Below are 72,089 nucleotides of genomic sequence, written 5' to 3'. Positions count from 1 at the left end.
TACAGAGTCAATGTGGAGGCTATATACAGGGGTACCGGTACAGAATCAATGTGGAGGCTATATTACAGGGGGTACCGGTACAGAATCAATGTGGAGGCTATATTACAGGGGTACGGTACAGAATCAATGTGGAGGCTATATACAGGGGGTACCGGTACAGAGTCAATGTGGAGGCTATATTACAGGGGTACCGGTACAGAATCAATGTGGAGGCTATATTACAGGGGTACCGGTACAGAATCAATGTGGAGGCTATATTACAGGGGGTACCGGTACAGAATCAATGTGGAGGCTATATTACAGGGGGTACCGGTACAGAATCAATGTGGAGGCTATATTACAGGGGGTACCGGTACAGAATCAATGTGGAGGCTATATTACAGGGGGTACCGGTACAGAATCAATGTGGAGGCTATATTACAGGGGGTACCGGTACAGAATCAATGTGGAGGCTATATTACAGGGGGTACCGGTACAGAATCAATGTGGAGGCTATATTACAGGGGGTACCGGTACAGAATCAATGTGGAGGCTATATTACAGGGGGTACCGGTACAGAATCAATGTGGAGGCTATATTACAGGGGGTACCGGTACAGAATCAATGTGGAGGCTATATAGAGGGGGTACCGGTACAGAGTCAATGTGGAGGCTATATAGAGGGGGTACCGGTACAGAGTCAATGTGGAGGCTATATAGAGGGGGTACCGGTACAGAGTCAATGTGGAGGCTATATTACAGGGGGTACCGGTACAGAGTCAATGTGGAGGCTATATTACAGGGGGTACCGGTACAGAGTCAATGTGGAGGCTATATACAGGGGGTACCGGTACAGAGTCAATGTGGAGGCTATATACAGGGGGTACCGGTACAGAGTCAATGTGGAGGCTATATTACAGGGGGTACCGGTACAGAGTCAATGTGGAGGCTATATTACAGGGGGTACCGGTACAGAGTCAATGTGGAGGCTATATACAGGGGGTACCGGTACAGAATCAATGTGGAGGCTATATTACAGGGGTACCGGTACAGAGTCAATGTGGAGGCTATATACAGGGGGTACCGGTACAGAGTCAATGTGGAGGCTATATACAGGGGTACCGGTACAGAGTCAATATACAGGGGTACCGGTACAGAGTCAATGTGGAGGCTATATTACAGGGGGTACCGGTACAGAATCAATGTGGAGGCTATATTACAGGGGGTACCGGTACAGAGTCAATGTGGAGGCTATATTACAGGGGGTACCGGTACAGAATCAATGTGGAGGCTATATTACAGGGGGTACCGGTACAGAGTCAATGTGGAGGCTATATACAGGGGGTACCGGTACAGAGTCAATGTGGAGGCTATATACAGGGGGTACCGGTACAGAGTCAGGCTATATACAGGGGTACCGGTACAGAGTCAATGTGGAGGCTATATTACAGGGGGTACCGGTACAGAATCAATGTGGAGGCTATATACAGGGGGTACCGGTACAGAGTCAATGTGGAGGCTATATACAGGGGTACCGGTACAGAGTCAATGTGGAGGCTATATACAGGGGTACCGGTACAGAGTCAATATACAGGGGGGTACCGGTACAGAGTCAATGTGGAGGCTATATTACAGGGGGTACCGGTACAGAATCAATGTGGAGGCTATATTACAGGGGGTACCGGTACAGAATCAATGTGGAGGCTATATACAGGGGGTACCGGTACAGAGTCAATATACAGGGGGTACCGGTACAGAGTCAATGTGGAGGCTATATTACAGGGGTACCGGTACAGAATCAATGTGGAGGCTATATTACAGGGGTACCGGTACAGAATCAATGTGGAGGCTATATTACAGGGGTACCGGTACAGAATCAATGTGGAGGCTATATTACAGGGGGTACCGGTACAGAATCAATGTGGAGGCTATATTACAGGGGGTACAGAGTCAAGATATCAGGGGGTGGTACAGAATCAATGTGGAGGCTATTACAGGGGGTACCGGTACAGAATCAATGTGGAGGCTATATTACAGGGGTACGGTACAGAATCAATGTGGAGGCTATATTACAGGGGTACCGGTACAGGGTCAATGTGGAGGCTATATTACAGGGGGTACCGGTACAGAGTCAATGTGGAGGCTATATTACAGGGGTACCGGTACAGAGTCAATGTGGAGGCTATATTACAGGGGTACCGGTACAGAGTCAATGTGGAGGCTATATTACAGGGGTACCGGTACAGAGTCAATGTGGAGGCTATATTACAGGGGTACCGGTACAGAGTCAATGTGGAGGCTATATTACAGGGGGTACGGTACAGAGTCAATGTGGAGGCTATATACAGGGGTACCGGTACAGAATCAATGTGGAGGCTATATTACAGGGGGTACCGGTACAGAATCAATGTGGAGGCTATATTACAGGGGGTACCGGTACAGAGTCAATGTGGAGGCTATATACAGGGGTACCGGTACAGAATCAATGTGGAGGCTATATTACAGGGGTACCGGTACAGAATCAATGTGGAGGCTATATTACAGGGGGTACCGGTACAGAATCAATGTGGAGGCTATATTACAGGGGGTACCGGTACAGAATCAATGTGGAGGCTATATTACAGGGGTACCGGTACAGAATCAATGTGGAGGCTATATTACAGGGGTACCGGTACAGAGTCAATGTGGAGGCTATATTACAGGGGGTACCGGTACAGAATCAATGTGGAGGCTATATTACAGGGGGTACCGGTACAGAATCAATGTGGAGGCTATATTACAGGGGTACCGGTACAGAATCAATGTGGAGGCTATATTACAGGGGGTACCGGTACAGAATCAATGTGGAGGCTATATTACAGGGGGTACCGGTACAGAATCAATGTGGAGGCTATATTACAGGGGGTACCGGTACAGAGTCAATGTGGAGGCTATATTACAGGGGTACCGGTACAGAATCAATGTGGAGGCTATATTACAGGGGTACCGGTACAGAATCAATGTGGAGGCTATATTACAGGGGGTAGTCCGGTACAGAATCAATGTGGAGGCTATATACAGGGGGTACCGGTACAGAGTCAATGTGGAGGCTATATACAGGGGGTACCGGTACAGAGTCAATGTGGAGGCTATATACAGGGGGTACGGTACAGAGTCAATGTGGAGGCTATATACAGGGGTACCGGTACAGAGTCAATGTGGAGGCTATATACAGGGGTACCGGTACAGAGTCAATGTGGAGGCTATATAGAGGGGGTACCGGTACAGAGTCAATGTGGAGGCTATATTACAGGGGGTACCGGTACAGAGTCAATGTGGAGGCTATATTACAGGGGGTACCGGTACAGAGTCAATGTGGAGGCTATATAGAGGGGGTACCGGTACAGAGTCAATGTGGAGGCTATATAGAGGGGGTACCGGTACAGAGTCAATGTGGAGGCTATATAGAGGGGGTACCGGTACAGAGTCAATGTGGAGGCTATATTACAGGGGGTACCGGTACAGAGTCAATGTGGAGGCTATATTACAGGGGTACTGGTACAGAGTCAATGTGGAGGCTATATAGGGGGTACCGGTACAGAGTCAATGTGGAGGCTATATACAGGGGTACCGGTACAGAGTCAATGTGGAGGCTATATAGAGGGGGTACCGGTACAGAGTCAATGTGGAGGCTATATACAGGGGGTACCGGTACAGAGTCAATGTGGAGGCTATATTACAGGGGTACCGGTACAGAGTCAATGTGGAGGCTATATACAGGGGGTACGGTACAGAGTCACAGAGTCAATGTGGAGGCTATATTACAGGGGTACCGGTACAGAGTCAATGTGGAGGCTATATTACAGGGGTACCGGTACAGAGTCAATGTGGAGGCTATATAGGGGTACCGGTACAGAGGGGAGGCTATATTACAGGGGTACCGGTACAGAGTCAATGTGGAGGCTATATACAGGGGTACCGGTACAGAGTCAGGCTATATACAGGGGTACCGGTACAGAGTCAATGTGGAGGCTATATACAGGGGGTACCGGTACAGAGTCAATGTGGAGGCTATATTACAGGGGTACCGGTACAGAGTCAATGTGGAGGCTATATACAGGGGGTACCGGTACAGAGTCAATGTGGAGGCTATATAGAGGGGTACCGGTACAGAGTCAATGTGGAGGCTATAGGGGGTACCGGTACAGGTCAATGTGGAGTACAGGGGGTACGGTACAGAGTCAGAGTACCGGTACAAGTCAATGTGGAGGCTATATAGAGGGGTACCGGTACAGAGTCAATGTGGAGGCTATATTACAGGGGGTACCGGTACAGAGTCAATGTGGAGGCTATATTACAGGGGGTACCGGTACAGAGTCAATGTGGAGGCTATATTACAGGGGGTACCGGTACAGAGTCAATGTGGAGGCTATATTACAGGGGGTACCGGTACAGAGTCAATGTGGAGGCTATATACAGGGGGTACCGGTACAGAGTCAATGTGGAGGCTATATTACAGGGGGTACCGGTACAGAGTCAATGTGGAGGCTATATTACAGGGGTACCGGTACAGAGTCAATGTGGAGGCTATATACAGGGGGTACCGGTACAGAGTCAATGTGGAGGCTATATTACAGGGGGTACCGGTACAGAGTCAATGTGGAGGCTATATATACAGAGTCAATGTGGAGGCTATATACAGGGGGTACCGGTACAGAGTCAATGTGGAGGCTATATTACAGGGGGTACCGGTACAGAGTCAATGTGGAGGCTATATTACAGGGGGTACCGGTACAGAGTCAATGTGGAGGCTATAGGGGTACCGGTACAGGGTACAGGGGGGTACAGAGTCAATGTGGAGGCTATATTACAGGGGGTACCGGTACAGAGTCAATGTGGAGGCTATATTACAGGGGTACCGGTACAGAGTCAATGTGGAGGCTATATACAGGGGGTACCGGTACAGAGTCAATGTGGAGGCTATATTACAGTCAATGGGAGGCTATATTACCGGTACAGAGTCAATGTGGAGGCTATATTACAGGGGGTACCGGTACAGAGTCAATGTGGAGGCTATATACAGGGGGTACCGGTACAGAGTCAATGTGGAGGCTATATTACAGGGGGTACCGGTACAGAGTCAATGTGGAGGCTATATTACAGGGGGTACCGGTACAGAATCAATGTGGAGGCTATATTACAGGGGGTACCGGTACAGAGTCAATGTACAGGGGGTACCGGTACAGAGAGGCTATATTACAGGGGGCTACCGGTACAGAGTCAATGTGGAGGCTATATTACAGGGGGTACCGGTACAGAATCAATGTGGAGGCTATATTACAGGGGTACCGGTACAGAATCAATGTGGAGGCTATATTGGTACAGAGTCAATGTGGAGGCTATATTACAGGGGGTACCGGTACAGAGCTATATTACAGGGGGTACGGTACAGAATCAATGTGGAGGCTATATTACAGGGGGTACCGGTACAGAATCAATGTGGAGGCTATATTACAGGGGGTACCGGTACAGAATCAATGTGGAGGCTATATTACAGGGGGTACCGGTACAGAATCAATGTGGAGGCTATATTACAGGGGGTACCGGTACAGAATCAATGTGGAGGCTATATTACAGGGGGTACCGGTACAGAATCAATGTGGAGGCTATATTACAGGGGTACCGGTACAGAATCAATGTGGAGGCTATATTACAGGGGGTACCGGTACAGAATCAATGTGGAGGCTATATTACAGGGGGTACCGGTACAGAATCAATGTGGAGGCTATATTACAGGGGGTACCGGTACAGAGTCAATGTGGAGGCTATATTACAGGGGGTACCGGTACAGAGTCAATGTGGAGGCTATATTACAGGGGTACCGGTACAGAGTCAATGTGGAGGCTATATTACAGGGGGTACCGGTACAGAGTCAATGTGGAGGCTATATTACAGGGGGTACCGGTACAGAGTCAATGTGGAGGCTATATTACAGGGGGTACCGGTACAGAGTCAATGTGGAGGCTATATTACAGGGGGTACCGGTACAGAATCAATGTGCGGGGGCACCGGTTAGTTGAGGTAATATGTACAGTGGGGAGAACAAGTATTTGATACACTGCCGATTTTTACAGGTTTTCCTACTTACAAAGCATGTAGAGGTCTGTAATTTTTATCTTAGGTACACATCAACTGTGAGAGACAACACATTGTATGATTTTTATGTAATTCATTTGCATTTTATTGCATGACATAAGTATTTGATCACCTACCAACCAGTAAGAATTCCGTCTCTCACAGACCTGTTAGTTTTTCTTTAAGAAGCCCTCATGTTCTCCACTCATTACCTGTATTAACTGCACCTGTTTGAACTCGTTACCTGTATAAAAGACACCTGTCCACACACTCAATCAAACAGACTCCAACCTCTCCACAATGGCTAAGACCAGGACGGACAGCTGATCGTCCTCGCAGTGGCAGACCACGTGTAACAACACCTGCACAGGATTGGTACATCTGAACACCACACCTGCAAGACAGGTACAGGATGGCAACAACAACTGCCTGAGTTACACCAGGAACGCACAATCACTCTATCAGTGCTCAGACTGTCCGCAATAGGCCGAGAGAGGCTGGACTGAGGGCTTGTAGGCCTGTTGTAAGACAGGTCCTCACCAGACATCACCGGCAACAACGTCGCCTATGGGCACAAACCCACCGTCGCTGGACTAGACAAAAAGTGCTCTTCACTGACAAATCGCGGTTTTGTCTCACCAGGGGTGATGGTCGGATTCATGTTTATCGTCGAAGAAATGAGCGTTACACCGAGGCCTGTACTCTGGAGCGGGATCGATTTGGAGTTGGAGGGTCCGTCATGGTCTGGGGCAGTGTGTCACAGCATCATCGGACTGAGCTTGTTGTCATTGAAGGCAATCTCAATGCTGTGTGTTACAGGGAAGACTTCCTCCTCCCTCAAGTGGCAAATCTGGTGCAGTCCATGAGGTGGAGATGCACTGCAGTACTTAATGCAGCTGGTGGCCACACCAGATACTGACTGTTACTTTTGATTTTGACCCCCCCTTTGTTCAGGGACACATTATTCAATTTCTGTTAGTCACATGTCTGTGGAACTTTTTCAGTTTATGTCTCAGTTGTTGAATCTTGTTATGTTCATACAAACATTTACACATGTTAAGTTTGCTGAAATAAACTCTGTTGACTGAGAGAGGACGTTTCTTTTTTTGCTGAGTTTATATGAAATGGCATGGCAAACATCCGATGCAGTGATAGTATTCCACATGCAGGTGTCCCAAATGTGCACAGACGTCAGTTCAAAGTCTAGTTTGGATTTATATTTTTGCTGAGTTGTCAACTAATGTGAATTCATCGTGAAATCAACAAAAAAATTCACCATGTCAATGGATTTAGGTTAAAAGGGGTGTGAAAAAAAGACGAAAGTCCCTTACGTTGATGACCTTTTTCAATTCCAATCGTTGATTCAACATCATCGTATTGACATTTTTGGTTGAAATGACGTGGAAACAATGTTGATTCAATTAGTTTTTGCCCAGTGGGTAGCTATGGTTATGCTAAAAAATGTAGGATATCTCATGTTTTTCTCCAGCATCAGATTTGTTGAGTCATTATTCTTCTTATGAGGGGGCATCTCACACACCATCTCCCTATATGCCTGTGGGAAGGACAGTGTAATGATCCCCGATAATGATCTCTGTAAAATCAGGAAGCTGGGTTTTGCCCATGTAAGCAGCATGTGGTCCCTTATGGACCTGTCTAAGCTGGAGGACTGGCCTTACTAATTTATTTTGGCAAATAGCCCCAGAGTTGGGCCCCTCCCTCCCCCCCCTCCCTCCCTCCCTCCCTTGCTCCCTCCCTCCCTCCCTCCCTCGCTCCCTCCCTCCCTCCCTCCCTCCCTCCCTCCCTCCCTCCCTCCCTCCTCTTTCTTTTACCACTGTTCCATCTGCCAATTAGAGCCCAGTGATGAATGTTAATGAGGCGATGTGTTTGAAAAGGGACTCTCAGACATGGCCAATTGTCCGGGGGCCCTGAGGTCTGACATTACAGGACTCATAAGGTCTGCAGGCTTTATCCTATCCGCTTTCTGAGAGTCCTATGGTTCTGTCCTCTTTATTACCTGGTTTTCATTTTTATAGATAACTATTAGATTCACTGAGTGTGATTAAAGGATTCTCAAAGGATTTTGAAAAGCTATGTAGGTGACCTTGTGTTGATGTTGATTGTGAGACCTTAATTGTCTATTTAATCAATAAGGCCCGGGGGGGTGTGGTATATGGCCAATATACCACGACTAAGGGCTGTTCCTATGCACGACGCAATGCACTCCGCGTCTATTGGCAATATACCACAAACACCGGAGGTGCCTTATTGCTATTATCAACTGGTTACCAACGTAATTAGAGCAGTAAAAATACATGTTTTGTCATACCCGTGGTATATGGTCTGATATTCCACAGCTGTCAGCCAATCAGCATTCAGGGCTCATACCATCCAGTTTACAATCTACTGTACATGACGGTTACTTCTGGTTCATGTGTGTATTATGACTCTCAACCTCTAGTGGTGATGGGTGGAAACTGCAGTGCTATATTACCCCAAGGCAGAAAAGTCGATTTTGACCCACTCAGCATGGTAGCAAGCTGTCCATTCCCACCTCAAGGCTAACAACTTAATGGTGCTCGCCAGGGGCAACACCTGGAGGGAAACCCACTGTTGTTGTTACTGTGAACATACCAATGTTTTCACTTCCAAAGCAATTAACCTTGTGAAAAATATATGCTACCTGCTGAGCTTTTTATTCTAAGGTCGGTTGCCTAACAATGTTTTTCAGTGAGTTCTTCATTGGTATCCGACTGTATTTGAGCACCATCTCCTCTATGAAAGAATGTACAGAACATGAGTTCAGTATGAGCACAATAAATGTCAATGACCCACTGTAATATATTAATGAACCATATTCAGATGTATTAATAATATTCCACTCGTATTAACATGGTCATCATGTCACTTAGTCACCAGGTACCAACCATCAAACACTCTCGGTGCACTGTAACGTCAGCAGACAACTGCTCCATTCTTTTGTCAGTAGCCTGTTTGCTGTGTAACGTGATCCATTGGGAGAGAGAAGACAGAAATAGCTGCTGTACAGGATTATCTCATTAACAAGGACAATATTGTGCCATTAATATAATTTCAGGTCCTCACAGCTCCCTATTCCCCAACTGAAAGCTTCTGCTGAAATGGGCCCTGGTTGTGAAATAACCGGACCAGACAAATTAGGATAAATAAGCGCTTTCTTCTGATAATTGTGCCTTCAGGGGATTGATGGTTTGTAGATAATTGCCCCTCTGAAACACCCGGAGTCTGTGTGGGGCTGAATCAGGGCCTGAGTCAGAACTCAGACACTCAAGGCTGTGGGAGTCACTTCTACTGTTCTGGTTCCAGAAGTACAGTACATCTTAATTCCTTATTCTATAGTTCCATACATTATGCAGTTATGGCTCTTTATACATCCAATTACATATTACCCAATTCTGTGAACCGTCTTGCCATACAGCCTACTTGGAAATGTCATCAAACAGGTCCAGTCGTCAATTAAAAATATCTGACTTTGACACTATGAAAAGCCATAGTTGTCCAGGCCTAAAGAGGCTTAAAGAGAATCATCTTTGTGTCATGTTTACTTGTGAAAAAAATCATATTTTGAATGAGCTTGAGAGCTGAAGTCCCCCCCCAAAAAAAAATATGCAAACGTATAAAAAGTTTTTGCATTGCCTACACACCTCCCATTGCAAAAGTAATATTTCATTCAGCATGCAGAGGAAATCATGTACAAGAAAGGACTCCCTCCCCATCCTGCGTAATTCTTACATGTAGTACATCATTTACATCCTATGGTTTTGAATGAAAATAATGATTTCACATGCCTTTGAACTTCTTCTGATAACTCCTCATGCTTTGACTCCTTTACCTTTAATGCCGGGGCACAAGGTACGGCTACACAAAAGGCTTGAGTAATAAGGCCATTGCCTCTAAGAGGACAAATTGTAGTCCTTTGTAGCGAATGTGATCCATTGTAATGAAATGAAGGCGAGTGGAACCGGCACTGGTCACAGAGCCTTGAATCCAGAGCAGTAAATGAAGACATCCTTTCACATACAACAACGTGGCATCTCATTGCCTTTGAAGGTGGCCTGGGGAAGTAGATGTCATTTCAGAATAATTTCCTCTCCAATATGTCCCTGGTATAGATAGAAGAAAAAAAAGCCTTGTAAGCAGTTTACAAAATGTTCTCTCTCTACCTCCCCCTCTTAATGAGTGAACACTGGGTTCAATGGTGCGTCGCCAGACTGCAGAATCATTTATTATTTTGGCTGACGCTCAAAATACTATGACAATGGATAGAGGGGGGTGAGAGGGTTAGGGTTAGACTATGAAGATGGATACAGGGGGGTGAGAGGGTTAGGGTTAGACTATGAAGATGGATACAGGGGGGTGAGAGGGTTAGGGTTAGACTATGAAGATGGATGCAGTGGGGTGAGAGGGTTAGTGTTAGACTATGAAGATAGATACAGGGGGTGAGAGTGTTAGGGTTAGACTATGAAGATAGATACAGGGGGTGAGAGGGTTAGGGTTAGACTATGAAGATGGATACAGGGGGTGAGAGGGTTAGGGTTAGACTATGAAGATAGATACAGGGGGTGAGAGGGTTAGACTATGAAGATGGATACAGGGGGTGAGAGGGTTAGGGTTAGACTATGAAGATAGATACAGGGGGTGAGAGGGTTAGACTATGAAGATGGATACAGGGGGTGAGAGGGTTAGGGTTAGACTATGAAGATAGAAACAGGGGGTGAGAGGGTTAGGGTTAGACTATGAAGATAGATACAGGGGGTGAGAGGGTTAGACTATGAAGATGGATACAGGGGTGAGAGGGTTAGGGTTAGACTATGAAGATAGAAACAGGGGGTGAGAGGGTTAGACTATGAAGATAGAAACAGGGGGTGAGAGGGTTAGGGTTAGACTATGAAGATGGATACAGGGGGTGAGAGGGTTAGACTATGAAGATGGATACAGGGGGTGAGAGGGTTAGGGTAAGACTATGAAGATAGAAACAGGGGGTGAGAGGGTTAGGGTTAGACTATGAAGATAGATACAGGGGGTGAGAGGGTTAGGGTTAGACTATGAAGATAGATACAGGGGGTGAGAGGGTTAGACTATGAAGATAGATACAGGGGGATGAAAGGGTTAGATTATGAAGATGGATACAGGGGGTGAGAGGGTTAGGGTTAGACTATGAAGATAGAAACAGGGGGTGAGAGGGTTAGGGTTAGACTATGAAGATAGATACAGGGGTGAGAGGGTTAGGGTTAGACTATAAAGATAGATACAGGGGGTGAGAGGGTTAGGGTTAGACTATGAAGATAGAAACAGGGGGTGAGAGGGTTAGACTATGAAGATATAAACAGGGGGTGAGAGGGTTAGGGTTAGACTATGAAGATAGAAACAGGGGGTGAGAGGGTTAGACTATGAAGATAGAAACAGGGGGTGAGAGGGTTAGGGTTAGACTATGAAGATAGATACAGGGGTGAGAGGGTTAGGGTTAGACTATGAAGATAGAAACAGGGGGTGAGAGGGTTAGGGTTAGACTATGAAGATAGAAACAGGGGGTGAGAGGGTTAGGGTTAGACTATGAAGATAGAAACAGGGGGTGAGAGGGTTAGGGTTAGACTATGAAGATAGAAACAGGGGGTGATAGGGTTAGGGTTAGACTATGAAGATGGATACAGGGGGGTGAGAGGGTTAGGGTTAGACTATGAAGATAGAAACAGGGGGTGAGAGGGTTAGGGTTAGACTATGAAGATAGAAACAGGGGGTGAGAGGGTTAGGGTTAGACTATGAAGATAGAAACAGGGGGTGAGAGGGTTAGGGTTAGACTATGAAGATGGAAACAGGGGGTGAGAGGGTTAGGGTTAGACTATGAAGATAGAAACAGGGGGTGAGATGGTTAGGGTTAGACTATGAAGATAGAAACAGGGGGTGAGAGGGTTAGGGTTAGACTATGAAGATAGAAACAGGGGGGTGAGAGGGTTAGGGTTAGACTATGAAGATAGAAACAGGGGGGTGAGAGGGTTAGGGTTAGACTATGAAGATAGAAACAGGGGGGTGAGAGGGTTAGGGTTAGACTATGAAGATAGAAACAGGGGGGTGAGAGGGCATCCTCTTCACATTGAAATAACTAACAGTGGCTGTTTATCAATGAAGTTTGATAACTTCCAGTTAAGAGGATATTTATTGATGTGACTAGGCTTTACATCGTTTGATTCACAGACCATACGAGCACTTTGCAAGATGAAGTACAGTAATAACTAAGCACAGTACTGTAATGTATTGTAGTGACCTGGCTAAATGAACACATTCCCAGACAGAGGGTTGCTTTTACGAAGTCCTGGTTTGTTAACCCAAACAACGGGGACCCATCTCTTGTTAAGACCAGACGTAAAGAGGGAGAACAATGGTTAACTATGGTGTTAAACTTGCGGTGCTCCACCCCCCTTCTTATCCACCCACCGCTCCACCAACCACAAGGATGCCTGCCACAGGAACATTCCAGGTTGGCAGATAGCAGTTTAACTGGCATGTCGGACCCCGAAAACGCTGGGTACTGGTAAGTACAACACAACAGAGGAACAGCATAACTCATAACACACAGCTGTCTGTGCGGGTCGCTGCAGTATAAATGAGACAATACTGGTTTATTGAACAATTGTAACAGCTATGAGATTTGAGAGAATATATTTTGTGCATTTGTGAAACATTATATTTTATAGTTAGGTAAATGGTTGATGGTTTTATATGAAAAAGAACCTGAAGCTACATCTCCCTGTGATTTATTTATTTATATATTTCCCCGTTTCAGGGGTTTAACACAATCCCCAAACAAAACCAAACAATTATAATCAAACACATCCTCCTCTGTTGATCCTCAAGTCAGTCATTCCCCCCCTCTGGCAGAGTGCTAATCTCCATGTCTAAGAATACCTTCAGTAGTCCTGGCATACCATATAACAGAAGTGATGTACGGCCCGCCCCCTCCTGTGATGTCACAGAGGCAGCAGGGGAGAGAGGACAGCTCTCCAAAAAATGACCCCTCAATCACTTGCAAGTGAAGTAATCACTTCTAAAACTGGTAGGCCAATTTATTATTTTTTTAAAAATTGATGTTGCACACAAACTTCAAAAGAAAATGTTGATGGAAATTCAAAGCACAAAAAAACTTTGCATCAAATGTGGCTGTATGTACCTACTGTATGTGTACAAAGTAAAACTCAATGCTCAAATTGTACCTAATTGTTTAACTTCTCCTATAAATTGACTACCAGTTATTTAAAATGTAATATAAATGGTCATTTTCTACAGACATGGGCAATGTGCTCCCGAATGGCGCAGCGGTCTAAGGTACTCAATCCTAGAGGCGTCACTACAGACCCTGGTTCGATACGGTGCTGTTTCACAACCAGCCGTGATTGGGTGTCCCATGGGGTGGCTCACAATTGTTCCAGTGTGGTCCGGGTTAGGCGAGGGTAAAATAAGAATTTGTTCTTAATTAACTTACCTGCCTAGTTAAATAAACATTTTAAAAAACATGTCCATAGAGATGTAGAATAATCATCAAAGTCGCAATTTTAATTTTTTAAAATATTTTTTTATAGGAACTCCTGGCGCCAGTTGTCCAGTTGTCCAGTTGTCCAGTGCACAGCAGCCATTTCACACCAGAGTGCTTACCACACATCAGCTATGAAAATGGATTGAGTGGTAACTATTTACTTCTGATTCACAAACTATCTATAAACTAAAACATTCACAGTCTTATATCCACTGATAATTACCATCTTCCTGGTAACCCCAGACATGTCATTACTGTGTAAACTATCTAAATGAGTATAGTATAGTAGTATAGTATATATAATAATAGTAATAGTATAGTACTCCCTTTGATGAGATCTCAATATTCTCCTGAGTTTTATATATCGGCTGCTTCAGTGTAGTGACGTTGTGCCCCTCTTGCTTAATTCATTCTCTGAACAACAACAAAGCACATGAATCTGCTTGACCAGCTCTTTCTCCCCATGTCCTTTTTGATGCATAGTTAAGTAAGTTATAACGATTCGGTCCCCCCCACTTAAGCTTTGTGAAATGTTATGTTACACTTCATTAAAAAGTCTTATTGAGTTTATATTATTCATAATTGAGTTTATATTATTCATAATTATCTGCTAACACTACATTCATATTAGATAACTAATTATAATTTTTGATACACAGCAATTTCCTGGGTGCTGCAACAATGAATTCTCAATGTCATTCTCTTGACACAGTAGGCCTTTGCAGATATGAATCTATGAGTAGCCTAATTACATTTTAGATTTTAGACATTTAGCAGACGCTCTTATCCAGAGCAACTTACAGTTAGTGCATTTATCTTAAGATAGCTATAGTGCTGTGAAAAATGGGTCCCATTATGACTGATGAAAACCAAACACTGCATTCCACAGTAAGAACTTCCTACCAACGCTGAAGCATGGTGGTGGTTGTGTGGTGGTTTGGGGATGCTTTGCTGCCTCAGGACCTGAATGACTTGCCTTTATCAATAGAAGGAACCATGAATTGTGCTCTATATCAGCAAATCTACCAGAGAATGTCAGGCCATCTGTCTGTGAGCTGAAGCTGAAGTGCAGCTGGATCATGCAGCAAGACAATTATCCAAAACACACAATCAAGTCTACATGAAAATGGTTAAAAAACTACAGGGAGAGTACATCAACATTGCCTTTGAACAAAGGCGCATAAAACCCCTGGGTGATCAAGGTAAATCAATGTCAAATCCCAAACACAAGCTTTGGACAAAAGAGATTAGCTTGAACTTTTGTCTACTTTGACTCACACACAAAGCAGTCATTACACATCAATAACTATTTTGCTGGTGGGGCAATGTTCTCATGAAAAATAGCTTCAATTCTCCCAGTTGAATCTTGACTTTGATATGACAATCCCCAGCACACCATGTCACCACACGGCGACACAAAGAACAAATCAAACGGCACGCTAAGCCTTCATCACAAAGGAGAACACTGAAATGCATTTTCTTTTTTCACCCCCCTTATCTTGCTCACTCTTAGAGAAGGGGATGTTTTAGAGTTTTATGTTATTCTAAAATGAACTTCAAGAAAGCAATTTGTCTTTGGCAAGAGTCTGCTGTGCGTCACCAAAGTCCAAGGGAGATTCAAAATACACAGTCTCAAAAGGCAAGGCTGGGGAGGGGGGAGCATTCATCAATCTGTGTAGTTTGTGTAAATCCCAAAGATGAATACTTCTGGGACTTGTATTGGGGATTCACAGCTAAATTAAATGTCCTTGCTTCACATGTGATGGTGCAGAACAACCCAGGGACTCTCATAAAAATACAGCTGCTTCTCTCTCTCTCTCTCTCTCTCTCTCTCTCTCTTTGTCTTATTGGCTCTGGTCCCTGCTTGCTGAGGAGTTTCAAGCTCGTGCCACACATTTTCAAAGTGTGAAGTTAGTGGCGGCCTGAGAAGTGAACTGACAAGAAGTGTCCTACGGCCATGTCTGTTAGACCACACTGTGAGTTATTGACAGTGATTCTCTTTTCCCCGGAGAGGAGAGATCAATCGAGGCAAACGTCTGGGTCATAACTCTTGTCTGAGACCTGTCGAATCAAACTGACCTTATTGTGTCTCTCCACATGGGTGACTTCAGAGCTTGTTTTTATGGGGGCAAGGCCGGCTCTAGCCTTTTGGGGGCCCTAAGCGAGATGTGGTTGGGCCCCCCTCCCACCAAGTGGGCCTCCCTGTGCATTTTAAAGTACATTTCCTGTAGTTCTACACATTTAGCCATTGTTACTTATGCCTGGAGCCGGCCCTGATGGGGGGATAAACCAGGCTGAAGTATGGCCATCAGATTTGCCACCAATGCTTCTCATAGGACACATCACCGCGCTCTATACTCCTCTGTTAACTGGTCATCTCTGTATACCAGTCACAAGACGCACTGGTTGATGCTTATTTATAAAACCCTATTAGGTCTCACTCCCCCCTATATATACCAATTGTAGCCCTCATCCTTCACATACAACACCCGTTCTGCCAGTCACATTGTCACGTGTGCTCCCTCTCCGGCCTCTAGATCACCAGGCTGCTCGTTATGGCACACACCTGTCACCATCGTTACGCGCACCTGAAATTGGTGGAGTGGTTGAAAAACAAGTTTTAATGACTCCAACATAAGTGTATGTAAACGTCCGACTTCAACTGTAAGTGCCAAATAAAGTTACAGGGTTGACCGCAACAGGGTTGACCGTAACAGGGTTGACCGCAACAGGGTTGACCGCAACAGGGTTGACCGTAACAGGGTTGACCTTGTAACCAGGGGAATGGAAGCTTGTTGTGTGCAACAGGGAGTGGCAATTGGGTAGCAGGGTTGACGTGTGCAAGATTTCCACCACAAAACACAAGCAAATGGCAAAGCAATAGAACCAGCTCACCTGCTTTTACACTATGATTTGACTATGTTCAATGTTTTTTTTGTTTTGTTGAAATATTAACCAATGTGTAGTTTCACCACATTAAAAAAGGAGTTCAGTTCACTTAAAGTTCACTTATTTGACCTTAAAATGAGTTACATATGTAAATGAATCAGTAATCACATGAAATAAATCACAATCTTCAGAAATGACTTTGTCAGACAGAGCAACATAATAACTAGAGCTTTACAATGATGTTGAAACTGAAACATTTTGGGGTGAAGTGGGTTAAAATGTTTCTAAAAGTCTTTGGTCTATATTAAAGGACACATCATTTCATATAACACGCATTTATTGATTTGGATATCATTATTGGTGCACAATTTCTACTCTCAAAGGAATATAAAAGGCACTCATTTTGTGGAACGACCCATACAGTATGTCATTTTCGAAAACATTTTTGAAAACTTGGAAATAGTACATGTTTGACTCGGAATGCCTTTTATTTGCTTTTAGTTTAATTTACCTCAAAGGAAATGAATAAAATATTTGAGCTCCAAAATAATTTGTCAACATTAATATTTCACCAGTTAAGAAAACATTTGTGGTGAAGGGGACTGAGAATAAACTCCTCCCGCATGAATCCGGTTATCCCGCAGAGCAAAATGGAGAGCTCTCTGTTTGAAAGCATTTATTACTGTATGCAATACACTTACAGTAAAAGTCAATGGAATGGCCTATTGCAAAGAGGGCGAAAAGCAAACAGATGAAGCACAATTCTGGGCTAAATCTACAGTTATGTAAGAGCTTTGGCTACAGTTCCTTCGGAAAGTATTCAGACCTCTTGACTTTTTCCACATTTTGTTACGTTAGAGCCTTATTCTAAAATGTATTACATTGTTTTTCTCCCTCGTCAACCTACAAACAGTACCCCATAATAACAAAGCAAAAACAGGTTTTTAGAAATGTTTGCTAATTTATAAAATAAAAATGAAATACTACATTTACATAAGTATTCAGACCCTTTACTCAGTACTTTGTTGAAGCACATTTGGCAGTGATTACAGCCTTGAGTCTTCTTGGGTATGACGCTAAAAGCTTGGCAGACCTGTTTTTGGGGAATTTCTCCCATTCTTCTCTGCAGATCCTATCAAGCTCTGTCGGGTTGAATGGGGACCGTTGCTGCACAGCTATTTTTAGGTCTCTCCAGAGATGTTCGTTCAGGTTTAAATCCGGGCTCTGGCTGGGCCACTCAAGGATATTCAGAGACTTGTCCCAAAGCCATTCCTTCGTTGTCTTGGCTATGTGCCTAGGGTTGTTGATTACCTGGTGGAAGGTGAATCTTCACCCCAGTCTGAGGTCCTGAACGCTCTATAGAGCAGGTTTTCATCAAGAATCTCTCTGTACTTTGCTCCGTTCAACTTTGCATCGATCCTGACTAGTCTGCCAGTTCCTGCCTCTGAAAAACATCCCCACAGTATGATTCTGTCACCACCATGCTTCACCGTAGGGATGGTGCCAGGTTTCTTCCAGACGTGACGCTTGGCATTCAGGCCAAAGAGTTCAATCTTTGTTTCATCAGACCAGAGAATCTTGTTTCTCATGGTCTGAGAGTCTTTAGGTGCCTTTTGGCAAACTCCAAGTGGGCTGTCATGTGCCTTTTACTGAGGAGTGGCTCCTGTAAGGTTCTCCCATCTCCACAAAGTAACTCTAGAGCTCTGTCAGAATGACCATTAGGTTCTTGGTCACCTCCCTGACCGAGGCCCTTCTCCCCCGATTTCTCTGTTTGGTCGGGTGTCCAGCTCGAGGAAGAGTCCTGGTGGTTTGAAAGTGACAATGGCTATTTAAGTGACAATGGCTATTTAAGAATTTAAGGAGGCCACTTTGTTGTTGGGGACCTTCAATGCTGCAGAAATGTTTTGGTACCCATCCCGAGATCTGTGCCTCGACACAATCCTGTCTCTGAGCTCTACGGACAATTCCTTTGACCTCATGGCATGGTTTTTGCTCTGATATGCACTGTCAACTGTGGGACCTTATTGACAGGTGTGCGCCTTTCCAAATCATGTCCAATCATTTGAATTTACCACAGGTGGACTCCAATCAAGTTGTAGAAACATCTCAAGGATGATCAATGGAAACAGGATGCACCTGAGCTCAATTTCGAGTCTCATAGCAAGCGTCTGACTACTTATGTAAATAAGGTAATTCTGTCTTAAACATTTAATACATTTGTAAACATTTCTAAAAACCTTTTTTCGCCTTGTCATTATGGGGTATTGTGTGTAGATTGTTGAGGATTTTCTCTTTTTTTATTACAATTTAGAATATGGTAATGGTAATGTAAGAGTATGTGGAAAGAGGACTTGGGGACTGTAAAGAGACCTCTTGTGGCATGTCTTGTGGGGTATGCATGGGTGTCCGACCTGTGCACCAGTAGTTCATACAGACAGCTCGATGCATTCAACATGTCAATACCTCTCATAAATACAAGTAGTGATAAAGTCAATCTCTCCTCCACTTCGAGTCAGGAGAGGTTATCGTCCATATTATTAATATTAGCTCTCTGTGTACATCCAAGGGCCAGCCGAGCCTTGTTGTGAACCAATTGCAATTCTGTGGCACCTGACCACATGACTGAACTGTAGTCCAGGTGCGACAGAACTAGGGCCTGTAGGACCTGCCTTGTTGACAGTGCTGTCTAGAAGGTAGCAACTAGGGCCTGTAGGACCTGCCTTGTTGACAGTGCTGTCTAGAAGGTAGCAACTAGGGCCTGTAGGACCTGCCTTGTTGACAGTGCTGTCAAGAAGGTAGAAACTAGGGCCTGTAGGACCTGCCTTGTTGACAGTGCTGTCTAGAAGGTAGAGCAGCACCTTAACATGGACATAGTTCTCCCCATCTTAGCTACTGTTGTATCAATATATTTGAACCATGACAGTTTACAATCCAGGGTTACTCCAAGCAGTTTAGTCACCTCAGCTTGCTCAATTTCCACATTATTTATTACAATATTTAGATGAGGTTTAGGTTTTAGTGAATGAATTGTCCCAAATACAATGCTTTACGTTTTAGAAATATTTAGTACTAACTCATTCCTTGCCTTCTACTCTGAATCTAACTGAAACTCTTTGTTAAGTGTAGCTGACTTGTATAGTGTTAAGCAATTTCATAAATGTGTCAAGTGCATTGTCTGTTTGCTCCTCATTACACACCACGGACCAACAGATATCCTATAAATCAATAACATAGGCATCACTACAAAACTTTGTGCATGACCTCTTATACACTATGTTAGGCCCAGCCGTAGAAACGTTGGTTTTCCTAGATATGGCTACTATATTGTGATCACTACATCTGATGGATCTGGATACTGCTTTCAAGCAGATTTCTGCAGCATTAGTAAAGATGTGATCAATACATGTTGATGATTTCATTCCTGTGCTGTTTGTAACTACCCTGGTAGGTGGACTGATAACCTGAATCAGGTTGCAGGCAATGGTTACATTTTGAAGCTTTTTCTTGAGTGGGCAGCTTGATGAAAGCCAGTCAATTTTTAAATCACCCAGAAAATATCTGTTTGTTGATATCACATACATTATCAAGCATTTCACTCATGTTATCCAGATATTGACTGTTAGCACTTGGTGGTCTATAGCAGCTTCCCACCAGAATGGGCTTTAGGTGAGGCAGATGAACCTGTAGCCACATTAATTCAACAGTATTTAACATGAGATCCTCTCTAATCTTTACAGGAATGGGGTACTGAATATAAACAGCAACACCTCCACCATTAGCATTTCTATATTTTCTGTAAATGTTCTAGCCGTGTATTGCTACCAGTGTATCATCAAAGGTTTTATCTAATTGAGTTTCAGAGATAGTCAGAATATGAATGTCATCTGTTACTAGCAAATTATTGATTTCACAAACATTGTTTCTTAAGCTAAATATGTTAACGTGGGCTAATTTGAGCACTTTTCTTCTGGGGCACTTACTTGCTTTCATTGCTTTTACTGGGAAGCTTAGCAGCAGTAGATGTGCTCATGTTCTTTATGTTAGTGCAGGATGAGTTGCTCACAGTGGACTTCCTCCTAGGGCACACCGCCTCAGTGCTAACAGTGGACTTCCTCCTAGGGCAAACCGGCTCAGTGCTAACAGTGGACTTCCTCCTAGGGCACACCGGCTCAGTGCTAACAGTGGACTTCCTCCTAGGGCACACCGGCTCAGTGCTAACAGTGGACTTCCTCCTAGGGCACACCGGCTCAGTGCTAACAGTGGACTTCCTCCTAGGGCAAACCGCCTCAGTGCTAACAGTGGACTTCCTCCTAGGGCACACCGGCTCAGTGCTAACAGTGGACTTCCTCCTAGGGCACACCGGCTCAGTGCTAACAGTGGACTTCCTCCTAGGGCAAACCGGCTCAGTGCTAACAGTGGACTTCCTCCTAGGGCACACCGGCTCAGTGCTAACAGTGGACTTCCTCCTAGGGCACACCGGCTCAGTGCTAACAGTGGACTTCCTCCTAGGGCACACCGGCTTAGTGCTAACAGTATTAATCTGGTTCATAGGTACATGATTACTGCAGACAATAGCTGTAGGATCAGTAGAGGCGTTCAGGGCAGTTAAATGGACATAAATGAGGTTGTTTGTATTGTGTCTACCAACACCCCTGGTGTAATGTACATTTGCTGAAGCATTATGACAAGTCTGCATTACAATGGTAGGGATTAGCTGAGCTGGGATTGAGTCATTGATAAGTCATTGTCTCAACACAGCCTTATAGTGCTGTGAAAGGATATAGGAACCTGCGTCACAATGGTAGGGATTAGCTGAGCTGGGATTGAGTCATTGATAAGTCATTGTCTCAATGCAGCCTTATAGTGCTGTGAAAGGATATAGGAACCTGCGTCACAATGGTAGGGATTAGCTGAGCTGGGATTGAGTCATTGATAAGTCATTGTCTCAACACAGCCTTATAGTGCTGTGAAATGATATAGGATCCCAAATGATTTGGGTGGATCCCATCCTCCTTATAAAACCTGTTTTATTTCCAAAAGGTATCAACATTTTCAACACATTTACACCCATTGAGCTGCAATAATCATGTAGCCAGTTGTGAAGAGAAAGAATCCTGCTAAAGCGTTCAATGCCACGATTCAGAGATGGCAGAGGGACAGATATGATGGGTCTTTTGTTAATGTCTAGCAGAGAGCCAATCAACTCTTTAAAATCCAACTTTTCAGAACTGCCCTTCATAATGTAATTTAAACCCACATGGACTACGATAGAATCGATTTCCATGTCCTGGCGTAGAACATTCGGGAGCAACTTAGTAATGTAATTTACTCGAGCTCCGGGATAAGACATTACGGTCACATTTCTTACCATGGAGATGCCCAGAATCACGGCTGGCGAGAAGGACAAAAAAATACGCCCACTCCCACGCTTCTCAGGATTCAAAAAACCCTTTATGGATGGGCGAGAGGCATGGCTATGCCATAGCAAAGCCATGCATCTGGTCTTACTACAACTTTTTTCATTTTTTATCCTGTGTTAGGAAATTACTAGAGAGAATTTCATTATCTTCAGCAGAGATTAAAAAGAGTTCGGTCGCAGGTGTCCTACACTCCACTTAACGTGTGATCTAAAAAAGAAGTGGCCGCCCTGTGGAGAATAACTATATTGTCGTGCGTGTGTGTCGTATACATGTTTGCAGAGAGTTAATCATACCTGCATTAGCACTAGTTATCAAAGCTAAATGTGCAGAGGAGCCATCTAGCTTTTTGGTCTCTAACAAGCCTGCTGTTTGAAGCAAGACAACTCATTTATTTTCAAACTTGGCAATTACGGAGACAAAGAAAAGTTCTGCAGAGTTATCACATTAATCATAGCCAACAGAGAATAGGGGGGTTGGGAAATTAAAATGAGTTTTGGAGCTTGGGGGTGTATTTCCTGTTTCCATTTCCACCACAATAGAATTAATTGACAAAAAAAGAATTTCCTTAGTGTTCTCATTTTTGTTTAGTATCGTCCTGCCAGAAAGTCACAAACAATATCTAATGATTGGAGATGTTCTTTCACTGAGTCAGGGCAGCTATATCTATAAATGAGGTGTACTTTAATATTGTATTTTTTTTGCAAGGCAATTTAAAAAAGCATCATTACAATGTTCCAAGAAATAATCCCACAAATAGTTCCACAAACAGGGTTACAGCACTTATCCAACCTCAGACATTTGTACAGGACTCTCCGGCTCTGATATAAGCATCATTGAGTTGTGCACCAATCCCCCAAAACTATAGTCTGTAATGTCCATTCAAAACATTTTATGGACAAAAACCACACAATTCTTGAAGAATCAATAATGCAGTAAAAAGCATTTTTTTGTTAGTTAGTAATGTTGAGGTGTAAATTATTAGGCCCAAATCAGGATGGGGAGACCACAATATGTTTGGTTTTCTGTGGCTATCCAAAGAGCATGTCAATTTATACCTGGAATTGACCTAAGTCAGTGGACAGGCTGCTAGTGAGAAAATGCAATTAGGAACCGGTCTGATCCCTGGTTCTCCCTGTCTAGGACAGAGCATCACTTTGGCCTTCACAACTAACTCCATCAGGGTAGGTCTTCCTGCATATTCATAGTGCCATCAGAAAGTATTCAGACCCCTTAACTCTTTCCACATTTTGTTGTGTTACAGCCTGAGTTTAAAATGGATTAAATTGGGATTGTTTTGTCACTGGCCTACACACAATACCCTATATTGCCAAAGTTGAATTATGTTTTTTCAAAATGTTTAAAAAAATGAAAAGCTGAAATGTTTTGAGTCAATAATTATTCAATCCCTTGCCGAAGTAAACATTTGCTCAGTAACAAGTCACATAATGCGCTGTGTGCAATAATTTTGTTTAAGATGATTTTTGAATGACTGCCCCATCTCTGTACCCCACACATATAATTATTTCTAAGGTCCCTCAGTCAAGAAGTGAATTTCAAACACAAATTAAATCACAAAGACCCGGAAGGTTTTCCAATGCATCGCAAAGAAGGGCAACTGTTGGTAGATGGGTAAAAAAGAAAAAAGCTTTGAGCATGGTGAGTGTTAAAACGGACAGCTTCAGTCAGCTGATTCTAGCCATCCTTTATGGTTGGTTCTAGTTGGGCAGCTTCAACCAGGTACTTACAGTATCACCACCTCTCGTTCAGCTTATCAGCAGCCTTGATTCCCGGGACTTCAGTTTCAGTTGGTCTATGACATCAGCACGCTGTGTGGTCATAAACATGCTTTCCTGCTGAACTTTTCCTCCTGTGGATTGAATTCCTGAACCACATAGTTAATGTCAGTTCTCACTGGACATGATTCTCAGTTATCTGAACCGTGAGTGGTCAGATGTGTGTGTGTGACGTGTGACGCCTGTACAGAATAAAATTATTCCAAAACATGCATCCTGTTTGCAACAAGACACTAAAGTGATACTGCAAAGCAATTGGGCAAAGCAATTCAATTTTTGCCCTGAATACAAAGTGTTATGTTTGGGGAAAATCCTATCCAATACATTACGGAGTACTACTCTCCATATTTTCAAGCATAGTGGTGGCTGCATCATGATATGGGTATGATATTAATCATTAAGGACAGGGAAGTTTGTCAAAGTAAAAAATCAAATCAAAATGAAATCAAACAAAATTTATTTGTCACATGGTTAGCAGATGTTAATGCGAGTGTAGCGAAATGCTTGTGCTTCTAGTTCCGACAATGCAGTAATATCAAGCGAGTAATCTAACCTAACAATTCCAAAACTACTACCTTATACACACACAAGTGTAAAGGAATGAATAAGAATATGTACATAAAATAATATATGAATGAGTGATGGTATAGAACGGCATAGGCAAGATGCAGTGGATGGTATAGAGTACAGTATATACATATGAGATGAGTAATGTAGGGTATGTAAACAAGATGCAGTGGATGGTATAGAGTACAGTATATACATATGAGATGAGTAATGTAGGGTATGTAAACAAGATGCAGTGGATGGTATAGAGTACAGTATATACATATGAGATGAGTAATGTAGGATATGTAAACATGATATAAAGAGGCATTGTTTAAAGTGGCTAGTGATACATTTATTACATCAATTTTTCCAGTGGCTGCAGTTGAGTCAGTATGTTGGCAGCAGCCACTCAATGTTAGTGATGGCTGTTTAACAGTCTGATGGCCTTGAGATAGAAGCTGTTTTTCAGTCTCTCGGGTCCCTGCTTTGATGCACCTGTACTGACCTCGCCTTCTGGATGATAGCGGGGTGAACAGGCAGTGGCTCGGGTGGTTGTTGTCCTTGATAATCTTTTTGGCCTTCCTGTGACATCGGGTGATGTAGGTGTCCTGGAGGGCAGGTAGTTTGCCCCCGGTGATGCGTTGTGCAGACCTCACTACCCTCTGGAGAGCCTTATGGTTATGGGCAGAGCAGTTGCCCTACTAGGCGGTGATGTAGCCCGACAGGATGATCTCAATTGTGCATCTGTAAAAGTTTGTGAGTGTTTTTGGTGACAAGCCGAATTTCTTCAGCCTCCTGAGGTTGAAGAGGTGCTGCTGCGCCTTCTTCACCACGCTGTCTGTGTGGTTGGGCCATTTCAGTTTGTCCGTGATGTGTACGCCGAGGAATTTTAAACTTTCTAACCTCTCCACTACTGTCCCGTCGATGTGGATAGGGGGCTGCTCCCTCTGCTGTTTCCTAAAGTCCACGATCATCTCCTTTGTTTTGTTGACGTTGAGTGTGAGGTTATTTTCCTGACACCACACTCCGAGGGCCCTCCCCTCCTCCCTGTAGGCCATCTCATCGTTGTTGGTAATCAAGCCTTCCACTGTAGTGTCGTCTGCAAACTTGATGATTGAGGGGGCCCCAGTGTTGAGGCTCAGTGGGGTGAAGATGTTGTTACCTACCCTCAATACCTGGGGGCGGCCCGTCAGGAAGTCCAGGACCCAGTTGCACAGGGTGGGGTCGAGACCCAGGGTTTTAAATGCTGAGCTGTAGTCAAATGAACAGCATTCCCACATAGGTATTCTTCTTGTCCAGATGGGTTAGGGCAGTGTGCAGTGTGATTGCGATTGCGTCATCTGTGGACCTATTGGGGCGGTAAGCAAATTGAAGTGGGTCTATGGTGTCAGGTAGGGTGGAGGTGATATGGTAGCTTAACTAGTCTCTCAAAGCACTTCATGATGACGGAGCGGGGCGGTAGTCATTTAGTTCAGTTAACTTAGCTTTCTTGGGAACAGGAACAATGGTGGAGGGAATAGCTACACTGTTTGTATTAGGTCATGTTTCCGGTCACCTTGCCCTGATTAAAATCAGTGGTTCGTGCTTTCAGTTTTGCGCGAATGCTGCCATCAATCCACGGTTTCTGATTTGGGAATGTTTTAATAGACGCTGTGGGTACGACATTGCCGATGCACTTGCTAATAAACCCGCTCACCGAATCAGCCTATTCTTCAATGTTGTCGTTCGCCGCAATGCGGAACATATCCCAGTCCACGTGATCGAAGCAATCTTGAAGCGTGGAATCCGATTGGTTGGACCAGCATTGAACAGACCTGAGCGAGAGAGCTTCCTGTTTTAGTTTCTGTCTATAGGCGGGAAAAAGACAGAATGGCGTCGTGGTCAGCTTTTCCAAAAGGAGGGTGGTGGAGGGCCTTATATGTGTCGCGGAAGTTAGAATAACAATGGTCTAGGGTTTTGCCAGCCCTGGTTGCGCAATCGATATGCTGATAGATTTTAGGGAGCCTTGTTTTCAGATTAGCCTTGTTAAAATCCCCAGCTACAATAAATGCATCCTCAGGATATGTGTTTTGCAGTTTACATAGAGAGCCAAACGAAGTTCGTTCAGGGCCATCGATGTGTCTGCTTGGGGGGGGGGGGGGGGGAACATGCGGCTGTGATTATAATCAAAGAGAATTTTCTTGGTAGATAATGCGGTCGGCATTTGATTGTGGGGAATTCTAAGTCAGGTGAACAGAAGAGCTTGAGTTCCTGTATGTTGTTATGATCACACCACGTCTCGCTAATTATAAGGCCCTTCTTCTTACCAGAAAGATGCTTGTTTCTGTCGGCGCGTTGCATGAAGAAACCAGCTGGCTGTACCGACTCCAATAGCGTGTCTCGAGTGAGCCATGTTTCTGTGAAGCAAAGAACGTTACAGTCTCTGATGTCTCTCTGGAATGCTACCCGTGCTCAGATTTCATCAACCTTGTTGTCAAGAGACTGGACATTGGCGAGTAGTATGCTCGGGAGCAGTGCACGATGTTCCCGTCTACGGAGCCTGACCAGAAGACAGCTCTGTCTGCCCCTTCTAAGGCGTCGTTGTTTTGCGTCACTGGCTGGGATCCGATCCATTGTCCTGTGATCCCATTGTCCTGGGTGGTGGGCAAAACAGAGGATCCGCTTCGGGAAAGTCCTATTCCTGGTCGTAATGTTATTGAGTTGATGTTGCTCTTATAACCAATAGTTCCTCCAGACTGTATGTTATAAAACCTAAGATTACCTGGGGTAACAATGTAAGAAATAACACAAAAAAAAAAATACTGCATAGTTTCCTAGGAACACGAAACGAGGCGGCCATCTCTGTCGGCGCCAGAAGTGTCAACGGAATGGAGTTAAGCACAGGCAAAATCCTAGAGGAAAACACGGTTCCATCTGCTTTCCACCAGAGACAGGGAGATGAATTCACCTTTCAGCAGGATAAGAACCTAAAACACAAGGCATAATCTACACTGGAGTTGCTTACCAACAACACAGTCTAATGATGTTTTGTATTATGTAATTCTGTATTATGTTTCATGTTCTGTGTGGACCCCAGGAAGAGTAGCTGCTGCTTTTGCAACAGCTAATGGGGATCCTAATAAAATACCAAATGTTTCTGAGTGGCCAAGTTACAGTTCTTAGTTAAATATGATTGAAAATCTGTCAGGACCTAAAAAAATAGTTGTCTAGCAATGATCAACAACCAATTTGACAGAGCTTGAAGAATTGAAAAAGGAATAATGGGCAAATGTTGCACCATTCAGGTGTGGAAAGCTCTTAAAGACTTACCCAGAAAGACACACAGCTGTAATCGCTGCCAAAGGTACTTCTACAAAGTATTGACTCAGGGGTGTGAATACTTATGTAAATTAGATATTTATGTATTTAACTTTCAATAATTGTGCAACATTTTCTAAAAACATGTTTTTACTTTGTCATTATGGGGTACTGTGTGTAGATTGGTAAGAAAAAGACAGATATAATCCATTTTGAATTCAGCCTGTAACACAACAAAATGTGAAATAAGTCATGGAGTATAAATACGCTCTGAAGGCTCTGTAGCTGGTTTAGCGCTCTCGTTATCTCTTTGTGTATGTAATTAACTAGTTATTAACCAATAATAAATGCGTTCCCTTGAAATTGGTAATTCACAAATTGACATTCACATTCCAAACAAAGTTATTCAAAAGTAATTCAGGGAGCAATGAGTAATATTCAGTATTTTGGTAAGGGCACATTGGTGATTAAATTCGTACAGTCAGAGTTGCTTCCTTAGACATTGTTTGTTCTATGTTTTCCTCTGTCAGTTCACTTGAGAGCAGAGGAAGAATTTGAGCTGGCTGACAAATTTGACAATTTGTTGAGAAGTTTCTTCATTCCAGAATATCTTTTGTTACAGTAAGTCAATACAGTTTGTTTTGTGAGCTTGCAGAGAACTTCTGTGTCAGTTCACTTCCTTGACTTTCTTAATAGCCACTTTCGCTGTTTGTGAATTCCAATTCTGTATTCCAGGAATGCTTTTTCACCAGAAGGCATAGCTATGGTTTCTTAGATCCTCATGAGATGCTTTTTTTCTGACAGGTCCCCAAAGGAAGATGTCCCGCATGACAAATTAAGAGTTTCTTTCAAAAACAAAATATATCCATTTTCAGAAATGTTGGAAAATGAGCATTTACTGTTAAAATAAATGATGGAAGAGATTGGTGTTTTTTCACAACTCAATATTAGGAAGGTGTTGCTAATGTTTGGTATACTTAGTGTTCTGTTTCAAATGTATCACTTGATTGTTTCATTTCAGAGAAACAAATAATGTATATTTTTTTTACGTTTTACACAGTCAAATGTAACAAATAGCATTTTTTTTTTAAAATGAAGAACTATACAAATTATACATTTGAAACAATATTTATAGTCTATTCACACACCTGAGCATAAGAATTAACATAAGAAAATCAAAATCAGTCATCTAGAGTTCGGCTGCATCTCAATCCACTGTATCTATCTATCTGTCGGCCTTTCGCATCTGCGCTGGAAAGTGGCAGAGCTACGGCGCTGTTTGTCAGACCAGGACACGTCCCAAAAATCGCTCTTCTCATGGAAACGTTTGTAGTGTCCGAACGGTTTGGCCTACTAACTAATATAACCAAATAGAAAGATGTAAAGATGAGAGTCTCACGAACACGATGATGTTCTCCTCTATGACCCACATGGGGACTCATCTGAAGTTGGTACCGCCAATGTGCCAACTTCTGTCTGTAGCGTCCAAATCATTTTGGCTACAAACTATGGACACAAGTGCCATGGGACTCGTCTGAAGGTCACCAGGTACTGGTTAAAAATGAATGGACGTATGGAGGTAGTTTTGTGCCAACAAACAAATAAAAGGGGTAAATATGTGTCCAAAAAACTAAAATATTTCCCGAGCTTTCTTATATCTCCTAGATTTAGGACAGACTCTTCAAAACCTTATTCCTTAAAAAATAAATTATGACTGTCTTTTTTGCAATTGATGATGATGTTATTTAATGAGTCTCCATGGGCTGTAGTCGTAAAGATCAAATTCAATACTGTATCATATATTTTTTTAACATATTTTTGGGGGGATACCTACAGGGATCCTAAAAATGAAAATCCAATAGATAAATGATCCATGGTATGACATCTTAAAACAATTCCATATGTTTACATTTGACATTTAAGTAATTTAGCAGAGTCTCTTATGCAGAGCAACTTACAGTAAGTGCATTAACCTTAAGATAGCTAGCTGACACAACCACATATCACAGTCAAATAAACAGGATATGAACATTCCATTGTAGCTAAACAATTGATATGTAGCATTTAGCAAAAAGAAACACATTTTTATACACATCTAAAATCAATGAATAAAAAATCTGAGAACAGTAATATTTTACACACACATGTATAAGCAATCATTTCTGATGAAAAAACACAAATGTGAAAAATTGGTGGATATAACATTTTGGAAATCAACTCTTCAAATATAGCCTCCTAATAGCAAAGTCAATGTTTTGTATCTATCTGTTAGGTGATATGCCAAATATATTAAAGAGGAAAACTGGTAGGGGGGGAAGAATACTGAATTAATATTATTGTTATTAAGATGCATCTTTGGTAAATTGTTATTCAGTCACTGATCAGAGTCTCATCAAGTGCCAGTCTCATCAGGAAAAGAGACCTTTAGCCAGTCTCATCAGGAAAAGAGACCTTTAGCCAGTCTCATCAGGAAAAGAGACCTTTAGCCAGTCTCATCAGGAAAAGAGGCCTTTAGCTATAGAAGCATATAATCTTTAACTGAAAGGGCACTATTCACTTAAGTATAGCAAGGTCATTTTCATCCAGTCTCCAGACTTTCTATTCTCCAACCCCAAAATACCTAGGGTCCATAGCCTAAAGTCCACTGTAAACAGCAGGGGACGCCACTGCTCAGATAAAGTACTCCTTCTTGCTCTCGTCCATGGCATCCTGCAGAGCCGGGTCGCCCCGGAGCGCCGCATCCGCTGTTTCGGCAAACTCAGTGCCCTTGGCCTCGTTGGTGTGGTAGGTGCCCTTGTGCCGGTACATATAGCGAATTACTACAACCGCCAGGCACACCAACACCAGGACCACAGCAGCAATGACAGCTGCAAATAGAGATGAGAATGTTATAGCAAGGACTTTTGCCTCACAATGACAATGGCAAAATACAATGGGGATGGTTTTGACAATAGCCCACGATTCTGCACAGGTAGGACTTTGACCTTGAAGTGTCATTGATCTTTGAAATGGCAAGGTCATTGGAATGTATGTGGATCAGAAGAAGACTGCTCCTTGATTAGTTGGTAAATACCAACCCAAAAGGGATATACATCTCTAAAATACACATCAAGCTCCAACCTGCCAACAGAGTGCAGTGCAAAACAAAGTTTGTTTTGTAGTGTTCAGAGATTACAGGCCTAACCAGGGTGTACAGGCCTAACCAGAGTGTACAGGCCTAAACAGCTGTTTCTCTGTTATTTTCAATTAAGAATTGTTCAATCAAAGTTCAACGTGATGGTTTGCCAACAGTGAATATTAACAGTACTCTGATAGGAGAGACAGTTTGTCCTACAGTGAACCGTTAAGTTTGAAAGAACTGCCTGAGGCAGAAAACCACAACTTGTGAAGATGTTTTGTGACTTAATTGTCTATTTTGTGGAATGCCAGTCTCTTGGTAATAAAAAGGCAGTTTCAGGCTAGATTCTGATTTGAACACATTACTGGCAGAAGAAGAACAGTGTCTTTTTAAATGCATATTTCGTGGTCTGTTACAGCTGTTGGCAGACAACGGCAATATTTTGTGCCATAAAAATAACAGTAGCATTACATTTTAAATTTGGCCCGTTGGTTGACTGACTTCAAAAAATGGCTGTATATAGCTCTGTTCCGAAACATTTAGCAGACGCTGCTTGCTATCTGAAAGAAAGAGAAAAGAGATGTCTTTGTGTTGCATGCATCACCATCATTAAATTTAGGGGGATGTCTGCCTCCAGCATCAAATCTATCAGCAACATCGATGTGGATGAGGTTTGCAGAGGGAGGCAAGGCATGGAAGGCCTTTTAATGTTCTGAACATGAGAGGAGCTCTATTATAACTCACCGCCTAGTATGGCATCCAAGTATCCATCGTCCACATCGTAATCTAAGAAGGCAAAAATAAAGGGTGTTTTCAGATCATGTGCTAATATACTTTAGGTTACATACATAAGTTACATAAAGTACAGTGTGTCGTTATTTATGCCATGTATCTTGAACCACATTCATATTTATTTTCCCCAGACTTTTTTTTAACATGTGACTCTTTCAGGAGAGTTGTTATAGACAGCTGTCTCCCTGGTGTGTGTGCAGAGGTTTTTGTATCTGTCACCAGGGGACAGACAAAACTCTCATTGGAGAAAGTGATTAAAGGTCATCATGAATTATAGCGCATGTAACATCTGCCCGCCTTGACTTGACTTTCTCTGAAGGACAGTGAAAGAGTCAGTCAGCCAGAGACGAAACTATGTCATCTATAAAAACGCAACGTGAGATCCAAAATGGAGGTCGATCCTCGCAAGCTTGAGAGAGCGCTATAGCTAAAGAAATATATATATTTTTCATTACTTCCCCGAAGTGCGCAATTAAAAGGCAGCCTCATTAATGCCTAATCACCCAAAACATCTAAGTGTTCGCCCACTCATTAGATCCTTATCACGATGCAATGTTTACAATGTGGACATATTCTCAGCAAATAAAGGGGCATTACAGAACCTGTCCATTTGGGACGAAGGGAGAGAAATTAAACAACAGATCCTAGTGTGTACTGTAGTTACAGCCTAAGCGAAGCAGCAATGCATGCTGGGAAAGGGACAACTCTAAACATGACCATGGGTGTGGCTCTTTCAGAAACTAAATCACAATATTTTTCTTCAATTCAGTAAAAAACGAAGAGCTTTAGGACTATGGACATTGACAAATGCTTGCCTGTTCCAGGTGGCCTCGATATGCATGCATGAATCCCAGAACCGTCATTAACTCTTGATTGGCTATTTTAGATGCAGACTCACAGACCCTCTCTACTCCCTGGACTGCATAACATTATTCAGAATGCGAAAACTCAAAACACATAATCGAAAAATGAACCCACCACCAGTAGATATGATGGCTGCTACTACTGTACACTCAGACCTGTGAATGTACTGGAATAGCAGGCAGGACTTGGTTGTGGAATGCAGAGCAAGAGTAAGAAGACAATATTACTTTCACTCCAGAAACATTTAATCAACGTTTAGTCTCCTCGCTGTCTTACTTTTGTAGTAATAGTTGCTGAAACAATATTTTTTACATAATTACACAACAGGTATAACTGATATACTTCTTACAAAATGGAGGTAGGCAATGTTGCTCAATATTTCGTTACAAAACTGCACTCTTTCAACGTACCCAGAAGGACTGTAACAACTGTAATCGCTGCCAAAGGTGATTCTAACATGTATTGACTCAAGGGTGTGAATACTTACACTACCAGTCAAAAGTTTTAGAACACCTACTCATTCAAGGGTTTTTCTTTATTTCTACTATTTTCTACATTGTAGAATAATAGTGAAGATATCAAAACTATGAAATAACACATATGGCATCGTGTAGTAACCAAAAAAGTGTTAAACTAATCAAAATATATTTGGGATTCTTCAAAGTAGCCCCCTTTGCCTTGATGACAGCTTTGCACACTCTTGGCATTCTCTCAACCAGATTCATGAGGTATTCACCTGGAATGTATTTCAATAAACACGTGTGCCTCGTTAAAAGTTAATTTGAGGAATTTCTTTCTTTCTTAATTTTTTTGAGCCAATCAGTTATGTTGTGGCAAGGTAAGGGTGCTATACAGAATGTAGCCCTATTTGGAACAAAGACCAAGTAAATATTATGGCAAGAACAGCTCAAATAAGCAATGAGAAACAACAGTCCATCATTACTTTAAGACATGAAGGTCAGTCAATCTGGAAAATTCCAAGATCTTTGAAAGTTTCTTCAAGTGCAGATGCAAAATCCATCAAGTGCTATGATGCAACTGGATCTCATGAGGACACCCACAGGAAAGGAAGACCCAGAGTTACCTCTGCTGCAGAGGATAAGTTCATTAGAGTTAACTGCACCTCAGATTGCAGCCCAAATAAATGCTTCACATTGTTCAAGTAAGAGACACATTTCAACATCAACTGTTCAGAGGAGACTGCGTGAATCAGGCCTTCATGGTCGACACCAATTAGAAGAAGAGACTTGCTTGGGCCAAGAAACACGAGCAATGGACATTAGACCGGTGGAAATCTGTGCTTTGATCTGATGAGTCCAAATATGAGATTTTTGGTTCCAACCACCGTGTCTTTATCAAAGTTGCCTATCCCTGGTAACTATCCAGTGTTTCCAGATTTTTTTAAATATTACTTATAATTAATTACAATATGAGTGAAGGAATTTTCCTTCCAAATGTGTATTTACTAAGTATGTTAAAAAGCTGCTTTTCTGTGTTGGAATGGTGTAGGCATACCCCAACAACAGAATGGTGTAGGCATACCCCAACAACAGAATGGTGTAGGCATACCCCAACAACAGAATGGTGTAGGCATACCCCAACAACAGAATGGTGTAGGCATACCCCAACAACAGAATGGTGTAGGCATACCCCAACAACAGAATGGTGTAGGCATACCCCCAACAACAACAGAATGGTGTAGGCATACCCCAACAACAGAATGGTGTAGGCATACCCCAACAACAGAATGGTGTAGGCATACCCCAACAACAGAATGGTGTAGGCATACCCCAACAACAGAATGGTGTAGGCATACCCCAACAACAGAATGGTGTAGGCATACCCCAACAACAGAATGCATACCCCAACAACAGTGTGGGCATACCCCAACAACAGAATGGTGTAGGCATACCCCAACAACAGAATGGTGTAGGCATACCCCAACAACAGAATGGTGTAGGCATACAGAATGGTGTAGGCCCAACAACAGAATGGTGTAGGCATACCCCAACAACAGAATGGTGTAGGCATACCCCAACAACAGAATGGTGTAGGCATACAACAACAGAATGGTGTAGGCAACAAACAGAATGGTGTAGGCATACCCCAACAACAGAATGGTGTGGGCATACCCCAACAACAGAATGGTGTGGGCAACAACAGAATGGTGTGGGCATACCCCAACAACAGAATGGTGTAGGCATACCCCAACAACAGAATGGTGTAGGCATACCCCAACAACAGAATGGTGTAGGCATACCCCAACAACAGAATGGTGTGGGCATACCACAACAACAGAATGGTGTGGGTGTATACTGGTAATAAACAAATAACAATATTCATGCGAGTAGGCTGCTAATTGGCCAGGTCATCCTTCTTTACTGATGAAATAGCAATCATTTTTTAAACGGTCTGTTTGAGATACAAGTTTGAGGTGGGGTTTTTGAAGTGTTTATTTCTCAAATTTGTGCTTTGGCAACAACATCTTTAGTTAACAGAATATGAACTTTTAAAAGTGAGATTTTCACTGGACAGTTACTTCAAGTTGCTACTGTATATAGCCGTATTATTAACTGGTACTTCCTGTATATAGCCATGTTATTACCTATTACTTCCTGTATATAGCCATGTTATTACCTATTACTTCCTGCATATAGCCATGGTATTACCTGGCACTTCCAGTGTATGTCCATGTTATTACTTGGTACTTTCCGTATATAGCAATTTTATTACCTGTTAATCCCTGTATATAGCCATGTTATTACCTGGTACTTTCCGTATATATAGCCATGTAATTACCTGGTACTTCCTGCATATAGCCATGTTATTACCTGGTACTTCCTGTATATAGCCATGTTATTACCTGGTACTTCCTGTATATAGCCATGTTATTACCTGGTACTTCCTGTATATAGCCATGTTATTACCTGGTACTTCCTGCATATAGCCATGGTATTACCTGGCACTCCAAGTGTATGTCCATGTTATTACCTGGTACTTTCCGTATATAGCAATTTTATTACCTGGTACTTTCCGTATATATAGCCATGTAATTACCTGGTACTCCCTGTATATAGCCATGTTATTACCTGCTACTCCCTGTATATAACCATGTTATTACCTGGTACTTACCTGGTACTTCCTGTATATAGCCATGTTATTACCTGGTACTTCCTGTATATAGCCATGTTATTACCTGGTACTTCCTGTATATAGCCATGATATTACCTGGTACTTCCTGTATATAGCCATGTTGTTTTTGACTCATAATTGTTATTTGTTATTCACTCTGTATTTCACTATTTCTATCTTTAACTCTGCCTTGTTGGTACTGGACCCGTGAGCATGTCACTGTTAGTCTACACCTGTTGTTCACCAAGCATGTGACAAATTACATTTGACTTTATTTTATTTGTAGATCTGGGAGCCGAGGAGAGAGTTCAAGTCCCTGATAAATTTGCCAAATTTGCCCGGAGTTGTCTCCTCATTAGCCTCAGATCCAAGATCCGCTCGCCGCCGCAACATGGAGAGCGGCACCGCCTGATGGGGACAGCTGAGCCACACCCAAGGGCAGATTTCTCTTCCCATCACCAGTACCCAAAGGGGCTGACAGGCAGGCCAAGGCATGTTGGAGGGTGTTGGAGGGTGGTGGTGGGTATCGGGTGCCACAGAGCATGAGAGCACCATCATTCATCCCCTCCTCCTTCTTTCACTTCTTTCACACATTTCGCCAACACATCCGCAGAAGACCTTGCCCTGGGAGCAAGATACACTGCTTTCATCGCATTCCCAGAAGTGGCGTTAATCTTGCCGAAAGCCGACTGTGAAGCAGGGCTGGTAAGTGTCTCCCTGTAGGAAGGAAGAGGGAACTGGAAGCCAAATTAATTCCACCCTGCAGGTCTATGGCTGACACCGGGCTGATATGGTATTCCCAGGAAATAAATAAAGCCTGGCTGCAATCTAGCTCCAGTGGCTCTTCGTCCCTAAACGGTGGTCCAATTTCAAGTTCAAGTTTTCAAGTTTTATTCTTCACATGCGCAAGTACAGTGAAATGCTTAACTTGCAAGCCCTTCCCAATAGCGCAGTATAAAAACAACAACAAGAAAAATGAGGGAAAAAAAGATTGTAAGCTGTATACAGGGTCAGACCCAGTACCAATTTAGTGGCCATTGTAAAGAAAAGTAAATCATATTAATTTAAATGTTAGATACTGTGAGAAGCAAGATGGAAGCCTATCACACTGTATGGACCAATCTTAATGAAAATTATATTTCGTAGTGCAGTTGGTTCTCTAATGTAGTTTCTAGTATGGGAGTATGGCAGTGGGACAGTCCATTTTCTGGTTCCCTATCTGGGCCAGCTGGCACAGGGCATGTCATTAATATACTATTGTATATTATTGTGATAAGTCTTGAGAGGTAACCATGACAATAACAACACTCTTGGTTTTCTGGCAGCAGTCAATGAGGCCATCAGTGCTGTGGCAACAAAATAATGTTTAGAAATCAAATCAACAGTCGTCACGTTGTTGGTAAGTTGTTGTTGGATGAATTGAGATGTTCATTTTGTTAGTTTATTGGCCCCAATAAAGTGGCAGAAGGAGTTTGGGAATAATCTTCATCTCAGTCTGAGAAGTAGGGCCTATCAAACAACATGAGTTTGGGAGACTAACATCAGAAGTGTTAAACATGCAGGCGATAGATATGAATTCTGCTAAAACTGCAAGGGGAATGGAAATATAAAAAATACCAACTCTTCAGTACTTATTTCGAATTTCAAGGATGGACAGACAGCGGTCAAAGACAGATTTCATAGTTTCACCGTGTCTCGGTGGATTAACAATAAATCATTGAAAGGGCGTTTCTTTCTACCGTATTTCCCACCTGTTGTTGTCTGGTGTGACGGACTCCTGATTTCCTTCAGCAAACAGCCGTGGCCCGCTGCCTGTGCCTAACTTAGGTTGAAAACATCCACTAAATGCTGGGCTAAACACCACTCTCTCTCTCCATCTCTCTCGGCTCTTCCTCTTTGGGTGACGTTCCACAGAGATGGAAGCTCGTCTTGTATTATTTAACACACGGAGGGCAGCTGTCTAAAAATAAAAATACTAAGTGTTCTTTAAAATGAAATGCACACCTTTGGAGGTGTGGAGCAGGTTGAGAGGCTTTACCTTCGTTAAACATAATCGCATTGCAGTTCCTCTGGTGCTAAGAGTTATTTCTTTATGTATTTATTTATTTTACTGTGTACTTCATTTTCAGAATATGTAAATATTGCATGTCGAGAAAGCCTACTGAATGTTCAATATACAGCATTTGTGCTTGTGGATCAAATCAAATCAAATCAAATCAAATTTATTTATATAGCCCTTCGTACATCAGCTGATATCTCAAAGTGCTGTACAGAAACAGGATGTGCTAAGCACCAACCATTATTAATACCGTTACACAAGTAACCATCAACAATGATAACCACTCACACCAAATACTCCTCTGGTATTGAGACTGCAAGTCTTCCATAAAAACAATGAACTTCCTCCCAGCGTCAGGGTCGCAGAGAGCATTAAGATAATGCTCCTGAGGAAACGTTCAATGTTAAAATTTGCCTGCCAAAGGAAAATCATCCGCGCAGATGAGTTTTAATGTGCAAAGTTCGCATCTTCTCTCCCCCTCAGACTCCTTTCCTGGGCTCCAAAACATATTTGACTTTTGAAAAACTTGAATCTATAATGAATGTACATGTGATCTGAACGCTGCCTCTCCTGCACACTGCAGGTACTAAGAAAATCACTTTGACTTGCTCATTCATTTTCCTTGTTACATCACATGACACATTTCTTATTTATCCCCTGCAGTAAGAACACGGTCAGAGTAAGACTGGTATGGTACCATACAACTCAAATAATATCGTAATAGACTATTCAATGACTAGGTAACAAATTGCTGAGTGAAAAACGTAATTTAATTGCATCACCAGAGTCAGCAGTTCAAAGCTCTTTTTGAAGAACTGAAAGGCTGATCTTACTGCTTCCATTCCATTAAGTCCAACAGTGGAACTTCTAGAGAGTCTAAACAAAGGGCAGAATGGACAGGCATGTATGAGTGTGTACAATGGACTGCAATCCAGTCTCACTCCATTTTCTTGGTTATATAAACTTTGTTGTCAGAGAAAACAATCGTAGCCCCATTAATCAAAATGACTACTTTGTTTGAGCTGACCAAAGCATCCTTTTCTCTGTCACGTCCGAGACACATTTCCCCCCCCTCAAATATTCTATTCATGCACTGACCTCCATGTCACCTTGTGATAAGGATACGGAGGAAATGAAGGGTAGGGGTGGGAGGGAGGCATCTTATCAGCTCTGAAACCATGCGCACATGCAATTTTAAAGGGGATTCATATGAGAGGTTTGATTTGCCTCTGTGAGTTCATTAGCTAAATACAGATCCCTAACGGGAATCACCATTTCACGTTTTCTTTATACGGCCAATTAACAATGTGAATGCTAGTTACTCTGCTTTAGGACATGCCCCTGACAGCACTGACAGTGGACAGTATCTTCACTGATGAACTGTACATGTTCAGTATTACCAGAAAGCATTGTGTTGATGCAAAACACAGTTGAAGCGGCATGGCAGACATTTAGGCTAGATATAGTCTTGCGTTGCTATAGCTCCAAAATCACCTCCCAAGCCTGGTTCTCGACGAGGCTAAGCTAGATATTGGTGTTCTAGTGCGTTCTGTATCAGTGATGCAGGTTGATCATATTTTTATTTAACTAGGCAAGTCAGTTAAGAACAAATTCATATTTACAATGACGGCCTACCCCAGCCAAACCCAGACAACGCTGAGACAATTGTGGGCCTCCCTATGGGACTCCCAATCACAGCCGGATGTGATATAGCCTGGATTTGAACAAGGGACTGTAGTGACGCCTCTTGCACTGAGTTGCAGTGCCTTAGACCGCTGCGTCACTCGGGTCTTGGTAATAGAGGTTAATGACCGCCTGAGGGACGAAGCAGCAGAACGACTTCGCATTTGAATAAAGTTATCTCTCTGAAAACGGCCTGCCAGGCATAACTAATCAACGCATTCTAATGAGTTTCCTTCTTCTGCTGCTTTAGACTGAGTTGATTGGGAGGAGCAATAGTGCAATCTCTTTTCAATAGCAGTAGATTCTTTGATGAAACGCCAGCAATGCCAGTGTAAAGGACGTCACACTGCTTGCTTAGTGAGTACCACTTCCTCCTGATTCGGCTCACACCGAAGCTTGAACCCAGGAAGCTTCTTAACACCAGCTGATGTCACGGGAAAAGAAAGCTATTCGCTGGCACAAGTGGGGACACTTCAGGCTGAGAAGTACCTTTCACTCATCCCCATGTGTTACACCAGTGCAATCTAGCAATATGGGAACATCGTTAATGAACTTGCAATGAGGTCTTTACAAACTACCGCAAAGCAATTATCAGAATAGTTCTGTCTACATGGGCAGAGAGAGAGGGAGGTAGTTTAAAGAAAACAGCTTCAAGGTTTCAACGCAGAGTGAACAAAACAACTCCTCTTCTTTTACTCTATTTAGCAGATACATGAGGGCATTTTCTATATGTGGGATCAAAACTGCCAGCTGTTATGAGTGAATTAGGGTCCACTGAACAAACACAATTATCAGTAACCTTAGTCTAGAAACAGTAGATAATGCACTGTCTGTGTTTAAGGTAAATTGGGATGTCGTCTGAGGTCTTGTAATTGTGCCAAGGTTACTAAGTGAAGGTAATTTGTCGAGTGAAATGATGTATACAGAGGAAGGCCAGGCCTCATTGTAGCCTTGAAGGGAGTGGAGTAAAAGCCCAATTTCTCATCCAGTTAGTGGGTGAAGTGTTGAGTTGGAGTTTATTGCTTGTCAGACACCTTTTTGTGTTAAACTGCACAGACTTCACAAACCTGTATTTTCAGTGTTGAAAACGTTTTATTATCAGGCCTCCGATCAACCCGGGGCGAAAAGCATATTTCTTCTGGCATGATTGTAAGAGAGATCCTATCAGAAAATGTGTCCTTGAGGGAAAGCTTCTTGGGACCTGAGGTTGGGACCTGACCATGTTATGTGTTGTTCTGTAGCAAGTTACCTATGCTCAATGTTGGTTTCTGGAAACCTACCCATGTGCCACGATCATCCAAAATGCCCCTTTTCCTTCCACGGCTATTTCCCTACTCATTGCTACCCTGACAACCCTTATCCGTTTTCAGACAGAGGATCAAATGCTGATCAGAATCAGAATTCTCAATGAAAACATTTCAATCACAGCTCTGTAAGGAAGCAAGTGAGCGAGTAGGCCAACAGCTGACAGTGTGAGGGAAAGACAGCTGACAGTGTGAGGGAAAGACAGCTGACAGTGTGAGGGAAAGACAGCTGACAGTGTGAGGGATAGAAGGCTGACAGTGTGAGGGAAAGAAAGCTGACAGTGTGAGGGAAAGACAGCTGACAGTGTGAGGGAAAGACAGCTGACAGTGTGAGGGAAAGACAGCTGACAGTGTGAGGGAAAGACAGCTGACAGTGTGAGGGATAGAAGGCTGACAGTGTGAGGGATAGAAGGCTGACTGTGTGAGGGATAGAAGGCTGACAGTGTGAGGGAAAGACAGCTGACAGTGTGAGGGAAAGAAAGCTGACAGTGTGAGGGATAGAAGGCTGACAGTGTGAGGGATAGAAGGCTGACAGTGTGAGGGATAGAAGGCTGACAGTGTGAGGGATAGAAGGCTGACAGTGTGAGGGATAGAAGGCTGACAGTGTGAGGGATAGAAGGCTGACAGTGTGAGGGATAGAAGGCTGACAGTGTGAGGGAAAGACAGCTGACAGTGTGAGGGATAGAAGGCTGACAGTGTGAGGATAGAAGGCTGACTGTGTGAGGGAAAGAAAGCTGACAGTGTGAGGGAAAGAAAGCTGACAGTGTGAGGGATAGAAAGCTGACAGTGTGAGGGAAAGAAAGCTGACAGTGTGAGGGAAAGAAAGCTGACAGTGTGAGGGAAAGAAAGCTGGCAGTGTGAGGGAAAGACAGCTGACAGTGTGAGGGATAGAAGGCTGACAGTGTGAGGGATAGAAAGCTGACAGTGTGAGGGATAGAAAGCTGACAGTAAGAGGGATAGAAAGTGGAAGAAATGAAGAGGAATATAGGAAGAAGAGGACAAAGAGATGAGCGTGTAAGTATATACAAAGACAGGGAGAGGAAGAGTGCAAGGTAGAGAGGAAATAGAGGGGTGGGGCTTCCGTGCTGAGGCTAAAAGGAATTGGCAGAACCGCTTGTTTGTCATCCAGTGGGCTATACTGCGCCCCTCCACACACTCCCCAGAACCATTACACTGAACCGTTACACTGTGTCTCAAATATTTGGCATTACTCTCCCTTTTCACTTATCTTGCTTCTCCCCCACATCCTCTCTGTGCTTTCCTTTGTCTGTATCCGGCTGTGTTCAGGCTTTCCTCTCGCTATCTCTCTCCCACTCTCTTAGACTGCCTAGGCTCCATCTGCTAGTTCTGTTGCAAGATCAAAGTTCTCCTCCTACAATGATCGATGACAATGTTATCGTCGGACTGCCATGGAATACTCTAAAAGTAATTAACCCTGTTGAGGAAGCCTCTAGATTGGCATCTGATCATTTACGATGCCACCATGAGGACGGCTCTCAATAAAACACTGGATCCAACATCACAGCACTGACTAAGATAAAACAAATGATCTTTCTTCCCCTTGTAGCTTCACTTCCCTGGGGTGTGCCCCAGATCCCCTCTTCGAGACCACCAGGAGCCATCTAACCTATCCAGTAACCTTACATTTTAGGTCAAAACCTCATGGGAAGCACAGTGGTAACTTCATATAGTTGTGAGAAGGATAATAACAAAATGGATAACTTCACAATAATTTTATCCTGTATATTCCAAACATTGTAATATATCTAAAAGTGTAACATATATTCCTTGTTGTCAGAAAACGCCTTGTCAAAATTCATGTGTAATTAAAAATAATAACAGTCATAATAGTCAGTGGCCTGAGTGACCAGTTAAAGATTGATATATAACACTGTGGACACACATACTTCCTGAGTCAATGGATGAAGCAGGGCTGTCCCCTTGCCCATCTTGTTTGATGACAACGTCCAATATCACACGTCAAAACAACAAATTAAGTCGTTGTAAGAAAAAAAAGAAACAAGAGGAACTTGTTTACCAAGCACAAGGCCAGTTTAAAAAAGTGTTTACCAAGAAGGTCAGTTTAAAATAGTGTTTACCAAGCACAGGGCCAGTTTAAAATAGTAGTGACCAAGCACAATGTCTGTTTGAAGTGTTTACCAAGCACAATGTCTGTTTGAAGTGTTTACCAAGCACAATGTCTGTTTGAAGTGTTTACCAAGCACAATGTCTGTTTGAAGTGTTTACCAAGCACAATGTCTGTTTGAAGTGTTTACCAAGCACAAGGCCAGTTTAAAATAGTAGTGACCAAGCACAATGTCTGTTTGAAGTGTTTACCAAGCACAATGTCTGTTTGAAGTGTTTACCAAGCACAATGTCTGTTTGAAGTGTTTACCAAGCACAATGTCTGTTTGAAGTGTTTACCAAGCACAATGTCTGTTTGAAGTGTTTACCAAGCACAAGGCCAGTTTAAAAGTGTTATCCAAGCACAAGGCCAGTTTTAAATAGTGATTACCAAGCAGCAGGGGCGGCAGGGTAGCCTAGTGGTTAGAGCGTTGGACTAGTAACCGAAAGGTTTCAAGTTCAAATCCTCGAGCTGACAAGGTACAAGTCTGTCGTTCTGCCCCTGAACAGGCAGTTATCCCATTGTTCCTAGGCCGTCATTGAAAATAAGAATTTGTTCTGAACTGACTTGTCTAGTTAAATAAAGGTGAAAAAAAGCATAAGGTCAGTTCAAAATAGTGTTTAGCAAGCACAAGGTCAAATTAAAATAGTGTTTAGCAAGCACAAGGTCAGTTTAAAATAGTGTTTAGCAAGCACAAGGTCAGTTTAAAATAGTGTTTACCAATTACAAGGTCAGTTTAAAATAGTGTTTACCAAGCACAAGGCCCGCTTAAAATAGTGTTGACTGAGAATAAGGTCCGTTTAAAATAGTGTTTACCAAGCACAAGGCCAGTTTAAATCAAATCAAATGAATGTATATAGCTCTTCGTACATCAGCTGATATCTCAAAGTGCTGTACAGAAACCCAACCTAAAACCCCAAACAGCAAGCAATGCAGGTGTAGAAGCACGGTGGCTAGGAAAAACTCCCTAGAAAGGCCAAAACCTAGGAAGATACCTAGAGAGGAACCAGGCTGTGAGGGGTGGCCAGTACTCTTCTGGCTGTGCCGGGTGGAGATTATAACAGAACATGGCTAAGATGTTGAAATGTTCATAAATGACCAGCATGGTCAAATTATAATAATCACAGTAGTTGTCGAGGGAGCAGCAAGTCAGCACCTCAGGAGTAAATGTCAGTTGGCTTTTCATAGCCGATCATTAAGAGTATCTTTACTACTCCTGCTGTCTATAGAGAGTTGAAAACAGCAGGTCAAAAATAGTGTTTACCAAGCACAAGGCCAGTTTAAAATAGTGTTTACCAAGCAAAAGCTCAGTTTGAAATAGTATTTACCAAGCAAAATGTAGGTGTAAAGTGTTTACCAAGCACAAGGCCAGTTTATTTTGAATTTTTACAAAGCACAAGGCCAGTTTATTTTTAATTTTTACAAAGCACAAGGTCAGTTTAAAATAGTGTTTATCAAGCAAAAGGTCCGTTTAAAATAGTGTTTACCAAGCAGAAGGACTGTTTAAAATAGTGTTTACCAAGCACAAGGACTGTTTAAAATAGTGTTTACCAAGCAGAAGGACAGTTTAAAGAGTGTTTACCAATCACAAGGTCAGTTTAAAATAGTGTTTAGCAAGCACAATGTCTGTTTAGAATAGTGTTTACAAAGCACAATGTCTGTTAAAAGTGTTTAACAAGCACAAGGCCAGTTATAAATAGTGTTTACCAAGCACAAGGTCACTTCAAAATAGTGTTTGTCAAGCAAAATGTCAGTTTGAAATAGTGTTTAGCAAGCAGAAGGTCAGTTTAAAATAGTATTTACCAAGCACAATGTCTGTTTAGAATAGTGTTTACAAAGCACAAGGTCACTTCAAAATAGTGTTTTCCAAGCACAAGGTCAGTTTAAAATAGTGTTTAGCAAGCACAAGGTCAGTTTAAAATAGTGTTTTCCAAGCACAAGGTCAGTTTAAAATAGTGTTTGTCAAGCAAAATGTCAGTTTGAAATAGTGTTTAGCAAGCACAAGGTCAGTTTAAAATAGTGTTTTCCAAGCACAAGGTCAGTTTAAAATAGTGTTTACCAAGCACAATGTTAGTTTAAAATAGTGTTTACCAAGCACAAGGCCAGTTTAAAATAGTGTTTACCAAGCACAAGGCCAGATTACAATAGTGTTTACCATAGTGTTAAAATAGCATTCAAATACTACCAGGCTCAATGTTAGTTTCCAAGTGCATGAAGGATTTAAAAAATAATATTTTAGAGAGGTAGAAATAGAGGAAATGTATTGTTAATTACTGCGAGATTTGACATGTGGAAGATTGTGAATGACCCATTGGTCACCAGGTTACATATATAGTTTTTAGCGACTGGGATAGAATATTATGTTTCAGGGAGATCATATTGGAAAATGAAGCTAGAGGGAAGCGATGGCTGGATAGCCCACGGGCCTACGGCCAAAACAGTTTGATGACCTAGGATCTAATGAAGGTTTGGGATGATATTGTGTTGGACACATACAGTAGTAGCAGCATTGTTCTCCTGTTCCCTCATCCTTTCCCTTTCTCCTTTGCTTTGTTAGAACATGGAATGAGGAATAGTGACAGAATAGATGTAGAAAGACACACAACTTTAGAGAAAAAGGTGGTGCCCTAAATACGTGCCAATCATCAACCTCAAACAAATAGACACCCCAATAAACATGATTTAACCAGGCAAACCAGATTACAATTCCACTATGTTCCGAAATCCTTACTTGACCTAACTGACCAAAGTGAACAAATCCCCCAGCTATGCCAACAGCTTTGCCCAGCCCCCACAGTTGTTAACTGAAATGTAGGCTATTCATACCCAACTTAACACCTGTCCCTCGGCTGAGACACTTATTAGCCTTAAATCAGACACTGTCACCTGGAGACATTGCCTCAGATATTTTCTAAAAGATTGATATTTGACAAATTAAATCACTCCAGATCCTTTCAATTACCTCAGTGCTCTCCTGCAGGTTCAATAGCAGTGCCACACTACATCATTATGAAATCACACAGAGGGGAAATAAATGTAGGCAATGGGTTACTGGCAGCAGTAAGGAAGAACTCTCCCCCTGTGAATTATAGGAACGCAAGTAGTTGCATTATGTTTAGAGACAGAGTGGTTTATGAACGATAACAAGGATCTGTTTTCTTTTGGAGAACAGCCACTGGCTGCACCATGCACTGTACAATCTAAAATAGGCAAATATACACAATAATGAAACCTTAGGGTTCATGAACTTTGAACATTTACATTGTTTGAGACCATGGCGACCCAAAACATTATGTAAACCTGTCTGTCATTAAATACTCTATCCTGTTCAGTTGTTCTAGTCTCGGAACTGTTGTTAATGAAAGCTGAACAATGTGTGTTTCATTGGCTTCTTCTCAAGAGGGGGATATTTGCCAATTTCTTTTGCAATATTGCTTTAGTGCCTTGTTGCAAACTGGATGCATGTTTTGGAATATTTTGTATTCTGTACAGGCTTCCTTCTTTAATCTCTGTCAATTTTGGTTAGTATTGTGGAGTAACTACAATGTTGTAGATCCATCCTCAGTTTTCTCCTATCACAGCCATTAAACTCTGTAACTGTTTTGAAGTCACAATTGGCCTCATGGCAAAATCCCTGAGCAGTTTCCTTCCTCTCCGACAACTGAGTTAGGAAGGATTCCTGTATCTTTGTAGTGACTGGGTGTAGTTATACACCATCCAAAGTGTCATTAATAACTTTACCATGCTCAAACGGATATTCAATGTCTGTTTTTTATTTGCCCTTCTTTGTGAGGCATTAGAAAATCTCTCTGGTTTTTGTGGTTGAATCTGTGTTTGAAATTCACTGCTCGACTGAAGGACCTTACAGATAATTGTATGTGTGGGGTACAGAGATGAGGTAGTCATTCAAAGTAATGTTAAACACTATAACTGCACACAGAGTGAGAGGCCATGCAACTTAATAGCCGTACCCTTATCCTACTCCTCCTCTGTTCCACTGGTGATGTAGAGGTTAACCCAGGCCCTGCAGCCCCTAACTCAACTCCCATTCCTCCAGGTGCTCTCATTTATTGACTTCTGTAACTGTAAAAGCCTTGGTTTCATGCATGTTAACATTAGAAGCCTCTTCCCTAAGTTTGTTTTATTCATTGCTTTAGCACACTCCGCCATTCCGGATGTACTAGCCGCGTCTGAATCCTGGCTTAGGAAGGCCACCAAAAATCCTGACATTTCCATCCCTAACTATAACATTTTCCGACAAGATAGAACTGCCAAAAGGGGCGTAAGTTGCAATCTATTGCAGAGTTCTGTCATACTATCCAGGTCTGTGCCAAAACAATTCAAGCTTCTACTTCTAAAAATCCACCTTTCCAGAAACAAGTCTCTCACCATTGCTGCTTGTTATAGATCCCCGTCAGCTCTGCTCTCTTCAACCAGCTCTGCTGTCTTCAACCAGGATCTCAGAGATAATTTCCTCTTTGCGTAATTGGTCCGTGGTCAAATGCCCACCCCTCATCGCTGTGAAACGCTCCCTAAAACACTTCAGCGAGCAGGTGTTTCTAATCAACTGGCCCGGGTATCCTGGAAGGATATTTATGTAAATTTGATTTATTTTACCTTTATTTAACTAGGCAATGACAGCCTAGGAACAATGGGTTAACTGCCTGTTCAGGGGCAGAACAACAGATTTGTACCTTGTCAGCTCGAGGGTTTTAAATTGCAACCTTCTGGTTACTAGTCCAACGCTCTAACCACTAGGCTACCACTATTGGAGTGGGTCTAGGGTGTCAGGTAGTGTGGAGGTGATATGATCCTTGACTAGTCTCTCAAAGCACTTCATGATGATGGAAGTGAGTGCTATTGGGCGATAGTCATTTATCTCAGTTACCTTAGCTTTCCTGGGAACAGGAACAATGGTGGCATCTTGAAGCATGTGGGAACAGCAGACTGGGATAGGGATTTATTCAATATGTCCATAAACACACCAGCCAGCTGGTCTGCGCATTCCCTGAGGACGCAGCTAGGGATGCCGTCTGGGCCGGCAGCCTTGCGAGGGTTAACATGTTTAACCCTTGCACTGTATTGTCCTCAAAGCGAGCAAAGAAGTTGTTGAGTTTGTCTGGGAACAAGACATTAGTGTCCGCGATGGGGCTGGTTTTCTTTTTGTAGTCCGTGATTGACTGTAGACCCTGCCACATATGTCTTGTGTCTGAGCCGTTGTCTCTATACTGACGCTTAGCTTGTTTGATTGCCTTGTGGAGGGAATAGCTACACTATTTGTATTCGGTCATGTTTCTGGTCACCTTGCCATGATTAAAAGCAGTGGTTCGCGCTTTCAGTTTTGCGCGAATGCTGCAATCAATCCAAGGCTTCTGGTTGGGGAAGGATTTATTGGTCACTGTGGGTACCACATCACCGATGCACTTGCTAATAAACTCGCTCACCGAATCAGCATAAACATCAATGTTATTGTCCGAAGTTATCCGGAACATATCCCAGTTCGTGTGATCGAAGCAATCTTGAAGCATCGAATCAGATTAGTCGGACTAGCATTGAACAGACCTGAGCATGGTTGTTTCCTGTTTAAGTTTCTTTCTATAGGCTGGGAGTAACAAAATGGAGTCGTGGTCAGATTTGCCGAAAGGAGGGCGAGGGAGGGCTTTGTATGCATCGCGGAAATTACAGTAGCACTGATCCAGGGTGTTGCCAGCCCGGGTCGCGCATTCGATATGCTGATAAAATTAAGGGAGCCTTGTTTTCAGATTAGCCTTCTTTAAATCTCCAGCTACAAAAATGCAGCTTCAGGATATGTGGTTTACAGTTTCTTTCAGGGCCGTCGAGGCATACACGGCTGTGATTGTAATCGAAGAGAATTCTCCTGGTAGATAATGCGGTTGGCATTTGATCGTAGGGAATTCTGGGTCAGGTGAACAAAATGACTTGAGTTCCTGTATGTTGTTATGATCACACCACGACTCGTTAATCATAAGGCTTATACCCCCACCCTTCTTCTTACCAGAACAATGTTTGTTTCTGGAGGCACGATGCGTGAAGAAACCGGGTGGCTGTACCGACTCTGAAAACGTATCCCGGGTGAGCCATGTTTCCGTGAAACAAAGAATGTTACAATCTCTGATGTCTCTCTGGAAGGCTACCCTTGCTCGAGTTTCATGTACCTTGTTGTCAAGAGACTGGACATTGGCGAGTATACTCGGGATAGAGTTCAGTGTGTCAAATTTGAAGGCCTGTTGTCTGGACCTCTGGCAGTCTCTATGGGGGTGCCACAGGGTTCAATTCTCGGGCCGACTCTTTTCTCTGTATATATCAACGATGTCGCTCTTGCTGCTGGTGATTCTCTGATCCACCTCTACGTAGACGACACCCTTCTGTATATTTCTGGCCCTTCTTTGGACACTGTGCTAACAAACCTCTAAACGAGCTTCAATGTCATAAAACAATCCTTCCGTGACCTCCAACTGCTTTTAAATGCAAGTAAAACTAAGCGCATGCTCTTCAACCGATTGCTGCCCGCACCCTCTCGCCCGACTAGCATCACTACTCTAGACAGTTCTGACTTAGAATATGTGGACAACTACAAATACCTAGGTGTATGGTTAGACTGTAAACTCTCCTTCCAGACTCACATTAAGCATCTCCAATCCAAAAATAAATCTAGAATTGGCTTCCAATTTCGCATACAAAGCCTACTTCATTCATGCTGCCAAACATACCCTCGTAAAACTGACTATCCTACCGATCCTTGACTTTGGCGTTGTAATTTACAAAATAGCCTCAATCACTCTACTCAGCAAACTGGATGTAGTCTATTACAGTGCCATCCGTTTTGTCACCAAAGCCCCATAAACTACCCACCACTGCGACCTGTTTGCTCTCATTGGCTGGTTCTCACTTCATAATCGTTGCCAAACCCACTGGCTCCATGTCATCTATAAGTCTATGCTAGGGAAAGCCCCGCCTTGCTCACTGGTCACCATAGCAACACCCACCTGTAGCACGTGCTCCAGAAGGTATATTTCACTGGTCACCATAGCAACACCCACCTGTAGCACGTGCTCCAGAAGGTATATTTCACTGGTCACCCGCAAACCCAACACTTCCGTTGGCCGCCTGTCCTTCCAGTTCTCTGCTGCCAATGACTGGAATGAATTGCAAAAATCACTGAAGCTGGAGTATTATATCTCCCTCATTAACTTTAAGCATCAGCTGTCAGAGCAGCGTACCGATCACTGTACCAGTACACAGCCAATCGTAAATAGCACACTAGACTACCTCATCCCCATATTGTTACTTATCCTCTTGCTCTTTTGCACCCCATTATCTCTTCTTGCACATCATCTTCTGCACATCTATCACTCCAGTGTTAATGCTAAATTGTCATTATTTCGCCTCTATGGCCTATTTATTGCCTTACCTCCCTACTCTTCTACATTTGTACACACTGTACATAGATTTTTCTATTGTGTTATTGACTGTACGTTTGTTTATGTGTAACTCTGTGTTGTTGCTTGTGTCACACTGCTTTGCTTTATCTTGGCCAGGTTGCAGTTGTAAATTATGTTCTCAACTGGTCTACCTGGTCAAATAAAGGTCAAATAAATGTTTTATAAAAAATAAAATAATGTGACTTGTTAAGAAAATATTTACTCCTGAACTTATTTAAGCTTGCCATAACAATGTGGTTGAATACTTATTGAATCAAGACATTTCAGCTTTTAATTAGTAATTCATTTGTAACGTTTTGAAAAATATTATTCCACTTTGACATTATAGGGTATTTTGTGTTGGCTAGTGACCAAAAATCTATACGTTATCCATTTTAAATCCATTTAAATTCAGGCTGTAACACAACAAAATGTGGAAAAAGTCGAGGCGTGTGAATCCTTTCTGAAGGCTCTGGACGACCACACCCTGTGTCTTTCTCTTCTTTCTTCCTGGTTTGCAGAGAACTCATCCCTCTCTTTACTGGCTGCCTTGGAGGGTCATATCTGTCTGGAATATAAAATGGAGACTATCGCTTCCCACCATATGGCAACTGTAGAACACTGCTTTCCCTTTTCCCGTTTCCTGTTCTTCCTTGCCTTGTCGTGTAAAGGCAGCAGCATTGCGGACCAGGTAAAGGGGGATTGGTGAAGGGTCTGTGCCAGTTTTTTAATGGCTATGAAATCTTATGACAGGATCAGATGACTTGCTTCAGGCATGGTTGAAGCTGATTAGGGACAGATGGTGCCTTGTCCCGTGCTCCACGTTGCCTTACCGCCTATGAGGATGTGTAAAGAGGTTTGTTCTCTGCCGGGCTAACTATTGTAGACACAAACAGACAGACCAGTGCATCAGGGAGAGAGACTGAGACAGATAAATAGATAAACAGAACTGTCTAGACCGTGGCAGATAGGTTCAGTGCCTGGCAAAGGCTTTTGCTTTTTCAGAGAAAAGCCTTGAAAGTTTGCTGCCATGGTTTAGACCTATTTAACTGTTTCTCAACTCTGCAACCGTGGAGAACCCTTTTCATTTGATTAATTGAAATATATATATATATCAAATCTGAACCAACTTTTAGTTATAACTAATAATATTTAGTTTGTGTTTAGATAGTGATGTGTGTGACACTTCACAGTGGGATTGACACTGCATGGGAGTGCTATAAACATCTCAGAGTTGTCTCTTTTTACCATGGCTGGAATCAATTAAACACCTCTCCTGTCTCCAGAAACTGGCAGACGGACACTCCAAGGGAAATGGAAACTTAGTGGACAGCTATCCTCCAGGACCAGCATCCAGCCTCCCTGCCAGGCCCCTGATTGGCTCTCCCTGGTGTGAAGCTAGCAGCAGCGTGAGGCAGAGAGGGAGAGTGTGAGGTAGTTGGTGCTGCTGGGGGCAGCACATCTGTCCTGTTATCTCAGGAGCATTGAGCTGATGGGATTGGGGGGATGGGGGAGGAGACTCTGGGGGGGCTAAGATAAACAGACACTACAGAGATGCCTCTCTGGGATTGTTGTTGGGTCTCTCCCGTCTCGCGACACTGGGTTAGAACTCCCCCATCTCTCCTCAATTCCCTTTTGGACAAATACCTCCAATCCCTGCGGTTCCAAAGCCAACATCCTGCTCCAAGAAGATAGGAAGGGTTATTTACTGTTTACTTTTACTCCAGTTATATTCATTTATTATGTTATTGATTTCTCCAACTACCCCATACATCCAAGCCTCAATCTACAGCTAAATAAAAGAAACTCCAAAATACAGTAAAGTGTCGGTGTAGGGTGTTGGGCCATCACAAGCCATCAGAACAGCTTCAATGAACCTTGCCATAGATTCTACAAATGTCTGGAACTCTATCGGAGGGATGGGACACCACTGTGTATCCGAAATTTACTCACGTTTCCTTTATTTTGGCAGTTACCTACAGTTGAAGTCGGAAGTTTACATACACCTCAGCCAAATACATTTAAACTCAGTTCAATTCCTGACATTTAGGTCAGTTAGGATCACAACTTTATTTTAAGAATGTGAAATGTCAGAATACTAGTAGAGAGAATGATTTATTTCAGCATCACATTCCCAGTGGGTCAGAAGTTTACATACACTCAATTCGTATTTGGTAGTATTGCCTTTAAAATAGTTTAACTTGGGTCAAACGTTTCGGGTAACCTTCCACAAGCTTCCCAAAATAGGTTGGGTGAATTTTGGCCCATTCCTCCTTACAGATCTGGTGTAACTGAGTCAGGTGTGTAGGCCTCCTTGCTCGCACATGCTTTTTCAGTTCTGCCTACACATGTTCTGTAGGATTGAGGTCAGGGCTTGTGATGGCCACTCCAAAACCTTGACTTTGTTGTCCTTAAGCCATTTTGCCACAACTTTGGAAGTATGCTTGGGGTCACTGTCCAGTTGGAAGACCCATTTGCAACCAAGCTTTAACTTCCTGACTGATGTCTTGAGATGTTGCTTCAATATATCCACATCATTTCCCCCCCCCCTCATGATGCCATCTATTTTGTGAAGTGCACCAATCCCTCCTGCAGCAACGCACCCCCACAACATGATGCAGCTACCCCTGTACTTCACGGTTGGGATGGTGTTCTTCAGCTTGCAAGCCTCCCACTTTTGTTCATTGTGGCCAAACAGTTCTATTTTTGTTTCATCAGACCAGAGGACACTTCTCCAAAAAGTACGATCTTTGTCACCATGTGTAGTTGCAAACCGTAGTCTGGCTATTTTATGGCGGTTTTGAAGCAGTGGCTTCTTCCTTGCTGGGCAGCCTTTCAGGTTATGTCGATATAGGAATTATTTTTTACTGTGGATATAGATATTTTTGTACCTGTTTCCTCCAGCATCTTCACAAGGTCCTTTGTTGTTGTTTTGGGATTGATTTGCACTTTTCGCACCAAAGTACGTTCATCTCTAGGAGGCAGAATGCGTCTCCTTCCTGAGCGGTATGACGGCTGCATGGTCCCATGGTGTATATACTTGCATAATATTGTTTGTACAGATGAGTGTGGTACCTTCAGCCGTTTGGAAATTGCTCCCAAGGATGAACCAGACTTGTGGAGGTCTACAATTCTGTTTCCTGAGGTCTTGGCTGATTTCTTTAGATTTTCCCATGATGTCAAGCAAAGAGGAACTGAGTTTGAAGGTAGGCCTTGAAATACATCCACAGGTACACCTCCAATTGACTCAAAGGATGTCAATTAGCCTATCAGAAGCTTCTAAAGCCATGACATCCTTTTCTGGATATTTCCAAGCTGGTTAAAGGCACAGTCAACTTAGTGTATGTCAACTTCTGACCCACTGTGATATATTGAATTATAAGTTAAATCATCTGTCTGTAAACAATTGTTGGAAAAATGACATGTGTCATGCACAAATTAGACATACTACATTCCGTCTTAAATGTCATCATTTATTTACATATTAGGGTACCTGAGGATTGATTAGTAATGATATTTGACTTGTTTGAACAAAGTTTATTGGTAACTTTTGGGATTCCTTTGTCTGTATGTTGAACGAGTGGAATGGGTGGATTACTGAATCAAACTCGCCAACTAAACTAACTTTTTGGGGATATAAAGAAGGACTTTATCGAACAAAACAACCTTGTTGTGTAGCTGGGACCCTTGGGATTGCAAACAGAGGAAGATCTTCAAAGGTAAGTGATTTATTTTATCGCTATTTCTGATTTTTGTGACGTCTCTGCTGGTTTGGAAAATATTTTTAATGCTGGTGTATGCGGTGCGCTGTCCTCAGATAATCGCTTTCACCTTCAAGCCTTTTTGAAATCTGACAAAGTGGTTTGAGTAACACAAAGTTCAGCTTTTAAACAATGTAAGACATTTTTATTTTCACAAATGATTAATATTACGACTTTTGTATTTTGAATTTTGCACTCTGTAATTTCACCGGATGTTGTCGAGCTAGGGCACTAGCGGCACGCCTAGCCCAAAAAGGTTTTAATTAACAAGACATTTGTGGAGTGGTTGAAACAAGAGTTTTAATAACTCCAACCTAAGTGTATGTAAACTTCCGACTTCAACTATATATCTCTGCAGCACTCTCGTGGTGGAAAAAGTACCAAATTGTGATACCTGAGTAAAAATATTGATACCTTAATAGAAAGTTTAAAAAACTACTTGAGTAAAAGTCTAAAAGTATTTGGTTTTAAATATACTCAAGTATCAAAAGTAAATATAATTGTTAAAATATACTCAAAAGAAAAAGCAAAAGTAAAAGTATAAATCACTTAAAATTCCTTAAATGAAGCAACGTAGACAGCACCATTTTGTTTTAAAAATGTACGGATAGCCAGGGGCACACTCCAACACTCAGACATAATTGACAAATTATGCATTTGAGTTTAGTGAGTCTGCCAGATCAGAGGCAGTAGGGATGACCACGTGTTCTCTTCAAAAGTGCGTAAACTGGATTTTTTTTCCTGTCTTGCTAAGTATTCAAAATGTAAGGAGTACTTTTGGGTGTCAGGAAAATGTGTGGAGTAAAAAGTAGATTATTTTCTCTTGGAATGTAGTGAAAGTAAAAGTTGTCAAAAATATAATAAGTAAATTAAAGTACAGATACCTCCTTAACTACTTTACAACACTGCTTTCTCTCAGCCTCGCCTGCACTGTTCCCCTCTGTTACTCTCTGATTCTCTATCTTTGTCTGCCTAATTCTCTCACTCTCTTTCTCTCACACTCTCACTCTCTCTCTCCCCCTCTCCTCTCCCTCACTCTTTCTCCCTCCCTCTCGCTCTCTCATCTCCTTTCTCACTCTCTCTCTCCCTCTTTTCACCTGTCTTCTTTCTTTTGAAAGTAGAGTATTTGTATTTATTTGCTTTGTATTTGTATTTGTTTATTTTTATCAGACTTATTTGTCATACCTTTTGTCTCATCCCTCTCTACCATAAAATGCTTAAATTACTCAAGGAGATTTAATCGTTTTTACAGTCATGCTGTGGCAGACGGCAGGGAGAGGTGAGGGGAGTGGTAATTAAGCGATATCTTGCAGGTAGCTGGCTCCGCCCCCAGCGCTTATATGGATTTCCTGTCCCAACAAGGAAAGGCTGTGAGTCATTAATTAAGCCAGGGAGTGCTTGGGGATAAAGGAGGAAGCAGCCTGCATAAAGGGATGAGGAGGTGAGAGAAACAAGAGCGGTGTGAAGAGTGAGAGAAACGAGCGGTAAGAAGAGTGAGAGAAACGAGCGGTGTGAAGACTGATAGAAACAAGAGCGGTGTGAAGAGTGAGAGAAACAAGAGCGGTGTGAAGTGTGAGAGAAACAAGAGCGATGTGAAGAGTGAGAGAAACGAGCGATGTGAAGAGTGAGAGAAACAAGAGCGGTGTGAAGAGTGAGAGAAACAAGAGCGGTGTGAAGAGTGAGAGAAACGAGCGGTATGAAGAGTGAGAGAAAAATAATGAAATCTGTGTGATTGCCCGTTGTGACCTGGACTGTTGGACCCGAGTGTGAAGATGAACCCCTGGAAAACGGCACAGACAAAGAGAACGGCTTGTGGACTGTGAGGTAATTGGTGAATTCCCCCTTCTTTCCCCATGTATGAACATGCCTAATAAACTTCCCCTTTGCATCCTATTTGTGCTACTGGTGCCTATTTTGTTATTGAACTTGGTGATGTGTAACCCCACACCTTTGATCTTGCTACAATGCTTATTAGTAACTGGAATAAGCAATTTCATAGATGTGTCAAGTGCATCGTCTGGTTGCTCCTCATGGAGTCTCCATTTTTCTGTGTCCTTTCCTTACTCTGTCTGAGATGCTACATAAAGGTCTCTGAACTACAACAGAGGTTAGTGTGCGTGGGTTAGTGTTCGGGGGTATAGCTCTACCTCCATATCTGGGGAAAATGATGGCTGCCATTTTAGGGCCTCCAAACCAACTGTGCTTTTTCACATTGTTTAACTTATTTTGTACATAAAGTTGCTGCTACGGGGACAGATGGATTACCAGGACGTGTACTCAGAGCATGCACAGACCAACTGGTAAGTATATTCACTGACATTTTCAACCTCTCCCTGACCGAGTCAGTAATGCCTACAGGTTTCAATTAGACCACCATAGTCCCTGTGCCAAAGAAAACAAAGGTAACTTGCCTAAATGACTACCACCCCGTAGCACTCATGTTGGTAACCATGAAGGGCTTTGAAACCATCCCGGAAACCCTAGACCCACACCCATTTGCATACCTCCACAGATGATGCATTCTCAATCGCACTCCACACTGCCCTTTCTCACCTGGACAAAAGGAACACCTATGTGAGAATGCTTTTCATTGACTACAGCTCAGTGTTTAACACAAAAATCATCACTAAGCTAAGGATCCTTGGACTAAACACCTCCCTCTGCAAATGGATTCTGGACTTCCTGATGGACCACCCCCAGGTGGTAAGTGTAGTTAACAACACATCTGCCACGCTGATCTTGAACAAGGGCACCCTCGGGTGCGTGCTTAGTCCCCTCCTGTAAAGCACAAGCACAACTCCAACACCCTCTTTAAGTTTGTTAATGACACAACAGTGGTAGGCCTGATCACAGACAACTGAGACAGCCTATAGGGTGGAGGTCAGAGACCTGGCAGTGTGGTGCCAGGACATCAACCTCTCCCTCAACATGAGCAAGACAAAGGAGATGATCGTAGACTACAGGAGAAGGAGGGCCAAACATGCCCCCATTCACATCGATGGGGCTGTAGTGAAGTGGGTCGAGAGTTTCAAGTTCCTTGGTGTCCACACCACCAACAAATTATTATGGTTCAAACACACCAATACAGTTGTGAAGAGGGCATGACAACACCTTTTCCCCCTCAAGAGACTGAAAAGATTTGGCATGGGTCCCCAAATCCTCAAAAAATTCCACAGCTGCACCGTCGAGAGCATCCTGACAGGTTGCATCACAGCCTGGTATGGCAACTGCTCGGCATCTGACCGTAAGGCACGACAGAGGGTAGTGATTACAGCCCAGTACATCACTGGGTCCAAGCTTCCTGCCATCCAGGACCTGTATACTAGGCAGTGTCAGAGGAAGACCCAGAAAATTGTCAAAGACTCCAGTCACCCAAGTCATAGACTGTTCTCTCTGCAACTGCACGCCAAGCAGAACTGGATTGCCAGACAAGTTTAGGTCCAAAAGGCTCCTTGACAGCTTCTACCCCCAAGCCACAAGACTGCTGAACAATTAATCAAAGGGCCGCCCGGACTATTTACACTGACATGAATATTTGCTTTACTATGCATAGTCACTTTACCCCTACCTACATGTACAAATTACCTTATTTAACCTGTACACCCGCACATTGACTCTGTACAGGTACCCCCTGTATATAGCCTCCACATTGACTCTGTACCAGTACCCCCTGTATATAGCCTCCACATTGACTCTGTACCGGTACCCCCTGTATATAGCCTCCACATTGACTCTGTACCGGTACCCCCTGTATATAGCCTCCACATTGACTCTGTACCGGTACCCCCTGTATATAGCCTCCACATTGACTCTGTACAGGTACCCCCTGTATATAGCCTCCACATTGATTCTGTACCGGTACCCCCTGTATATAGCCTCCACATTGACTCTGTACAGGTACCCCCTGTATATAGCCTCCACATTGACTCTGTACAGGTACCCCCTGTATATAAGCTCCACATTGACTCTGTACCGGTACCCCCTGTATATAAGCTCCACATTGACTCTGTACAGGTACTCCCTGTATATAGCCTCCACATTGACTCTGTACAGGTACCCCCTGTATATAGCCTCCACATTGACTCTGTACAGGTACCCCCTGTATATAGCCTCCACATTGACTCTGTACAGGTACTCCCTGTATATAGCCTCCACATTGACTCTGTACAGGTACCCCCTGTATATAGCCTCCTCATTGACTCTGTACAGGTACTCCCTGTATATAGCCTCCACATTGACTCTGTACAGGTACCCCCTGTATATAGCCTCCACATTGACTCTGTACAGGTACCCCCTGTATATAGCCTCCACATTGACTGTGTACAGGTACTCCCTGTATATAGCCTCCACATTGACTCTGTACAGGTACCCCCTGTATATAGCCTCCACATTGAGTCTGTACAGGTACCCCCTGTATATAGCCTCCACATTGACTCTGTACAGGTACCCCCTGTATATAGCCTCCACATTGACTCTGTACAGGTACTCCTTGTATATAGCCTCCAAATTGACTCTGTACCGGTACCCCCTGTATATAGCCTCCACATTGACTCTGTACAAGTACTCCCTGTATATAGCCTCCACATTGACTCTGTACAGGTACCCCCTGTATATAGCCTCCACATTGACTCTGTACAGGTACCCCCTGTATATAGCCTCCACATTGACTCTGTACCGTAAACACCCTGTATATAGCCTCCACATTGACTCTGTACAGGTACCCCCTGTATATAGCCTCCACATTGACTCTGTACAGGTACCTCCTGTATATAGCCTCCACATTGACTCTGTACAGGTACCCCCTGTATATAGCCTCCACATTGACTCTGTACCGGTACCCCCTGTATATAGCCTCCACATTGACTCTGTACAGGTACCCCCTGTATATAGCCTCCACATTGACTCTGTACCGGTACCCCCTGTATATAGCCTCCACATTGACTCTGTACAGGTACTCCCTGTATATAGCCTCCACATTGACTCTGTACAGGTACCCCCTGTATATAGCCTCCACATTGACTCTGTACAGGTACCCCTGTATATAGCCTCCACATTGACTCTGTACAGGTACCCCCTGTATATAGCCTCCACATTGACTCTGTACCGGTACTCCTGTATATAGCCTCCACATTGACTCTGTACAGGTACCCCCTGTATATAGCCTCCACATTGACTCTGTACAGGTACCCCTGTATATAGCCTCCACATTGACTCTGTACAGGTACCCCCTGTATATAGCCTCCACATTGACTCTGTACAGGTACCCCCTGTATATAGCCTCCACATTGACTCTGTACAGGTACCCCTGTATATAGCCTCCACATTGACTCTGTACAGGTACCCCTGTATATAGCCTCCACATTGACTCTGTACAGGTACCCCCTGTATATAGCCTCCACATTGACTCTGTACCGTAAACACCCTGTATATAGCCTCCACATTGACTCTGTACAGGTACCCCCTGTATATAGCCTCCACATTGACTCTGTACAGGTACCCCTGTATATAGCCTCCACATTGACTCTGTACAGGTACCCCTGTATATAGCCTCCACATTGACTGTGTACAGGTACTCCCTGTATATAGCCTCCACATTGACTCTGTACAGGTACCTCCTGTATATAGCCTCCACATTGACTCTGTACAGGTACCCCCTGTATATAGCCTCCACATTGACTCTGTACCGGTACCCCCTGTATATAGCCTCCACATTGACTCTGTACAGGTACTCCCTGTATATAGCCTCCACATTGACTCTGTACAGGTACCCCCTGTATATAGCCTCCACATTGACTCTGTACAGGTACCCCCTGTATATAGCCTCCACATTGACTCTGTACAGGTACCCCCTGTATATAGCCTCCACATTGACTCTGTACCATTGGTACCCCTGTATATAGCCTCCACATTGACTCTGTACAGGTACCCCCTGTATATAGCCTCCACATTGACTCTGTACAGGTACCCCTGTATATAGCCTCCACATTGACTCTGTACAGGTACCCCCTGTATATAGCCTCCACATTGACTCTGTACAGGTACCCCCTGTATATAGCCTCCACATTGACTCTGTACAGGTACCCCTGTATATAGCCTCCACATTGACTCTGTACAGGTACCCCCTGTATATAGCCTCCACATTGACTCTGTACAGGTACCCCCTGTATATAGCCTCCACATTGACTCTGTACAGGTACTCCCCTGTATATAGCCTCCACATTGACTCTGTACAGGTACCCCCTGTATATAGCCTCCACATTGACTCTGTACAGGTACCCCTGTATATAGCCTCCACATTGACTCTGTACAGGTATCCCCTGTATATAGCCTCCACATTGACTCTGTACAGGTACCCCCTGTATATAGCCTCCACATTGACTCTGTACAGGTACCCCCTGTATATAGCCTCCACATTGACTCTGTACAGGTACCCCCTGTATATAGCCTCCACATTGACTCTGTACAGGTACCCCTGTATATAGCCTCCACATTGACTCTGTACAGGTACCCCCTGTATATAGCCTCCACATTGACTCTGTACCAGGTACCCCTGTATATAGCCTCCACATTGACTCTGTACAGGTACCCCCTGTATATAGCCTCCACATTGACTCTGTACAGGTACCTCCTGTATATAGCCTCCACATTGACTCTGTACAGGTACCCCCTGTATATAGCCTCCACATTGACTCTGTACCGGTACCCCCTGTATATAGCCTCCACATTGACTCTGTACAGGTACCCCTGTATATAGCCTCCACATTGACTCTGTACAGGTACCCCTGTATATAGCCTCCACATTGACTCTGTACAGGTACCCCCTGTATATAGCCTCCACATTGACTCTGTACAGGTACCTCCCTGTATATAGCCTCCACATTGACTCTGTACAGGTACCCCTGTATATAGCCTCCACATTGACTCTGTACAGGTACCCCTGTATATAGCCTCCACATTGACTCTGTACAGGTACTCCCTGTATATAGCCTCCACATTGACTCTGTACAGGTACCCCCTGTATATAGCCTCCACATTGACTCTGTACAGGTACCCCCTGTATATAGCCTCCACATTGACTCTGTACAGGTACCCTTGTATATAGCCTCCACATTGACTCTGTACAGGTACCCCTGTATATAGCCTCCACATTGACTCTGTACAGGTACCCCCTGTATATAGCCTCCACATTGACTCTGTACAGGTACCCCCTGTATATAGCCTCCACATTGACTCTGTACCGTAAACACCCTGTATATAGCCTCCACATTGACTCTGTACAGGTACCCCCTGTATATAGCCTCCACATTGACTCTGTACAGGTACCCCCTGTATATAGCCTCCACATTGACTCTGTACAGGTACCCCCTGTATATAGCCTCCACATTGACTCTGTACAGGTACTCCCTGTATATAGCCTCCACATTGACTCTGTACAGGTACCCCCTGTATATAGCCTCCACATTGACTCTGTACAGGTACCCCCTGTATATAGCCTCCACATTGACTCTGTACAGGTACCCCCTGTATATAGCCTCCACATTGACTCTGTACAGGTACCCCCTGTATATAGCCTCCACATTGACTCTGTACAGGTACCCCCTGTATATAGCCTCCACATTGACTCTGTACAGGTACCCCTGTATATAGCCTCCACATTGACTCTGTACAGGTACCCCTGTATATAGCCTCCACATTGACTCTGTACGGTAAACCCCCTGTATATAGCCTCCACATTGACTCTGTACAGGTACCCCCTGTATATAGCCTCCACATTGACTCTGTACAGGTACCCCCTGTATATAGCCTCCACATTGACTCTGTACAGGTACCCCCTGTATATAGCCTCCACATTGACTCTGTACAGGTACCCCCTGTATATAGCCTCCACATTGACTCTGTACAGGTACCCCTGTATATAGCCTCCACATTGACTCTGTACAGGTACCCCTGTATATAGCCTCCACATTGACTCTGTACAGGTACCCCCTGTATATAGCCTCCACATTGACTCTGTATAGGTACCCCTGTATATAGCCTCCACATTGACTCTTGACTCTGTACAGGTACCCCCTGTATATAGCCTCCACATTGACTCTGTACAGGTACTCCCTGTATATAGCCTCCACATTGACTCTGTACAGGTATCCCCTGTATATAGCCTCCACATTGACTCTGTACCGGTACTCCCTGTATATAGCCTCCACATTGACTCTGTACAGGTACCCCCTGTATATAGCCTCCACATTGACTCTGTACAGGTACCCCCTGTATATAGCCTCCACATTGACTCTGTACAGGTACCCCTGTATATAGCCTCCACATTGACTCTGTACAGGTACCCCCTGTATATAGCCTCCACATTGACTCTGTACCGTAAACACCCTGTATATAGCCTCCACATTGACTCTGTACCGTAAACACCCTGTATATAGCCTCCACATTGACTCTGTACAGGTACCCCCTGTATATAGCCTCCACATTGACTCTGTACCGTAAACACCCTGTATATAGCCTCCACATTGACTCTGTACAGGTACCCCCTGTATATAGCCTCCACATTGACTCTGTACAGGTACCCCCTGTATATATCCTCCACATTGACTCTGTACAGGTACCCCCTGTATATAGCCTCCACATTGACTCTGTACAGGTACTCCCTGTATATAGCCTCCACATTGACTCTGTACAGGTACCTCCTGTATATAGCCTCCACATTGACTCTGTACAGGTACCCCCTGTATATAGCCTCCACATTGACTCTGTACCGGTACCCCCTGTATATAGCCTCCACATTGACTCTGTACAGGTACCCCCTGTATATAGCCTCCACATTGACTCTGTACAGGTACCCCCTGTATATAGCCTCCACATTGACTCTGTCCAGGTACCCCCTGTATATAGCCTCCACATTGACTCTGTACCAGGTACCCCTGTATATAGCCTCCACATTGACTCTGTACAGGTACCCCCTGTATATAGCCTCCACATTGACTCTGTACAGGTACCCCTGTATATAGCCTCCACATTGACTCTGTACAGGTACCCCTGTATATAGCCTCCACATTGACTCTGTACAGGTACCCCTGTATATAGCCTCCACATTGACTCTGTACAGGTACCCCCTGTATATAGCCTCCACATTGACTCTGTACAGGTACCCCCTGTATATAGCCTCCACATTGACTCTGTACAGGTACCCCTGTATATAGCCTCCACATTGACTCTGTACAGGTACCCCCTGTATATAGCCTCCACATTGACTCTGTACAGGTACCCCCTGTATATAGCCTCCACATTGACTCTGTACAGGTACCCCTGTATATAGCCTCCACATTGACTCTGTACAGGTACCCCTGTATATAGCCTCCACATTGACTCTGTACAGGTACTCCCTGTATATAGCCTCCACATTGACTCTGTACAGGTACCCCCTGTATATAGCCTCCACATTGACTCTGTACCGTAAACACCCTGTATATAGCCTCCACATTGACTCTGTACAGGTACCCCCTGTATATAGCCTCCACATTGACTCTGTACAGGTACCCCCTGTATATAGCCTCCACATTGACTCTGTACCGGTACCCCCTGTATATAGCCTCCACATTGACTCTGTACCGGTACCCCCTGTATATAGCCTCCACATTGACTCTGTACAGGTACCCCCTGTATATAGCCTCCACATTGACTCTGTACAGGTACTCCCTGTATATAGCCTCTATTACTTTACTGTGTTACTTTTTAACTTTTTTTTTTCACTAGTTTATTTAGTAAAAAAAATATATAATTCTTGATTTCTTGAACTGCATTGTTGGTTAAGGGATTGTCAGTAAGCATTTCACAGTAAGGTCTACACCTGATGTAGTTGGGGCATGTGACAAATAACATTTTATTTGATTTAATGTCTCCATGTCTGTTCTTTGTTGCAAAAAGTTAGCATGGTACAGTACCTACGTGCACCAATAACACACATAGAGGGCCTATTTTCTATAGTAGGCTAATGAGTACTGAGAGCCACCAGACCAGCTGACTGACAGCCACCGGACCAGCTGACTGACAGCCACCGGACCAGCTGACTGACAGCCACCGGACCAGCTGACTGTCAGCCACCGGACCAGCTGACTGTCAGCCACCGGACCAGCGGACTGACAGCCACCGGACCAGCTGACTGACAGCCACCGGACCAGCTGACTGACAGCCACCGGACCAGCTGACTGACAGCCATCGAACCAGCTGACTGACAGCCATCGAACCAGCTGACTGACAGCTACCGGACCAGCTGACTGACAGCCAGCAGAGCTGTTTCTGCAAACAAAAAACATCAGGCACTGGCTGCTTCACAGACACTGCTTTTGTACAACTACTACCAGCTGGTTGCAAAACAGATCATTATTCTTCAACACCTATTCAATGTGTCCTGGCCCACAATTGGTGCTTGTTGAGCAAATGGATTGTTAACAGTCCTGCATACATATAGAGGATCAAATGTACATACACCTTTGTGTGTGGTTAAATCAACCTTGTATTCAGGGTTGTGTGTGCAGTCAGGGAGTTATAAACTCAACGCCTTACGTAAAAAACAAACAACAGAATGCCTCACTCTGCCAGTTGTTTATTTGACCTCAGCAACAAGATGTCCCCTACAAGGTCATATTGCAGTCGTACGGAGAAGGATACATCACTACACAAGGATGACTCCAATGCAATGTTATGACTGCCACACACATCTACTTCATTTGAGGTTCACAAACGTTGCCCTGTGCTATAGGTAGGGAATGATTCAACCTGTAGGCATGGTGGCATGTAATTGTCAATTAACATTACAATTTGCCCCATAGCACTTTAGGAACATCAGCAGCCAAGCTTGATGGCACATTTTATGCTCGCTTAATCATGATCATTTCACAGAGGGAGTTACTCATCCTCACTCAAAAGTGAGTCTCTAAAGTTGGGTCTTTTTCCCATGGATTCTGAAATAACCGGACCTCTTTTGCTTCAACTTCCTGTCAGTAGTTACTGCACTGACTTCCCGTCAGTAGTTAATGCACTGACTTCCTGTCAGTAGTTAATGCACTGACTTCCTGTCAGTAGTTACTCCACAATATCAAATCTTAAAGCCTTCAAATATTATTTTACATATTTTTTTTTGGGGGGGGGGGGGTGCTGAGTAAAATGAATCTGTTACGAGGAGAAATAATAAGTTGTGCACAGGTAAATCATGTAATGTAGGGGAAGACCATTATATTTGCTGCTGTCGCTCCTCTGTTACCAAAATGAAGTTTAAAAAAAAATGCATCAACAGAAAATAGGAACACTGAAAGACCGATTTATAAATTCTAAAGGCACTTGCTTCCCTCTCTCCTTGGCCTATAGCTGCCTCTGTCATTGTGTAGCCTACAGGTGTATTGTGTGATAAGATTTGCTATTACATTATTACCTTAAATGTTTGAGAGTATGATGTATGGAGAGAAAACAGGATCTAAGCACTGGCTGGAGAGACTAAAGCCAATGGCGGACGTGGTAGTGTTCTCCACATTCCAATCACAGCCTCCCTTTGTGGTTCCACCATTTATCCTGAAACCCACAGGGATGGATATACACGGTAACTGGCTACTACATTTTCAGCCAGGGATGCTAGGGTACAAGCCTGAGAAATTTGCTTTGCTTCTCATATCTAGTCAGATTAACTGATTGTTTGTCATTGCATCGCTAATGAGAGTGTACATTTTTTCTCATGAAGGCGATTGCGCCTTGTTAAATCAGAGATAAAAGTCCCATTAAACATCAGTGTTAAAGTGCCTGGTTGTGAGAGCTGTTTTTATCCTGCAGGTTTCAAGTTGCCTCTCTGGCAATGGGTCCCTTGCTGTCAGGCCAGGGCCCGGGGATCTGAGAAGGTCTATATTCACACCTGTCATATCGCCTGGCTGCTCCCTCTCCCCGACACCCGAGGAGACAACAGTAGCATGCACAAGGGACAGCATAGCTGGAGTCTCCCCCTGACTTTGAAAAGTGAAAGCATTTCTAACAGACAAGCATCTACCTCCTTTTCCTCCATATTTGTGTGCCTCAGGTATTATTCTATACATAACCATACACCTCCAGCATCTATTTGGTCTGATAGCAGGTGGCAACCTGTCTGTCAAAGCATATTCATATTTGTGTGCCTCAGGTATTTTTCTATACATAACCATACACCTCCAGCATCTATTTGGTCTGATAGCAGGTGGCAACCTGTCTGTCAAAGCATATTCAATGATTCATTCAGTTTAACAATTGTATCATTCTTCTTCCTGCTCTGTCAATGTTTGGTCACTTTACAAGGCAGCTCTTGACAGGAAACACATGGGTGGAGTAAAAAAAATGAACAAAAAAAACCCCTGTCAAATTCAACTGAACAAAACGGAGTAAAATAAAACAGCTGCTTGCTGTCATTCATTTTCTTTTTTTTTCTTGATTGCAACACTCCTGACCTCCCAGTTATACGAGCAGCACTCAACATGCCTCTTGGACCACCACGTGTTGGATACATGTTATGCTTCAGGAGTTCTCTCTCTCAGGGGTCAACAAGGTCAGTGGTCATGTGCTTTACAATGTGGAGTATGGGGGGTTGTCAGGAGTTACAGTACAGCGAGTCTGTTTCAGTACTTCTACTCCAAACTCTTCTCCTTTGTGTTTTACAGTGCAGGGGCAGAAGATGACGCAGAAGTCAGTCATTGTGGAATGTCACGCATGCTTAGGGATTATTCTGATCTGCAAGACCCAGGCCACCAGGCAGCTCAGACAGGTAAAGAGTGGTGTGGTGTGTGGTGGTTCAACGGTACCAGACCTGACCGTGGAAGAATACTCACTGGTTGGCATGAGTTGTGTCATGGCTTCTGGTTTCGCTTGATCCGGGGTCGCGTTAAAGGCCACAGCCGTGGAGTTCTCCATGTCGAGCAGAGCGGGTGTCAGGCAGGACGTCAGGAGAGGGGGATTGAGCGGGACAGCTGACAGGGAGAGGAAGAGAAGGAGAAAGAGAGAGAGAGAGCAATAGAGAGATGGAATTTGGAGGGTAAAGGGGGATCCTGAAGGAGGAGTGTAGGGGTGTTACTCGGTTCTCTGTATCAAATGGAAGTCAGGGGAAATAGTATACTCATGTCTCAATCCTTCTTAGCCTGTTTGGTATAGGTGAAATAAACTTCTACTGAAACACACACACACACACACACACACACACACACACACACACACACACACACACACACACACACACACACACAAACACTTGCGCTGTTGCACTCACTAGATCATGCTGTTCTGTCCCAGACTTAGGTATATGAACAGATCACACCTCTCATTTCTAAATAGACAATATCTAAGAAGTTTTGCAAGTATCTCACTCCAAACTGTCAATCAAATCACAGTGGGTCGTGGCTCACCAAGAATCTGAGGCTACCTATCCTATTCCATTCCCTTGGACGTAGTCCATAATCCCTCCTCCCTCCCTCTGCTTCCCTGTATCTGCAGCCTGCTGCTGACCCAACACCTTTCTAACAAACAGAGGAAGTGCAGCTTTGAGGAAGCATGGAGCCCAGCCTTATCACAGTCAAACAGTCAGATATACAGTTTACTCTTGAGAGCTGAATAACTCTCCACTTACCCCCCTCACCCCTGTCTGTCCTGTCTGCCGTCTCCCCTGTCTGTCCTGTCTGCCGTCTGTCCTGTCTGCCGTCTCTCCTGTCTGTCCTGTCTGCCGTCTCTCCTGTCTGCCGTCTCTCCTGTCTGTCCTGTCTGTCCTGTCTGTCGTCTCCCCTGTCTGTCCTGTCTGCCGTCTCTCCTGTCTGTCCTGTCTGCCGTCTGTCCTGTCTGCCGTCTCTCCTGTCTGTCCTGTCTGCCGTCTCTCCTGTCTGTCCTGTCTGCCGTCTCTCCTGTCTGTCCTGTCTGCCGTCTCTCCTGTCTGTCCTGTCTGTCGTCTCTCCTGTCTGTCCTGTCTGTCGTCTCCCCCCTCTGTCCTGTCTGCCGTCTCCCCTGTCTGCCGTCTCTCCTGTCTGTCCGGTCTCCCCTGTCTGCCGTCTCCCCTGTCTGCCGTCTCCCCTGTCTGTCCTGTCTGCCGTCTCTCCTGTCTGTCCTGTCTCCCCTGTCTCCCCTGTCTGCCGTCTCCCCTGTCTGCCGTCTCCCCTGTCTGTCCTGTCTGCCGTCTCCCCTGTCTGCCGTCTCCCCTGTCGGGTCCTGTCTGCCGTCTCCCCTGTCTGCCGTCTCCCCTGTCGGGTCCTGTCTGCCGTCTCCCCTGTCTGCCGTCTCCCCTGTCTGTCCTGTCTGCCGTCTCCCCTGTCTGCCGTCTCCCCTGTCGGGTCCTGTCTGCCGTCTCCCCTGTCTGCCGTCTCCCCTGTCTGTCCTGTCTGCCGTCTCCCTGTCTGCCGTCTCCCTGTCGGGTCCTGTCTGCCGTCTCCCCTGTCTGTCCTGTCTGCCGTCTCCGCTGTCTGTCCTGTCTGCCGACTCTCCTGTCTGCCGTCTGTCCTGTCTGCCGTCTCCCCTGTCTGTCCTGTCTGCCGTCTCCCCTGTCTGTCCTGTCTGTCGTCTCCCCTGTCTGTCCTGTCTGCCGTCTCCCCTGTCTGTCCTGTCTGCCGTCTCCCCTGTCTGCCGTCTCCCCTGTCGGGTCCTGTCTGCCGTCTCCCCTGTCTGTCCTGTCTGCCGTCTCCGCTGTCTGTCCTGTCTGCCGACTCTCCTGTCTGCCGTCTGTCCTGTCTGCCGTCTCCCCTGTCTGTCCTGTCTGCCGTCTCCCCTGTCTGTCCTGTCTGCCGTCTCCCCTGTCTGTCCTGTCTGTCGTCTCCCCTGTCTGTCCTGTCTGCCGTCTCCCCTGTCTGTTCTGTCTGCCGTCTCCCCTGTCTGCCGTCTCCCCTGTCGGGTCCTGTCTGCCGTCTCCCCTGTCTGTCCTGTCTGCCGTCTCCGCTGTCTGTCCTGTCTGCCGACTCTCCTGTCTGCCGTCTGTCCTGTCTGCCGTCTCCCCTGTCTGTCCTGTCTGCCGTCTCCCCTGTCTGTCCTGTCTGCCGTCTCTCCTGTCTCTCCTGTCTGCCGTCTCCCCTGTCTGTCCTGACTGTCGTCTCCCCTGTCTGTCCTGTCTGCCGTCTCTCCTGTCTGTCCTGTCTGTCGTCTCTCCTGTCTGTCCTGTCTGCCGTCTCTCCTGTCTGTCCTGTCTGCCGTCTCTCCTGTCTGCCGTCTCTCCTGTCTGTCCTGTCTGCCGTCTCCCCTGTCTGTCCTGACTGCCGTCTCCCCTGTCTGTCCTGTCTGCCGTCTCTCCTGTCTGTCCTGTCTGCCGTCTCTCCTGTCTGCCGTCTCCCCTGTCTGTCCTGTCTGTCCTGCTGTCGTCTCTCCTGTCTGTCCTGTCTGCCGTCTCTCCTGTCTGTCCTGTCTCTCCTGTCTGTCGTCTCTCCTGTCTGTCCTGTCTGCCGTCTCTCCTGTCTGCCGTCTCCCCTGTCTGTCCTGTCTGTCCTGCTGTCGTCTCTCCTGTCTGTCCTGTCTGCCGTCTCTCCTGTCTGTCCTGTCTCTCCTGTCTGTCGTCTCTCCTGTCTGTCCTGACTGCCGTCTCCCCTGTCTGTCCTGTCTGCCGTCTCTCCTGTCTGTCCTGTCTGCCGTCTCTCCTGTCTGTTTTGTCTGTCCTGTCTACTGCTCTTCCTATGTTACTCAGTCAGCCTCTCTTATGTCACAATAGATGATCTTCTGTGTGATCAAGCTTCCTCTGTTCAAAGGAATAATGAATGTGTCTAACGGTCTAATATTTTGGCCTTTGTGCTTTGAAAGTAAGAGCGGATGCGACTACAGAACATTAGGTTCAGCACGCACGGCAGGTGTGATGCTCTGACATCACCATGGTTACACAGAAAATGTCAGTAACAGTAATCAACTTGATTGGGACCGAATGTCCTGGATCATTTAATCTCAGAACTTCTGTGTCTTGGAGAGTCTTGCAGTACCCAACCAATGTTAGTAAACAATCAAAATGTTTTGACTCCAGGGTCTCTTGTAGAATCCAAGCATTCATTCTGAACTTAATTTACCACAGAAGTCATTTTGAACAACGTTTTCAGTGTCTGGTGTCTAACGGCTGACTGGGTGCCACTACGAGGACCAGATGTCAAACCCAGCTGCACTGTCACATGAGCTGAAAGGGCAGTTTGACTTTCGTTTTCATAAAAACGCAGACTACTGCATCATAGATGCATAGACCTATGTAGGTTATTGTACATACCACTGTCTGCCTCCATTATAACTTAACAGAAGTGTCTTATGTGAGGAGACACAGGCACACTTTGACCAATGTTGAGGTGAGAAAAGAGTCTTGTGGATGTCACAAACCTCCAAATGGAAATGGCAGCTTGTGTGAGTAAACAACCAATCAACAAGTTGCCTCGTCATTTCCTCCTTCAATAATAGCTATGATGTCACCGTATAGTATATCTCTGCCTTCAGCGGCTCTTTTATTATGACAACACGTCATCTGTCAGAGCTGTCTCAGACCGTTCTCACTCGGCCCCTGTCCAAATGATCCTATAACAGCATTAAGACAATGCTGAGGAGAAAAAAAAAAACATACTTTAGAAGTAGTTTTCACAAAGGACCGTAAAAGGAGCATGCACTCACCAAATTTCCAGAGCTGCACAGCACCACGTTTCCAAGAATTCCTGCCTACACTCTCTAACTCCACTCTCCAAGAAGAAACTGTTATTCAGAACAGAGCAACAGAATATTTAGTCAGTCAGTCCTCCCTCTTCACCAATCTTTCACCTTATACCGTTCACTCAAATACTGTCTGTAGACAACACTCCTTTTTAAAAATCTCGCCCTGAAAACCGGGTGTGCTGTGCAGCATGTGAACTGTACTTTCCCCCCCCAGTGCCTGTAAACTCAATCCCCTAACTAATGATCTCTTCTGCTCAACCAATGGACCGAGAGGCCCCTCCCAGCAACAAGCAAATGATTCCCAAGTTTCATTTAGGCCAGGGTAGGCTAGAGGGAGGAGACAGGAAGAGGGAGGAGAAGAAGGGGTAGGGCATTGACTATCCAAAATGTAGTCTGTGAAGGACTGCCGTTGACTGTTAAGGCTGTGGACCGAGCAGAAACACATGCATCATGGGAGTTATGTAGTCCAGAACCCTGGGATCGATTCGGGGGCAAGGTTGGCTCAAACTGACATGAAGGAGCAATAACAAAGGGTCACCCCACTATTGTTTTGGTAAACAGCTGAGGGATATGACTGGAACATTTGAACCTCTCTCAAATTCATTAAACAGAGCTATGGATCCAAGGATGGCTCAAACTGACATGAAGGAGCAATAACAAAGGGTCACCCCACTATTGTTTTGGTAAACAGCTGAGGGATATGACTGGAACATTTGAACCTCTCTCAAATTCATTAAACAGAGCTATGGATCCATGGATGGACAATACATGATATCAAAATGATAGTTTTAACCATGTTTTGAGGGTTTACAGTTTCTTTACAATACATGATATCAAATTGATAGTTTTAACCATGTTTTGAGGGTTTACAGTTTCTTTACAATACATGATATCAAAATGATAGTTTTAACCATGTTTTGAGGGTTTACAGTTTCTTTACAATACATGATATCAAAATGATAGTTTTAACCATGTTTTGAGGGTTTACAGTTTCTTTACAATACATTTTTTGACAAACAAAGAAAAGCAAGCTCATATTTGGGTTCCGATGTGGTACAACTGTTGAACAAAGCTCTTGAGGCTCGTAAGTTGTATTTATCAAGAATCAATGGGTCAATAATGAATTTAAAAGTCCAAAAATGGATGTACCAATAGCAGATTGCCCCTTTAACAGAGAGGATTTTGAGCCTATAGGGAATTAAATTCATGGCTCTAGAGTTACAGTTGCGTGGAATGAGGGAGAGCGATGAGAGAACGGGACAGGAATTTGAACAGCTGCACAATACTTAGGGAGTGTTCATCCAAACGCCATCTCCAGTTGCACTACACAGGACATGTAGCAAGAACAGTGCAAACCATATCTGCCTCTGTTATCATTCTGGAAAAGATTCTAAAGAATTCTTGAGGTGTTCTAAGACTAACGAGGGATATTATCCAATCAGATTATTAAGACTTAATGCATACTCCCTACAGTAGATGTCGACTTTCGTTTGGTCTGATGTATCAAGTCTGTTGTCAACATGGCAATTTAAACATGCTATTCACT

At 43.8% G+C, this 72,089-nt stretch overlaps 1 protein-coding gene across 2 annotated transcripts; it reads right to left on the bottom strand.

Moving 5' to 3' along the window:
• Positions 1 to 29,336: 29,336 nt before the first annotated feature.
• LOC115130418 (glycophorin-C-like) lies at positions 29,337 to 70,842 on the bottom strand. Of its 2 annotated transcripts, none has more exons than XM_029661561.2 (4): positions 70,505 to 70,842; positions 66,736 to 66,951; positions 31,470 to 31,511; positions 29,337 to 30,474 (listed from the first exon to the last, which is right to left on the bottom strand). In XM_029661561.2, exons 2-4 carry the CDS (start codon positions 66,815 to 66,817, stop codon positions 30,278 to 30,280), a joined length of 321 nt encoding a protein of 106 aa, XP_029517421.1. In that variant the 5' UTR covers positions 66,818 to 66,951; positions 70,505 to 70,842; the 3' UTR covers positions 29,337 to 30,277. The 2 variants fall into 2 exon arrangements, with proteins under 2 accessions (XP_029517421.1, XP_029517430.1); XM_029661570.2 differs by having other exon boundaries at positions 66,736 to 66,873.
• Positions 70,843 to 72,089: the final 1,247 nt, after the last annotated feature.

This window comes from Oncorhynchus nerka, linkage group LG1 (assembly GCF_034236695.1).
Source record: "Oncorhynchus nerka isolate Pitt River linkage group LG1, Oner_Uvic_2.0, whole genome shotgun sequence".
NCBI classification, from domain to species: Eukaryota; Metazoa; Chordata; class Actinopteri; order Salmoniformes; family Salmonidae; genus Oncorhynchus; species Oncorhynchus nerka.
Note: the sequence above shows the minus strand (reverse complement) of the source record. Positions and strands in the feature narration are given on the sequence as shown.

Excerpts from the sequence above, each read along its gene's own strand:
- LOC115130418 (XM_029661561.2), bottom strand. The coding sequence starts at position 66,817 with ATGGAGAACTCCACGGCTGTGGCCTTTAACGCGACCCCGGATCAAGCG. Across the intron at positions 31,512-66,735 it reads GACACAACTCATGCCAACCA|ATTACGATGTGGACGATGGA; the intron begins GTGAGTATTCTT and ends TTGCCTTCTTAG. Across the intron at positions 30,475-31,469 it reads CTTGGATGCCATACTAGGCG|CTGTCATTGCTGCTGTGGTC; the intron begins GTGAGTTATAAT and ends CTCTATTTGCAG.